General features: G+C 36.5%; 2 protein-coding genes across 9 annotated transcripts; one reads left to right on the top strand and one right to left on the bottom strand.

Moving 5' to 3' along the window:
* Window positions 1–26558: 26558 nt before the first annotated feature.
* LOC121984702 (protein indeterminate-domain 4, chloroplastic-like) lies at window positions 26559–30380 on the bottom strand. 8 transcript variants are annotated; one of them, XM_042537814.1, is made up of 6 exons: window positions 30018–30380; window positions 29847–29914; window positions 29650–29688; window positions 29313–29551; window positions 28793–29189; window positions 26559–27812 (listed from the first exon to the last, which is right to left on the bottom strand). In XM_042537814.1, the coding sequence occupies exons 4-6, from the start codon at window positions 29476–29478 to the stop codon at window positions 26783–26785; spliced, it is 1593 nt and encodes a 530-aa protein (XP_042393748.1). In that variant the 5' UTR covers window positions 29479–29551; window positions 29650–29688; window positions 29847–29914; window positions 30018–30380; the 3' UTR covers window positions 26559–26782. The 8 variants fall into 8 exon arrangements, with proteins under 8 accessions (XP_042393748.1, XP_042393725.1, XP_042393771.1 ...); XM_042537791.1 differs by having other exon boundaries at window positions 29313–29688; XM_042537837.1 differs by having other exon boundaries at window positions 29319–29688.
* A 31275-nt stretch (window positions 30381–61655) lies between these two features.
* On the top strand, window positions 61656–62561 carry LOC122008953 (RING-H2 finger protein ATL8-like). Its single transcript, XM_042564925.1, has one exon. It carries the CDS (start codon window positions 61707–61709, stop codon window positions 62289–62291), a length of 585 nt encoding a protein of 194 aa, XP_042420859.1. The 5' UTR covers window positions 61656–61706; the 3' UTR covers window positions 62292–62561.
* Window positions 62562–72089: the final 9528 nt, after the last annotated feature.

Genomic DNA, 72089 nt, shown 5'->3' with positions numbered 1-72089 from the left:
CAGCCTGACGTTACCTAGGAGGAGGTTCCGATACGGATTCTAGACCACAAAGAGCGTCAGCTGCGGAACAAGACTATCTGGCTGGTTAAAGTCGGATGACGGTATCATTCAGACGAGGAGGCTACTTGGAGCTCGAGGATACGATCTGAGCTCGATACCCTCATCTTTTTTCTTGAGATATATGGGTTAAATTCTATTAAGCATTTATTTGGTTGATTATTGCTAGTATTTGCTAAGGGTAATAACGAAAATTTTGGGATCCAATTTTTATTAGTGGGGGAGAATGTAAACTACTGAACAAATAATAATAAAATAATAAGATTATTTGAGGAAATAACCTTAACATAATTTTTAGAAATTTTTCTGGAATTTAATCGGAGCTCGTATAGTGTATGTTAAGGGGATAAATTATTGGGTCGGGGGAAAACCTGTTTAAGCTACCCTATTTGAACGAGGAAAAGTTTAATATTTTCTTTTCTGTTTCTTTTTCTTTCCCTCTTACTATGTCGTGTCGTGCCCTATTTCTCCCTAATCGCCGAAGCTTCCCTTAAAATCCTGATTATTCCTCCTCTCTTGCGTCGTCTCCTCTCTTCCTCTCCCTCACGCGGCATGGATCGCCGATCATCTTCCTCTCTCAACGCCGACAATCTCTTGATCTTCCTCTTCCCTTCTCCCTAGTCTCAACCGACGCTGATCCCTCTCTGTGCAGCTACCGGCCACCATAGCCTGACGCTGGTCATCGCTGCTCGTCGTTGACCGTTCACACGAAACCGATCAGCGACACTGTCAATTGTCGCAAGAGCCGCAGAGCCCCCTCAGTAGCTGAAGTCGAGCACTAGATCTGTAAGAACCCAAATTTCCTCATTTCGAGTCCTAATAGTAATTAAAAATATTTAGAAATGCTTTAGAAATATTCTAGAGATTTTTAGAAATTTTTAGAGTATTTTTATGCAATTTTTGGAGTTCGTTTGATATTTTTACCAAACGAAACAAGTTGCAAAAAAAATAATAATAATAAAGAAATTAAGCCGAGGTTCGAACCGGAGACCTCCGGTTAAGCAAAGCCTTAAGTTGTCTCGGCTGACCAAGTGCCCAAGCAGGCGTTGCTGATTAAAAGAAGAGTGGAATTTATTTAAGTAGTAGTTAATAAACGAAAAATAAATAGGAATAAAAGGGATTCGGCTGAGGTTCGAACCCGCGACCTCCGGCCCGACCTGAATCTTAAGCGAAGCGCGTTAGCCAAGTGCCCAAGCGGGTGGTTCTGTTTAGAAAAGATAGTGAAATTTATTTAAGGAGTTAAGAGAATATGGGAGCTATAAAAAGAGGAACTTAGGGCTTGATTTGGGGCGTGAACTGATCTTTCTCCTCTCCTCTTCTCTCTCGCGGTGCGTCGGCGCTTCTCGTCTCGGGCGAAAACGCAACAGGAAGCAAGGGTTTCTCCGGCCAAAGGGGATTTTTCCGCAAGCTCTTCTCGGATCCGAGCTCCTATCGTCAAGAAGGAACGGTAGGCACGAGGAAGAGGTTGAGATTTGCAAGTCTCCGAAACCCTAGAAGCATTAGAAGTCTCCTTCTTCGGTTGTAAGTCCAAGAACACCAATGTAAGTGTTACTCACCTGCTGTAAGAGTAGTTCCGAGATTAGATTTCTTTCTTTTGTTTCCATTGTAGCATGTTTGAAGATTTTGATGCTCTATGAAAACCCTAGGATCGATGGGTATAAAGAAGGGTGTTTTGTGTACAGAATTAGGATTTGTTAGAGGTTAAGAGTAGCATGCGTGCTTTGATTTCTTTCTTCTGATTTCAGTTTTAGCATCTCATCTGTAGCATCTCATTGTTACTGATATGTATATGTAATCAGCATTCCGAATTCTCAGTTTTAGATCCGCAACATCTCAGTTGTAGCATCTCAGTTGTAGCATCTTATTGTTACTGTAATTGGCCTTGTAGTTTTGGTTTAAATTTGGAGCATGAAATGGTTTAATTTGGAACATGCAGTTTAGTTGCATTGTGTTTGTTTCACTGCCGTGAGTCTCAAAGAAGGAGAACGTAGGGGTTGAGCATGATGAGCATTCTGTTCCTTATGGTTTCCCATTAGCTATTAGTTGAGCATGTGTAATTTCCTTTGCTGTAGATGTGCACGAGCAGATATACATGATGAAGTAGTTCCTCTTTGTTCGTGGCACATAGCATGAAGAACAATTATGGTTTGGGTTTACAATAAAAATTATCCTTGCTAGTTTCCTTTTGGGTTCCTTGTTGTGGTACTGAACATGAAAAGATTTAGTTTACGGTTTGAGCTCATGGTTTAGTATTCCAGTTCAGATCATGTTATAACATGCTTAAAGACCTCTATTGCTCTTTAAAGGTATAAGCTTTGCATAGGATTCACATAGATTTATAATCCGAACCCTACATAGATTGCTTGTGACCTCAAATAGATTCAGTTTTGTGTTGAATAACTAAGCATGAACGGCCTTTGGGGATTTCGGATTTCCTGCCGCTGGGCAAGGAACAAGAAAGAGTTTAATTTTCTTCTAAAGCCTGTAGGTTTGTTTTCTTTGTAGCTTACTGCAGAATGGATCATGCTTTGTTACTGAACATAAAGAACAGTCCTTATAGTTAGCATTTCATTCTACAATTCTTATAAATAGCATGCTTAGTCTTGCTTCAGTTTATATGGGACTACGGTCCAATGGGTGGGCTCTCATAGTCGCCCCTACGTTCAGATAACCTAGCTCTAGGTTCAAATAACCTAGTAAGAGCGAGATAAGATAAATCAGCTTATGAATCAGTATTTTACTTTTATCAGTGGCACTGTGCTGGACTCTTAGTTGTCCTTGGGTTGGGCTCCCATAGTCGTCCCTAGGTTTAGATAACCTAGTAAACCCTACTAGATTCGGGACTAGCTACCTCGGGTCTAGTTAGGGATGCGCGCATAACAAGTACAATTGTCGGGCCCATCGGCAGCATGATTATTATTTTTATCTATTATGAAAATAGTTTTCAAAACTTCACAAATCAGTTACGTGAATACAGTTCAGATTCAGCATTAGCCTAGCATTAGTTTAGCTCAGCTTATGTATCAGTTCAGTTAAACTTATTATTCTGAAGAATAAAAGTATAAGTTTTGAACAAGTGAAATAAGCTTTACATGTTTAGCATTTCAGCATGTCTTGTTTCTTTTGCTATTAGATGAGCATGTGTAGTATTTCCTTTAAAGCATTCAGTTTTAGATTTATTTTATTCACATGCATATTCGAGTTTTGTGAGTTAGATAGCGCTTACTAAGCAATTTTGCTTATAGTTGCATTTCCTCTTACTGCAGATAAAGGAAAGGAAAAGTTATAGCAAAGGAAGGCGACAAGGAGGTGCGGATGGATGTGTGATGCCTGGGCTATAGAAGCCTTGGGATTTAGCATAAGAATTTATTAAGATTGTCATGTATTTAGAATTCTTTCATTTAAATTGTTATGCACATTAGACCTATTATCTGAGTTGTACAATGGTTGCATGCATGTTCAGATTAATACATATATTTCAGCATGTTTAGATTGATGTATAGTTTTAGTTGTGTATACATGCTGGAGTAGAATGTAGGGATAAGTTATTCATGCTTCCGCTGTCATTAATTGCATGTTTAGAGAGTTTTAAGTATTGATATTCACATGTGTGCAATATTAGATAAGAAAAGTTAGTAGATCAGTAGCGCTCCACCCTCACAGACTAGTAGTGAGGAGGGTGGGGTGTTACAAGTTGGTATCAGGGCAGTTCCGATTCTCCAGCATCACACATCAGCACCAACCTTGCCGTCTTCAAGTAAGAAAGTATTTAAAATTCTTTTATTTAGTATGTTTTTCCTTATTATTTGTAGTATAGAGAAATTCTTAGAAATATTTGTTTATATGTGCTTAAGCTAAATAAAAGTTCTTGTTTGTCTTTCTATGTTTTTGTTAATATGTCTAGAGAGTATAGAGACAATTTCATATTTTCTCTCTCTACATAATTAGATGTTAAGAAGAAAGACGGATCTATGCGGATGTGCATAGATTTTAGAGCGCTGAACAAAGTAACAGTTAAGGACAAGTACCCTCTTCCCAGAATAGATGATCTATTTGATCAGCTAAAGGGGGGCAACAACGTTCTCTAAAATAGACCTGCGCTCTGGGTACCATCATTTGGAAGTGTAAAGAAGTGATACACCCAGAACAGTTTCCAGGACCAGATATGGACACTACAAATTTGTAGTCATGTCATTTGGTGTGACTAATGCACCTGCAGTCTCTAGGGACTTTATAACAGGCCTTCCAAGGACCCTTAATGGGTACGATGCGATATGGGTAATAGGGGACAGAGAAGTTAAGAGACTAAGGAATAAAGAAATACCACTAGTAAAGGTCATTTGGAATCAGAAGCGCGAGGAAACTACTTGGGAGCGTGAGGACAGTATGAGACGGAAATATCTAGAATTATTCTAAGTTCGAGGACGAACTTTTTATAAGGTATGGGGATTGTAAGAACCCAAATTTCCTCATTTAGAGTCCTAATAGTAATTAAAAATATTTAAAAATACTTTAGAAATATTCTAGAGATTTTTAGAGTATTTTTATGTAATTTTTGGAGTTCGTTTGGTTAATCCATGGTAATAAAAAGGCGTCTTTTTATTGTAACGACCCGGCCCTTTGGCCTCTTGGGCGGCCCTTGCAGCGGCCCTTGCGGCGGCCCACTGGCGGCCCTTATGTTGTCGGCCCATTTGGCGACCTCTAATGTCGTTGACCGACGACCCTTTGGCCGTGTCGTTACTCACTAGGACTTTCCACCCCTGGCAGTGGATTTTTGTCTTCCCCCAAGATTGGTCGTGTCGTTACTCACTAGGACTTTCCACCCCTGGCAGTGGATTTTTGTCTTCCCCCAAGATTGGTCGTGTCGTTACTCACTAGGACTTTCCACCCCTGGTAGTGGATTTTTGCCTTCCCCAGGATTCGAACTCTAGACCTCCAGGCTAAGTAGTAGAGTTTATGAATCCTGGTAGCCAAGTGAGCGGCTCTCACTTGGCTACCAGGATTCATAAACTCTACTACTTAGCCTGGAGGTCTAGAGTTCGAATCCTGAGGATGACAAAAATCCATTGCCAGGGGTGGAAAGTCCTAGTGAGTAATGGCACGGCCAAAGGGTCATCGGTCGACGACATGAGAGGTCGCCAAATGAGCCGACGACATAAAGGGCCGCCAGTGGGCCGCCGCAAGGGCAGCCCAAGAGGCCAAAGGGCCGAGTTGTTACAATAAAAAGGCGACTTTTTATTGTAACGACCCGACCCTTTGGCCTCTTGGGTGGTCCTTGTGGCAGCCCAACTGACGACCCTTATGTCGTCGGTCCATTTGGCGACCTCTAATGTCGTCGACCGACGACTCTTTGGCCGTGTCATTACTCACTAGGACTTTCCACCCCTGGCAGTGGACTTTTGCCTTCCCCCAGGATTGGCCGTGTCGTTACTCACTAGGACTTTCCACCCCTGGCAGTGGATTTTTGTCTTCCCTAGGATTCGAACTCTAGACCTCCAGGCCAAATAGTAGAGTTTATGAATCCTGATAGCCAAGTGAGCCGCTCTCACTTGGCTACCAGGATTCATAAACTCTAGTACTTAGCCTGGAGGTCTAGATTTCGAATCCTGGGAAGGCAAAAATCCACTGGCCAGGGTGGAAAGACCTAGTGACTAACGGCACGGCCGAGGGTCATCGGTTGACGACATAAGGGGTCACCAGTTAGGCCGCCAAATGGGCCGCCAGTTGGGCCGCCCAAGGAGCCGAGGGGTCGGGTCGTTACAAAAACTCTTTTAAAATTTTTTAAAAAAATTCATTTTAAAAATACCTTAAAAATTATTTTAAAAATTCATTTTAAAATTTCTTTAAAAATTTATTTTAAAAATTCTTTAAAAATTCATTTTAAAAATTCTTTGAAAATTCAATTTAAAAGTTCTTTAAAAAATTTCATTTAAATTTTTTTTAAAAACTTCTTTTAAAAATTATTTTTAAAACTTCTGTTAAAAATCATTTTAAAATCTTAAGATTCTTTTAAAAACTCTATTAAAAACTTTTAAAAATCATTTTTAAATTATTTTAAAAATTCTTTTAAAAACTCTATTAAAAATTTTTTAAAAATTATTTTAAAATTATTTTAAAATTATTTTAAAAAATTCTTTTAAAAAAAAACTATAAAAATATCTTTAAATTCTTTTAAAAACTGTTACAAATTATTTTAAAACTAAGACACTTAAGTTAATTGAAACTTAAATTTAAAACTTAAATTTAAATTAAAATTTAAAACTTAAATTTAAATCCTTTTATTATTTTTAAAATTACTTTAAATCATCTTAAATTTCTTTAAAATTATTTTAAATTTTTTTAATAATAATAATAATTTAAAAGTTAGATATTTATAAAATGATTAAATCACTCAAAATTTAAACTTTAAACTTAATTAAGTAATTAATAAGTAAATAACTAAAACTTAATTGTTTAAGTCCAACCTTATTTGAGAACTAAGGTGATTAGGAGCTAGATTTAAGCTAATTAAAAACATTAAATTGACTCTAAATCTTTTTTAATCAACCTTGACTTTACATTAAAATATTAATGAAAATTTTAACTATTTTAATTAAAGCATAATTAAAGTTTGATTTGAATTGAACCTTACTTAACTTTGTTTAATAACTTTAATAAATTTAACTTCAAATTACTACTAACCTTAAACTAAGTTAATCCTACTTAAAAGGAAGTAAATGAAAAGTTAAATTATAACTAACATTTTTATTAATCAAACTCAATCAATTAATATAAAATTTAAACTATTTTAATAAGTATCAAATTATTAAATCAAGTAAAATTTAATCAATAAATTATTGATAATGATTAATTGTTATTGAATTAATAACAACTTATCTTATTTAACCTTAAACTAAAGTTTAACTTATTACACCTGAATCTAAAGTCAATTATTTTTAAAATACTTGATTAATCAAACTTAATTGAACAATTATACCAAGGATATAAAAATAATTATATAAATAATATAAGTGTTACTAAATCCCCTAAAACACTTAGGTACAAAAATATGTTAAGGCTGCAAATTTTAACATACCCAAACCTTAAGGTTAACTTAAGAAGGAGATATAAATTAAGGGGAGTAATAAATTAAGAGGGAGTAATAAATTAAGGGGAGTAATAAATTCAGTGGGAGTAATAAACTCAGGGAAAGATAAATTAAGAGAGAGTAATAAATTAAGGGAATATCAAATTCAGAGGGAGATTCAATTTTTTTTAATATATTTACTTAAAAAATTATGTCAAGTTTAGGGGGAGATTTAATTATTTTCATACTAATTTTTCCTTTATTTTGAAATTAGTTTTTGAAAAATATTTTCTTAAAAATATTTTCAATGTTTTTGAAAACTAACTCATATAAAACTAAGTTGGTTTTAAGAATTGGATCCAACTTAGTTTTGAAAATTGATTTTGAAAATTAGATTTTACGTAGTTTTGAAAATTTGATTTTTCAAACATATTTTGAAAATGTAATAAAATTAGTTTTGAAATTTAGAACTTACAAACTTATGTTTGAAAATTGAATTTTACAAGCTTAATTTTGAAAAATAGACTTTACTCGGTTTTGCAACTTAGCTTTTTCTTACTTCATTTTGAAAATTATATACTACTTGGTTTTAAAAACATATTTTTGAAAATTGGAGGTTACAAACTTAGGTTTGAAAAGAGATTTCACTTAGTTTCAAAAGTTGATTTTGAAAGTTGGCTTTTACAAACTGAGTCTTGAAAAATAAAATCTCATTTAGTTTTGAAAACTTGATTTGAAAATTGGACTTAGCCCTAATAATCATTTTTGTGTAAAAATGCTATATTTGAAAATTATGTTTGCAAAGCTTATTTTGAAAATTAGATTACATTTGCAAATTTTAAAATTTTTACAAGTTCAAAAATTATCCTTCTAAAGCTTTAAAACTTAGTTATTTTTAATATTTTAAATAAAATATTCTATGTTTTCAACTCCCCCAAGTCAATCTGACTTACATTTATAGCCTTTATTGCATGTTAAATTATCATTTGAATGCCAAAGGGGGAGGGTTAGATGGTTAAGTTAAGTTAGTTTGAAACTAAAACAACAAACTACCAAAAACAAAGCTAACTTAACAACTTTTTACTTGCATATATTTCACTAATTTAACTAGGTTGTCATTGCATCAAAAAGGAGAAGATTGTTGGTACGGTTAGCACTAACGGTCTAACTCAAGTTTTGATGAATGACAAAATAGGTTAAGTTAGTTTCATTGTTATCTAACACTCAGACCAAGTATGCAGGAGAAACCCAGACCGGTCGAAGGGCTAACCTGATATCTGGCATGAAGCCCAGCTAGGTCGACGGATCGACCAGATAGCTGACACGAAGTCCAAACGGGTCGATGGGCTGACCGGACGTTTGACACGAAGTCCAGCTAGGTCGACGGGCTGACCGGATAGCTGGCACGAAATCCGGACGAGTTGAAGGGTTGACCAGACGTTTGGCAGCTAAGTGAAGGTAAGTCACTAGAGGGGAGTGACTGTGAGGACGCGTTCCCGGGAAGGGAACATTAGGCGTCGATTCGACTTAGATCCATTTCGGATATCTAAGTCGAGATCATGACTAGATTCCGGTCTCGAGGATACGGAATCTAATTACTATTCTTTTTTTATCATAAACTGTGCTAATACTTTGTTTTGCAAGATATTTTATATTTATGCCTCGGACTAACATTTTCTTGCAGGGAAATGAAGTTGCTGAAAAATGGAGTCCGGGCGCCCGGAGGTCCGAGCGCCCAGAAGTGCAAACTTATCCCCTTATTGCGTCGCCACATGGAGCTTCATGTGTGGACGGGCTACGTCTCATTCAGGGTGCCCTGAAGGGATCCGGGCGCCCCGAATCTCCTATATAAGGAGAGTGAAAGCTAAAGCAAAGGAAAAACTCAACAACTCACGATCTGCTCTTCTGTGCTCCTGCGACGCTACGAAGGCTCTCCGACAAGTTCATTTTCTGTCTTATTTTTATTGTCAGTTTTTCTATTACTAATTAATTCCTGTACTTCTTTTTTGTAACAATCATTAAAATTATTAATGATTGCCCAACGAAAGCACTCAACGAGTGCGGGCCTTAGAGTAGGAGTCGCCAAAGGCTCCGAACCAAGTAAAAATACTTGTGTTAGCGTTGCTCTTTCTTTTCGTTTATTCTTTCTGCTGCGTACTCTTTCTAAATTTTAAAATCGCTATTCACCCCCCCTAGCGAAACTCATCGATCCAACAGTTACATAACTGTTTAAGGTTGTAGTTTTACATCTAAGATGCTTAACCATGTGGCATCTCCCCAATGCATTGACTTCTTTGACAACTTTATCAAAATCTAAGCTTGAAGATATGCTTTTTTTGTTTTCATCACTTGCAAGAATGTGTGAGCTATTAGAACCAACCGTATTTAGACCCGACCCCGGGCCGGGTCTGGTTTGGACCCGGCCCGGGCCCGTAACCGGGTCAACGGGCCGGTTGCCCGTTGACCCGGTTCGCCGGGTCGAATCGGAACCGGCCCGGCAAGTTCCGGTTCATTGGTTGTAAAACCGGCGAACCGCCGATTAACCGGTGGGTTGAACCGGCGGTTCAGCCACAATTTTTTTTTTTTTAAACGGCTTGAATCGCCGGTTAACCGGCGGTTCATAGCCGTTGGAACCGCTGGTTAACCGGTGGTTCGTAGCCATTGGGAGGATTTTTTGGGTATTATTTTTCAACGGTTAGGATCATTTGACCGTTTTTTGATCAATGGCTATGATTTAGTGTCCGTTACTATCAAAACTCTATAAATAGAGAGCTCATTTCATCATTTTTCACACACATCTTCTCTACTCTTAATCTCATTTTCGTATTCTCTAATCTCTACACGCTTTCGTTTTCAATTTTCAATTACAATGGAAGGAGGCCGCGGAGGTGCATCATCTCGAGCTCGGAAGGGAAATCAAATAATGAATCTGTGGGAGGAGGACCCCAACATTCAATCCACCGATGATGAGATCGAGCATCTTCCGAATCCGACACCCGAAACACAAGGAAGTACCGATGCAATTACTTCTAAGGGGTGGGAACTTCCTCCTCTAAAGTCTTCTATTTTCACTAAACATTTTGAGAAGGTCACTCTTCCGTCTGCAGGAATGCGTGCAAAATGTAAGCACTGCAATGCTTCCTACAAATTCCAAGCTGGCGGCGGCTATGGGTCGTTGAAACGACATGTAGAAACGAAGCACCCGATGGAATATGGACTCGACCGTTCTCAAACACAATTATCAAGATTTTCTTCAACTAGCGATAGTACCGATTCTAGTTTATTTTTATATTCGGATAATAAATTAAGAGAATCATTAGCTAAATTTGTTTCCGTAGAACATCTTTCTTTTAGTTTTGGATCTAAATGCACATTTGAAGATTTTTGTAAAGAATCTCTTAATCCATGTGCTAAACGTGTTCCTAGGACTACACTTACTCGTACAATTAAAAAATTAGTAAAACAAGGAAAAAAGAATTTAATTGATGAATTTAGTAAATTAGATAATAAAGTTTCTTTATGTTCTGATATTTGGAGTGATCATTGGCAAACACATTCGTATATGGTTGTGACTTGCCATTGGATCGATAACTCTTGGAACCTCCAAAAAAGATTATTAGCTTATAGAGTTTTTGATGAATCACATAATGCTCATAATATCGCACAATTATTATGTTTAATTTTAGAAGAATATGGTTTAACTCATAAAATATTTTCAATATCATTAGATAATGCTAGTTCTAATACCGCTTGTATAGATGATCTAAAATTTGTTTGTCAACCTATAATTAGAGGTTTATTTTTTCATATTCATTGTGTATGCCATGTTTTAAATTTATGTGTTCAAGATGGTTTAAAAATTTTAGAAAGTTATATTAAACCAATTAGAATTGTAATTTCTTATTTATGGTCTCATCCATCTATAATGAAACAATGGGGTAGGTTTTGTAAAATTAATGGAATAAGACCTAAAAAATTTCCACGTGATGTACCAACACGTTGGAATTCAACATACCAATTATTACAAGATTCATTTCAATATAAAGAATTATTATGTTCATTTTTTGCACAAAACACTAATACTAATATATATTTATTTTCACAACAATGGAATATTTGTAGTAGTATTTGTGAAATTTTAAAAGTATTTAATGATGCAACCGAACAACTTTCCGGTGTTTATTATCCCACTGCTCAATTAGTTTTAGAAAGTTTTTCTAATATAATATTAGTTTTAAATGAACATATTAATAATGAATCTTTATCTCCTTGCATCTTAGCTATGAAAACTAAATGGGAAAAATATTTTTATTTAATTCCTAAAATTTATTTAATTACATTTGCTTTAGATCCTAGATTTAAATTAGAAGTTTTACAAGAAATGTTCACTTTATATTATGACGCTTTAATTCCAATTAAAGATTCTTCTTCCCCTGATCCAGTTAATATTATATATAATGTTAGAATTTATTTATATGATATTTATAATCAATATTATGCAAAATATGGAACACAAATTAATATTTCTGAAATTCAACAAACTACTAGTAGTAATTTAAAACTTACAAAAGCACAACTCTTATTAAAAGAACGGACAAAACGTCCACGAGGATCCTCAAGTTCCACACGGGAACTTGAGAATTATTTTACGAATTCTTTTGATTTTAATGAAGCAGATAGCGAAAACTTCGATATCTTAAAGTGGTGGTCATAGAAGGCTCAAAGCTTTCCCGTTCTCTCCGTGATCGCAAAAGAAATTTTAGCTTGTCCAGTGTCAACTGTTGCTGTGGAGCAGACGTTCAGTGCCGGCGGCAACATATTAGATGAAAGACGATCAACTTTGTCTCCCGACTCATTGGAAGCCCAAGCATTACTAGACGATTGGACCAGAGCGGAGAAAAAAATCCAAGGAATGCAACTTTCAGATGACAAAGTTGAAGATTTTGATACTGAAGGAACAAATACGACAGGAACAGGAAATGGAAGTGAATGAAAATATAAAAGGATACAAATGTAAAAGAACTACGTGGACTTTGATTCCCCTAAAGGGATACGTAGGCAACTTAAATAATTGCAAGCCCTTTTTTCAATAAATTTTAATTTCTAATTTTTAATGTTTAATGTTTAATTTTTAATTTTTTTAACATATTAATCTTGAACTGTGGCGAACCGTGACGAACCGTGAGCCGTAACCGTCTTGGATGGTTAATGTTAAGGGTCGACCTGTCTGGAACCGTCGAACCGGCGGTTCCGAACCGTCGAACCGTCGATTCCGAACCGTGATCAGGTCTAACCGTATTGTGAGCCAACTTTAAGAGGTCGAGTAGACAAATTGGGATGCTTGTGTTGGTTAGGCTTTGATCTAAGGAAAGGTTTATATATAATTGCCATTCTATGATTTCTTGCTCCCTGGTTCAGTTAGAAATGAGGAAAAAATAGAAACTGAGATAAGGGAATCACCAGATGGGGACATTGATCTCAACTTGAGACTTTAGGAATTCTTCAAATTTTGGCTTTCAACAAGTTAGAATGGTAAGTTAACAATCAAGGTGAAGCAGATTTGGTCTCAACAAACATATTAGGTAATTATATTTCAATCCTTATGGCTTATTAGGATTCACTTAAATCATTTATGCTCTACTTTTGCAACCTCACTTATTTATGCTTCTTATAAATACATTAGGTCATTATATCTCAAGCCCTATGGCTTATTAGGATTCACATGAATCATTTATACTCTGCTTTTGCAACCTCACTGATTTATGTGTCATACATGACAATACTACAGTAGTAGCTCTATACTTTCCCTTAGTATAGAAATTGTTTCCACAACTTAGTTGCTACATGGTAGCTTATGGAGCTAAACTACCAAGAAATTCTTCGCATCAACCTGCATTATCTTGATCCACACTCTCTGTCTTGCTTGTGCATCAATCTTCTCATTTATCCTTGTGTTTCCCCCCAATTTGAAGTTTCTATATAAACCTTTTTGTGAGCCACTTGTGAATGTTAACTTACATGTTGTCCCTTCCATGCAGCATCGTCTAAAATTAAAATGTTCATGTTGCTTTATGTTATTTTGATTAACTCTTTTTTAGAGGGTTATTAGTACTTTTGTTACTTTATTTCCATTTCATATTTTATCTTTTATATCTTAATTATTACTGTTTATTTTCATTTCCTTTGTCTAAGTAATTATTATTTATTGATCCAATGAATAATTAATTATATATGAATATGTTAGACATTTTTTTTTTTCAGGAAAAAAGTGCAAAATTCAAAATAATGAGACAAAATCAAGACCACATTCACACAATGATGTTGGATCGAGACGCGCTAGAGGGGGGGTGAATAGCGCTCGTGGCTATTTCTTCTTCAAATCGGAAAACTATCGGAGTTTAAAAACACGCAGCGGAATAAAGAACAAACACACACAGAGAGACACGAGAGATTTTACTTCGTTCGGAGCTTAAGGCGACTCCTACTCGAAGGCCCGCGATCCTTGATCGCTTTCCGTGGGCAACAACTATAAGCTCGTAAAATGTACAATAAGATATTACAATTGAAAGAACTAAAACAAATTATACCGACAACAATAAAGTAGCAGAATCTGAAGCTCCGGGTTGTCGGGGACTTGTAACAGCACTTCTGGGCGTTTCTAGAGCAGCTTGTAGCGTAAGGATTGCTTGGAGTTCGTTGTGCTGGTGCTGCTGCTCGAGACCCCTTATAAAGGGTGTTCAAGGCGCCTTGAAGCCCTTCAAGGCGCCTTAAACAGGCCGAGTCACCCGCGGAGATCAGCACAGACTTGGTCGAACTTCATCCAGTTCAAGGCGCCTTCAGCCTACCCAAGGCGCCTTCAACCTTCGACCCAAGGCGCCTTGAATTTCATCTAAGGCGCCTCCAACCTTCTCCTTTGCACTTGAGGCGCCTCAAGCTCCATGGGCGCCTCGGACACTTCATCCGAGTTGTAACTTGCTCCTTTGTTCTGCAAAATGTGTAGTCCCAAACACATACCCAACAAAATTAGCACGAAACATAATGATAATAAAGGTTTTGACAGCATTAGGGTCTGACTTCGAGTTTCCAACCGGAAACCCTAGGTCGACCAACGCCTATTGTTCCCTCTACGGGAACGCGTCCTCACCTACTCCACTCGGAAGATTTACTTGCCAGATCGATCCTCCAGATCGACTGGACTTTTGCTCAGCACTCGACACTTCCGGACTTTCTGCTGGACATCCGCTTCCCGGCTAGTCCAGACTTTCACCTGGTTCGCGACACCAGGACTTTCCACCTAGGGTTACCACCCCCTAGGACTTTTGCCTGAAGCCATCGACCTGCCAAGACTTTCCGCATAGGGTTACCACCCCCTATGACCTAGGGTTACCACCCCCTAGGGTTTTCACCTGCCTAACCGCAGCTAGGACTTTTGCCTAAGTAACACTTAGAACTTTCCTGCAAGCTCCATGAACTTTGTTAGATAACACCACCACTTAACTTTGAGCCCTTTGCCATAATCAAAACTCAGGTTTGATCATCTGGTGCTCACTGCACCAACAAATGAGTCGTACATGTTATGCCCATTTGGCGTGCATGATGGTAAACAATTTTATTTATCAAACTTTATACAAAAACTTTTACATATACACTTAATTAGTAACATTATTTGTTCTAACACTGTTTATATATTTTATACTTAAGGAAAAAAAGCAAGTCCTATAGATACACCAATTACACGATCAAAAGTTTGGATTGAAAGTCACAAGAAGAAAAATAGAGAACCTAGTAGTCAAGCTATTGGAGAGAAAATGATAATAAAACCATCTATTTGTAGAATTCGCAAAAAAAAAAAAAAAAAAAAGTAATCTAAATTTTTATTTTATCATTTTTAAAAGTTATCTTTTTTTATTTGCAGAAAGAAATAGAACGGTGTCCACCTGAATCTCACAACACAACTAACATTCTTGATAATGCAATTAGTCTTGTGTTTGGCAAGGAAGCTCGAGGTAGAGTGCGCAGAATGAGCTTTGGAGTAACACCATCGAAAGTTGGAGTATTTGTGCAACAAAATGGAACTGTTAAACGACTTAAAAGTACGGTGAATAACCTTCAACAAGAAATGCAAGAAATGAGGTTCTTGTTTTTTCAAAATATGAGGCAACAAAATGAGCAAGAACAGGTTAGTAATTAAAAACAAAATATATAATATGGAAAAGTTTATCATCAATTGTCTTAATTACTTTGAGTTATTTTGTATTCTTATTAGTAAAATTATCTTATAGTGATATTAATTGACACAATTTGTTTATAAAATTAGGTTGCTAGTGGTGGCATTGATATCGATATTGTTAATGATGTTGGTGGTGGTAGTCTTGAAAAAAAAAGTAGTAATGTTAACCAACCTCTAACTCTAGCTCAGGTAATTATTTTATAATTTTTGTTTTCTAAATTACATATTTGTTATAAAATAGATATGGTAGAATTAATAATTTTGTATTGTTATACAGTCAAAAATGAAGGATGTGAGTCATGGAGATCTCAGGGATAATGCTAAATGTAAGATACTTCATTGGTGCGTTGATGGAGTTGTGGCAGAAGGTCGAATTGCATCTATAGATCCAAAAGCAAAAGTGCATCACGTTCTTCTTGGTGGATCATGTTGGAAAGTTTAGATTGATAAAGTTTTTGTAGAGAAGGTGGACCTAATTAGACCAAATGATGAAATACTTTTTCTCGAGGATGCAATAGGGAGTATAATTGCTTGGTTATCTAAGTTTATAGTTGTGTATGACTGATATAGATTCTATTTATTTTAAAATCATATACTCTTTTGTATGAAAGAAATTATGTTACTAAGTGAATTTTTTGTTACTAGTTTTGATTCTTTTACTTAAGTGATGTTTATGGTTGAATGTGATATTATAATTGTTTGAGTTTTAATTTTATAGTTGTGTGTATGTGGTATATGTATGTGATATTATAATTTGCTTGTGGTATTATAATCGTATGTAGTATTGCAATTTGTGTGGTATCTGTATATGATATTTGAATGATTGTAACTGCAACACGCGATGCACAATGCGCATGCTCTTAATCGCAGCGTGCGGCGTATGTTGTTAATACTCTTAATCGTAGCATGCAGTGTGTGTTGCTAATGCTTTTAACTACAGCATGCGGTGCGTGCTGCGAATGCTTTCGATTGCTCATAACTGCAGCGCGCAGCGCACGCTACGAATGATTATAACCACAGCGTGCGGTGTGCACTGCGAATGTTGTTGATTACTCTTAATTACAGCACGACGTGCGCGCAGTGAATATTTGTAACCGCAGCGTGCGGTGCATGCTGCGAAAACTCATAACAACAGCTTTCGATGCACGCTGCGAAAGCACTTAACCGCAGCGTGTGGTACCTGCTGTCGATGTTTTATGACTTTTAACAGCTTGCAGTTATGCAGCGTGCAATGTGCGCTGCGGATAGCAAATTTGCACGTCGCGGAAAGTCATATTTGATGTAGTGAGCTACCAAATTGTAACTGTTACAACATGGTGTGACTAGAATGTTGTATCAATTACCAAATCATAACTGCTACAGCATGGTGTGATAAGTATAAGTATGTTGTAGCAGCTACCAAATTATAACTGCTACAGTGTTCTAATTTTAAAATTTCCACATTATAGCAGTTTTCACTATGATGTTGTAGCAACTACCAAATAATAGCTGCTACAACATGCCAAATCATAAACCTTAAGACGAGGCAAGAGCATAGAATTAAAAGATAGATAGTAGAATATAGGCACATACATGAAATGAACGACATGTTTAAATTTTGAGAGGGAAAGGGGAGACGAAGGATTTTAAATATTTGGATTTTTGAGAGGGAAAGGGGAGACAAAAGGTTTAGGGTTTTTTTAATTTTTGATGGGGCGGTGCTACAGTAGAATTTTTTTTTAAAAAATGACGGAGCACTATTACAGTGAAAGTCGCGCACAGGCACAGACACGGGGTCGCTCGAAAGTGACTCAAGCACCCTAACTCACTCAGTCACGCAGTACAGACACGGAAGAGGTGCGCAGTATATATATATATATATATATATATATATATATATATATAACTTAATATTATACCCTAACCTCTAAACTTTAAAGTTAAAACCCTAAATGCCTAAATCTGAAATTTAAAAAACTTCTTTGTGTGTGTATCCGTGCCGTGAAATCATATTCACGGCCATTCTTGCGAATTACCATGCCTAGAACAGCCCTAAGTAAGATCCGTCTATGCTCTTAGTTATGTTTGTACTTCAGCTGGTAGTGATGCTTGGCTTAGCAATTTCCAGGAAGTGAACTCTATGATCTTTATATCTATTTTTTGTGACAATATTGGTCGATTTAGTCTCTACACTCAGTTATGACGTGACTATATCAATCTTGGAGGAAAGTTACTTTAACATTTTAGTTTTACATGTTTATGGTCGAGCAGCTATCTAAAAGTGCAGTATGGCTTTGATGTTTTGACATGGCTTTTAAACTTTAATAGGGATGCTTGTATTGCAGTCCTAGTAGTTTTTCCCTCACGTAACTGTGCTTTTTTCCCCCCTTGTAGAAGTTGATTTCATTCATTTGATAAGAAAATAGGCCAAAATTAAGTCGTTAATGCGTGGACATCGGAACTAATACATTAATTGAATAAGATCTTTTATTTGGGAAGTGGGAGTATTGAAAATTAAGTGCTATGATTTACAGGAATGTCTTTTTTAATTTACACTTGGTACATGAGACTGTCAAAGAGCTTCTACTATGTTTTAAGATGCGGAAGCATTGGGATGGGTTCCTGATGATATAGAGAAGCTAGCTATTTAGTTCAGTCATTTTCAATAAGCTGAATATTGTTCTTCTCCTTGACTCTTTGATCACTGAAGCGATTGCTATATATGTAAGTAGATAGCATATAAGCATATATAAACTTGATCGCTTGGTTTGTAAGTTATCGCAAAGATTAATGCTGGTGGAGAAAGAAACCAGTCTGGCTGAGCAAGGGGCACCCTTTTACAAATTTCATCCAGAGTTTTCTCCGGCACCTACAACCACTAACTTTCGAACATTTGCCCACAATCAGCCTCACATCTGACCTCAAATATGTTGAAATATATAATGCAGAAACACATAAACATAAAAAAAAAAGAACTATAGAGACAAAGAAAGAAAATTTGATTATTGATTGATAATTATCATAGGCTAACTCATCTATTTATACATACTGTCAAGATAATATATAAAAAATATAATAATAAATATGAAAATATATTATTATAAATATGGTACTAATAAATATAGAAATAATGAAAAATATGATTTGGATTACAATCCAAACATGGTAAATCATTAATAATTAAAATCAATCTTTGAATCTCCTGAATTACTATCTTTGGCGTCATTACCTCCCGATAAATTCAACGGGAGATACTTGAACGTTGAGTTTGGTTGTTAACCAATCATATCTTCTAGAGCAAAATCCACTAGTACGATCAACGAAACGACATATTTGTTGAACTTTGCCGCTATGATGAAAGAAGACAACAACTAGAAGGAGACGAGGAGTTGTTGTTTGACGGCTGGAATCTAATCTGTCTCCGGAATAAAAGCAGCAGAGAAAAAAGGCTACATTTTGGTGGTTGCATATGCTGGAGCAGAGGAAGAAAATCTGCGATTGTGTGTTGAGCAATGAAAAAACTTGCTATTTGGACATCTAAAAAAGAAACAATAATTATGAAGAAAAGACAGTAATAATGAACCTGCTATTGTAAAAGAGGAGATAGAAGGAGAAGAAAGAGAGAGGAAGGTAAAGAGGGATAAAATTTGATGTCCTTGAAATTAAGAAGGATAATAATATTGCTCTTACTACGAGAAAAATAAGAAGAGAAAAGAAAAGAGAAGGAATTGAACCTAACTATAAAAAGAAGATAGGAAGGAGAAGAAAAGAGGACAGTAGAGTAAGAGAGAGGAGCTTTAGAGTAACTTGTTGATTTTGGGAAAGAAAGAGTAACAGGAAGATATTTGTGAGTACAAGATTCTTATCGAAACTTGAAAGAAGAAGAAGGGGAACATTAATGAAGAAAGATAAGAAAAATAATTTCGGACTATTTTTGAGAAGGAAACAATAAGAGAAGGGAAATAAAAAATAGTTGCTAAAAGCTAAAATAACGAGGGAAGGGAAAGAGAGGAGAAAGAAGCTTCTAAGAAAGCATAAGAGACTATAGGAGGCTGGAAAGAAAGTCCGAGAGAAGGCGATGTCGATGAAGGAGGTGTCGTAAAGTGAACTTGAACCTACGAAGAAGAAAGCGAAGAAAGCGGTGGAGTTAGTAAGTTTTTAAGCAAAGGGGGTAACTCCTAGACTTTTGTAACAAGGAGTTGCTACCGTGGGTGCTACACTCGATGTCGCTCTCAGCTAGTTGCTAACTTGCGTACGGATCTGCAATTTGTGGTGAAGAAAAGGATGCATAGAGAAGAGGTTGCAATATGCATTATGGTAAAAAGAAGCAATATAGAAAGAAAGAAAGAAAGAAGAGTTAGATACTTTAGCAACAGTATAAAGAAGAGAGAAATTGATGGAAAGAAAATTAAAATTAGGAGAAAGAGAAATTGGTTGTTGCTGTCGAGTAGAGAAAAAGAGAGAAATTGATGGGAAGAAATTAAAAATCATGGCTCTGATACCATGTTGAAATACATAATGCGGAAGCACATAACCATAAAAAATAACTATAGAGACAAGGAAAGAAAAGTTTATTATTGATTGATAATTGTCATAGGTTAACTTACCTATTTATACATATTGTTAAGATAATATATGAAAAATATAATGATAAATATGAAAATATATTATTATAAATATGATAATAATAAATATAGAAATAATAAAAAAATATGGTTTGAATTATAATCAAGATAAATCATTAATAATTAAAATTAATTTCTAAATATCCTGAATTACTATTTTTGTCATCATTAAAATATGTTTATTTGAGGCAATTCCTTGATGGTCCACACAATGGTAATGTAGGTTGGCAAGCCACAGGGACCATACTTGCCTGAAGGCTAGCTCTCGGAATTGTACAAGGATGAGAACAGTAATTAAGAGAGTGTTTGGCACAATAAATTACATTCAAGCAAATTAATTTAGATGTTCAGATTTTGCCAAATTAATCCTGAAAGTAGACCAGATAAATTCAAAACATAAATTAGGCAGATTTTCAGAATATTGAATGACAGTTTTATAAATAAATTTATCTTAAAATTCTTCAAAATCCAATTCTATTTTCTTTCTTTCTTTCTTTCAATTTTGTGTGGAAAGTACAGTGACCACCACAACTGACGTGTCCGACCAAGAACATTGAAATGCGCACACCTGAATTTGCCAGAACACAGAACAGACACAGAAATTCATATAGCTACGGCCAAAACACAAAAAGGTAACAAATCGAGAAAAAGCCAGCCAGCTGCCCCGTCTGTCCGTTGCTTTGTCCATCGACGACGTGCGCCAGTATCCTGCACCGTAAAAACTGGCTCATTCATTATATATAGTTGTCCGTATGTATAATATATATATAGCTTACTGACACAAATTCAATCCTTTTAAAAGAATGTTTTTCTTAAATAATAATTTTGAGTGGATAAATGTCCTTCGAGAGCATTTAGTATTAACTATCCCTCCGTACTTCCAATACTATTAAATTATTTTTACCTCCTTTACTGTCAGTGTGCCCCAATTCTATTAAATTATTCTAAAATGCCATTATATTAATTTTAATTAAAATTGTCGTACAATGTTTTCTTTACTCCAACGATAACATTAAGTGGATAAATGTATAGCTTTTTGGAGTCCACTTATACTTTTACAATTATATGTCATAATTTTAGTTAAATGATGATTTTCTTGTATTATATATACAAATTAATATACAATATCTAGACCAATTGTTACAAGTTTATAATCTTTTTTCATTGAATAATATATCAATCTACACGATGTATATCCCTCAAGGACTAGGTCACGTTAATGTGGGGGCGATTGGAGTATTAATGTACAATTGGATTCTAGCAAATCACATGCAAATATATAACTTCATATAATGATGACTTACTTATTTGTCTTAATGCATGCACGTGAACGCTCTTATCATTCTTTTGCTAACAAAAAAAAACAGGAGAAAATAAATTAATATTTATGAGTTAATATCATTCGGATGATTCCTTGCAGCATTTGAGACAGTCACGTGAACAAGGAAGGTGGCCACGAATTAACAGTCCAAATAATATATGAAAAATTTATTTAAAATTAATAAAATTAAATTCTTCTCGGCAGTGATATAAAATATCTGAATTTTATATAAAAGTAAATCTAAGTGCAGACCAAATGGCTGTTAATTTCAGCCCACAACGTCTATGCAAACTTAATCAAGAATTAATTATATTATAAATGTAATCTATTAACGTCTTCTAATTTATAATTATTTATATTAATTTCATTGTTGGGCAATTCCTCTACCCTTAATCTTCTTTAATTTCCCCCTAGTTCTAGCTACATAATAATTTTAAATACTCATAATTAATATTACTTTTCATTCAACTAGTTTTAATTGTTAATTGAACACGTGTAAGGTGAAGGGAAGTTGATGATAAATTGAGAATATCCTTCATCCATAACGGAACTTTTATGACAATTATCCTTTATCCAATTAAATTAATTGAATTGATGCATGAAAACTACAAAACTAATTCATAATCAATCAATTTCATATATTTCTTCATAAATTTACTGAGGTAAACTACTTCCCTTCCCTTGATGATTAGCCAATTACGTGTAAACAAGTACAAAATACAAATAAAACCAAAAGAAAAATCTTTTGTATTTTGTATTTTGCATATCTAAGTTGGGTATTTGCATAAAGGAGGACAATGTGGGCTATACTTTTTTGTTATCTAAATTGTCTTATTCTTAGGGAATCAATATGTTGATGTGATATTTTCCCCAGATACAAAGCTCCTTGGAATTCATGTGCTACTTAACCTATTCGATCCATTCGGTCTCCTTGGTCGACTGATTTAGCTTTCTCGACCCACCAATCTAACTGTCGGCTCAGCGTAATCGACGATTCAACCTACTCAGTTGATCCAACCAGCCTAATCAACCAATTAAATACACTCATCCCACCTAGCTCAACTAGATCGTCGGGCTTGTTTGGACCGATTGAGTAGCCCATTCAGGTTGATCCTCTTGACCAAACCAACTAGCAAGTTCAACCCATACAACCTCATTGACTCATATTCGACTTGTTTACGATGAAGGCTTTTCTATTAGATTGACTTGCCGACAACTACCAACTCATTCATCAATCAGACAGTGATTGAATTGATATCGTAGCGAATTTCTTCGATGAAGAAATCAATTATAATTGCTCAGCTTAAGAAAGAATAGATGCGGGTTCAAAGCTCCACTTATATCACATTTTGGAACTTTAATAAAATATATTTAAATATCATGACTTAATATTTTAAAAAACAATAAATACACGTGAGGAATATATATATGCTTGATATTTGATAATCCTACCCTACAATTTTGATTATTTTTCAATTAAAGTTTTTTTTACTTTATTGATTAATCTTACGAATTTAATAATACATTTATTTTTCTTTTAAAATAGTTAAATTTTATCAATTTAAATTTTAAAAAAAAAAAGATATTTGGAAATAAATCAGATTATTTTAGAGGTAGACAACCAACGACAACACTCAGCTGGCCCATCTATGAATGAAAAAGAAAACCCATTAAATTATAAATAATATTAATAAATCGATATTTTTCCTAAGGACAAAATACAAATGAAGATGCCATTGGACAAAACTATTCCTGTCTCCTTGACGACACATTTACACCAGGATATTTAATGATTTTTCTACTGCCTCATTTCCATCGCTCTCAACTCACCTGTCATAACTCCATTTTATTTTATAAACAATTATGAAATGGAATAAATTAATTTATATAAAGGGAATTTTCAAAATATCCCAAATTTTTTTTTTTTTTAAAAAAAGACTTTTAGAAGTTCACTTCTCTTAAGATTTTATTACTTTTAAAATCCCCTTTCATTTTTTCCATTTATTTTATTGTTATATTATCATCCGAATTATCAACTAGGGAGCATTTTGATACTAAAAAAAATATTTTGGGGGCAATCATCTAAATAGATTTTAAATATTGAAACATATGGACTATTTTAAAAGGTTATTCGCCCATAAAAGCCTTTTGATTTTAATTAAATTCCTCTTGATCATCAAAATACTCCCTCTACACCCCTAATAAAAAGGAAAAGAGTTTTAACGTCTAAACAATAATGATACATCTTATTTAAGGGTTATCAAACATATTTTTAACACTCATCGACCAAGATATGGTTAGTATGAAAATATGTTATATAATTCTTATAAATCATAAGGGATTTCTAAATATTTATAAGATGTACCGCGTTTTTTTAAAGGTCCATTCTCATATTTTTTTTTTAGGCACTCATTTTTTCAAAGAGATCTTTTGATATTAAATTTTCGTCAAACATAGTTTTATGTTAATTAGTTCCTCATGTTTAATATGTGATGTTGATGTGCATTTAATTTTTTTGAAATAAAAAGTCAAAAAAATACTCAATTTATTAATTATTTATTTTAGACATAAAATAATTAATTTAATAGGCCGACTAACTCAAACTACTTAATTCTATATTTTCTCAAATTTTAATAATCAATTCCTTATAATATTAGTAATTATCTGTTTTTTTGTTTTTTAATCTAGATATTCAATTTTTCGAACCGACTAATTTTGAAAGTAATCGACCAAGTTTTTCAACAGCTATCAAGATAAATCAGACAGCGCTTGCGAAAGCTCATCCAAGCGGCCAACGTTTTTATAGCTATCATCCCACTAAAGGAAAATTCCTACAATATACTGACCCTTAAATATTTGGTTAACTGCATAAAGGGTCTAACCGTTGCACCGTTTCCCCAGGCAGTAATTATCTTTATTTTTTAGGGTAATCCAGGTATTCAGCTTTTCGAACCGACTAATTTTAGAGGTGTTCGGCTTAACCCCACAAAAATTATCCACCGACCACCAGGGTAAATTGAAAAGTACTCATGAAGACTCATCTATATGGTCAGCATTCTTAAGTCCACTTGATGGAAAAATCCCTTCAAAAAATTATCTATTTTTTAAAAAAATTTAATCTAAGTATCCAGCTCTTCAAACCGACTAATTCTAGAAGTGATCGGTCTAACCTCATAAAAGTGTTTCATCGGTTACGTGAATAAATTGAGAAACACTTATATAAAGGTTCATCCATATGGTTAATATTCTTAAGCCCGATAATATACTGCAATTGATATTCAAACCTTATATCCCTTAATTATCCATTAAACGTCAATTCATTACTACATAATTAACTGTTTTTGTCTCAGCATCAAGTTGCTTCATCATGTAATTCGAACATCATTTTAATATAACAAAATTATATTGTTGTAAGAGATTTATCTTTTTTTAATTACTCTGAGCTCGAGTAACAAATATTCTCACATTATTATGATATGAAAACACCACGGGATGATGAACAAAATGAATTTATTGAACGATCAAGTTTAGGGTTTATGAAAAGTTACTTGTGTAAAAATACCAATAGTTGTTTGGTATAAATGAACTAAACCCACAGATCCATAGAGGTCTTATTTAAAAATAAGGATTTCAATATATATAGCGCAGTACCGTTACAAGAATCTAACCTTACTTTAATATTTTTTTTTACAAATCATGTGTCTTTACTTTAATCATGTGTCTTCGCTTAATTATTCAATTAGGTCAGTTTATAATTTTATAGGTGTCTTTTATTTATTTATTATTTTATAATATTCATAAGAGCCTTTATTTAGTTCTAATGCGGAGAATATTAGAAGCTTCCACGTGTCCAAGAAAACCCAGAGCCCAAGATAAGATGGAGGTCAAAGTCAATATTATCAATGAGAACCGCCGAGCGGATTTCCCCACTCAGTTAGATCATAACCATTGATCTGATCGCCCCACTCATTAGCTCCACTGAATGGTGATCCTCTTGGCTCCACTGACTGATGATTGTCTCGACTCCATCGACTAGCAATCCTCTAGGTTTCACCAACTGGATCCTCCGTCGATACAATGCCCCTCTCGACCCAACCAATCCAACGCTCCTTTTCTTAACGGCTCATGTCCTTTGGCCCATTTATCTCAATATGGACTAGCTTGACACATGGGCTAGCACAGCGTGTGGGACAACACGTGTACTAGCGTATACACGTGGGATAGCACATGAGTTGTTAGAGTATATAGAGTAGTATGGTTGATATACCATGACTATATAATATTCTACAGATACAAGATATGAGCGACATAACTGTATGATACAGCGGTAATACGGCGACATGATATTTTTCTTACTAGATGTGACATCTCATTAATTAATACCGGGGGAGATACAGGGTCTCTTTTTCACATCCTGAATATAAAAAAGTCTGTTTTCGCGGGCAACAATACGCTTTTAGGCATACACACATACTATAATTAATCATCTCATTTTTCCTCATCTACTATTCTTCTTTTTCCATTTTCCTCATCGGAGACTGACTAAGCATCGAAGTGGATGAGCCTGAGCACCCCCGACCTCCATTCTAACCCTCTTTTTTTCTCTGTTTCTGTCTCTCACTTTGTGAGCTTTCTAGGCGATTAACCCTCGCTTGGCGTTCAACCACTTGGTCAACACCACATACAGCTTACCAGTAACTCATCTGGCAACCTCAAGTATGAACAAATTCAATTAGTGTTTTTTCCTTCAAAACTAGTTTATAATTAATTTTACATAATACAGATTAAAGTATTTTGATTACAATATATATAATGCAATTTAGATGGATTTATAACAAATGTCATACCAAATCGAAGATGAAAGAAAATTTCGCTCTAATTATATTCCTTCATTATATTAAGTGATACTTGCACCAAGTTTTCTATTAACTGACTAAGCGTAAGAAAATATCATTTTTCAATCACTAAAAACATTTTTTTTTAATTGGCACCGTGTATAAAAAAAACAACAAACAAACAAACATTTTGGTGTAAGTTGGAGAGAAGAAAACAAACCACATATTAATTCTATAATTCTCAGATATCAAATGGGGTAAAAACATGACTAATTACTGTTCCAAATCTCACATCACACATGAAATAAAATTCACCCCTTTTTTCTCATGCACGTATCAGCATAAATATAATTACAATATTAAATAATTAATACCCGACTGAAGCAGAAACTACATAAACAGATGATATATAATTAAGAAGCATGAACAATATATTGCATCATGAAACTGTGAACATATTTGCTACAAATATAATTTAATTAATCCCAATACAAGAACGTAACTTAATTAATTCGTCTTAAGTAACTAAGTTTGATTAATCAGTTACAAATCAAACCTAGCTAGCTAATTAATCAACATTGCATGCATAGTCTTCATTCTCATTCTCTCTCTCTCTCTCTCTCTCTCTCATGCAGACAGTTACAGTTGCACAGTTGATTATTGAATTACTTACTGAATTCTTCCAGCACCAAATGATCGAGCCTTCATCTCCGAGTCCATGGAGTTGATGTTCTCAATGCCGAGGTGAACTCCTCCGGCCGTCGTCATGCTCCTCACCATGCCGCCGACTCCCAGAAAGTCTCTCGTTATGCCTCCTCGTCCTCCTGCAGTTAGGTTGTGGTGCAGCTTGCTATCTTGATCCAAACCTGCAGGGTTGAATCCTCCAAACGCAGCCATTTGCTCGTTACTGAACACTAGAGTACCGCTGCTGTTGCCATTAGTAATCGAGTTGATGAGGTCCTGGAAATGGTTCTCCTGCTCCAGTTGGCTTCTTGAACTGCCGCTCTCTCTACCACCCATGTAGAAGCTCGGGCGGAAGTTGCTCGTCGGCGTCGCTAATTCCATTTGGGCGGCTTTGTGGAGCAGCGCGGTGGCCGGCATCTGCTGCTGCTGCTGGTGCTCACCTTGCAGGGAAGGGTTATAGAAAGGAGAAGGCATGTTGGTGTCAATGTGGTTGTTCATCATGTGGTTAACGTTGTCGATGTTACCCGCGCTGCCCGAGAAGAATCCGAGGTCGAACAGGTTGGCGGCGGAGGAAGAAGTTGCGGCATTGTTTGCACTTACTGTTTGGAGATCTTGGAGTTGCATCATGCCGTGGAAGGGCTTGCTTTGGAGCAACTCTTCGGTGTTGAAGCCCTGCTGGCTATAGGAGCTTCCTCCGAGGAAGAATGCCGAATTAGGATGGGTCTGCTGCTGCTGCTGCGGCGGCGGCGGCGGCGGCGGCTGCCGGAAGGAGGAGGAGGAAGAGGCCGCGGCCATGTTGACGTGATCAAACTGTGAAGCTCCAGCGGCACCGGTGGCAGTGGTCCTGAGTAAGGAGGAGAGCTGCGTAGGGTTGAGTTGAGGAAGCCCCAAGTTTAAGGTTCTATTTGCATATAGCTGGCCGCCAAAGCTGGTGTTCAAGCCATGAGCCGGAAGCCTCGCGTTCTCCTGTGCCAATGCATCGCAGAAAGCTCTGTGGGTGATGAAACTGTCTCGCCTGCATCATTAATTAATTTGATCCACAAATGAATTAAACTGATTATTACTGAAAAAAGGAACGAATGATGCATTCAGTACTGATCATAGCATGCATAGAGAAGTCACATGACAGTCGAGCTGTCGAAGTTTTGCCAGATAATTAGGACTGAGCCATCAATGAATGCAACCAAGGAATTTAGCATCTCTTACGAAACCAACGATTCCATCAATAAATACCCTCTTTAATGCGCAAAATGAAGGGGAAGGGAGCTCCTTCCAATTAACCCCTCCCTCTGCCAGAATTATTCCCCGAAGCATGCACGCTTCCAATCATGCAATAACGGAGGATGTACCAACGCAGGTGGAACACTTCGCATTGAATGCAGATGCCTCATTTGATGCGAGAATAATGTACCACAACTCGCATTGATGATATGTGATCTTGTGAGTTTGTGGACCTGGTCGGGTGGCCAAGGCCATGGCCAGCTGCCCGCAAATCTCCAAATCGCAAGGCAACAAAGCCATCCTGCTAGACTTTTGCCTCCAGGCCACACGTGAACACTGTGGCGGAGTTAGAGAGGAGAGAGAGAGAGAGAGAGAGAGAGAGGGACAGAGAGTAAAACGTTTGTTCCAATGGGGAAGGAACATGGACTCATGGAGAAGGGGAGGGAATTGCGTCTTTTGAGACCTCAACCATCTTGCTGTTTGGTCATTTTCCATGGCCATCCTAGCTAATTCACGTGTGACCAGTGTCCTCTCTTCATCGCTGCATGATAGATCCAAGGCACCCCAAAATCTATCTAACAACATTATTCCTAACCCAACCCTAACCCTAATTCTAATCCTAACTCTAGCTAGCCCTGACTATTTTCTCCCAAACCAATTTGGAACTCGGTGCGAGAGCATGCATGGTAGTGAGTGCAGGAATCCTGTGTGATCTTTTTAAACTAAGACTCAAGAGGATGATGATTAATTATGATGTAGTTAATGAATGCATACCTGGAGAAGAGGGTACCGCAGTCGCAGCGGTACTCGCGAGTGCCGCAGATCTTGGAATGGGCCTTCCAGTCGGAGTGCACGGCGTAGCGCTTGGAGCACTTGTCGCACTTCCACTTCTTCTCGCCGTGCTTGCGGCAGTAGTGCTTCTTGATGCCGGTGAGGTCGCCGAGGGCGCGCGAGGGGTCGTGGTGGACGCAGGTGGGCTCCGGGCATAGGTACACCCGCCGCCGCACCTCGTTCGGGTTCTTCTGCTTCAGCTTCCACGGCAGGTTGTGGCCGCGCCGGTGGAGCTGCAGGTTCTGCTCCCGTTGGAACCCCTTGTTGCACACTTCGCACACGAAGCGATTCGTCGCCAGCAGCGATTTCGGCGACAAGGCGATCACCTCCGCGTCCGGATCTGTCAATATACATACGATCGTAACAGATAAAACTTGAAAATTGACATCAAATCGAGAAGAAAAATTAAATACACCAATTGATTAATTAATTGACATCAAATCGAGATAACTAGCTAGAATACACTTGCTTGGTTTTCCAGGGAGGTTTCTCTTCTTCTTCTGAGGAGCTACGGTCGCCGACGAGCTAGCTGGCGCAGCCGATGACGGTTGCTGCAGCACCGAAGGGTGCTGGCCGTATTCATCTTCCTCCCCTACTCTGAAGAAAGGAGCGGATGAAGATGTCATCATCTTCTTCGAATTGATCCTCGCTCGCTAGCTCTAAATTATTGCCGATCTCCTCTTCTGCTCCTTGTTTTGGTTCCTGGCCATGATCGATCGGCAAACTAGTTAGCTATCCGACACACTTGTTGGAGCCATGCGTGAGCTCTGAGAGACTTGTTGTGTCTATCAGACTATCACCGTGTATCTATGCGTCCCAAATTTTCTCCAAATTATAATCTAATTAAGACAAGAAAACAGACAAAGAAAATAGGAGAGATGCATGAGAAACACCCAAAATATATTTGTCATGAGGACTAGCTCTAATGGATCTGAAGAAATATATATACCACACACACACACACAAGCTCTCAAAACAAAAAACAAAAAAAAAAAACCTCCAAATAACTCTTTATAATCTCTCGATCGATCGAACTCTTCCTCCCAACCCTGAAAAAGACCAAAGCTAGCGCAGAGGCCAAGCATAAACGACCAGTCGTGTCGTCAGAAAGAAGCACAAAAAGAGACAGAGCGAGGAAGGAAGGAAGAAGGAGCGGAAGAAAACAAACCGAGAACTAGTCGTCGTCTTTCACCCCCTCTCCTTGTTCAGAGTGTAGTAGCAGTGAAGGAAAGCAGAGCGAAAAAGGCCAGCTGCTTTCTCTTTGTAAACTAGCGATGGGATTAGTTCAATTCGGTGAAGGGACAGAGGTGAAAGAGCTAGGTCGTCGTCCTCATCACTTTTGTGTTATATCTGATCCGTCCGAGTTGCTTGTCCATCATACTTTTCCAGAGCTACCTCTTCTCTCGACCTTCCCTCTTCGTTTAGCTGAGGATGATTTTTTTTTTCTTTTTTCTCACTTGTCTCTCGGCCAGCTGCTGCTTCTCTCGCTCATATTGGTCTTAATCTTCCGAGGAACTGAAGAGAAATTGACGTATTAATAGAAGGGAAGAAGGATCGAGCTTAGTGGGTGGTGATGGCTTCTCCCACAGCCATCTCTGTCGCTTTGTGCCGATGGTTGGGGCCGCCGGGTCACTGTCTCTGTGTAGGATGGGCGCTTCGATTCACAAGAAAGCTACCCATCGATGAGAAAATAAAATAAAATAAAAGGAATTATATATTATGAGCCAATTATTCTTCAATATATACAATATTGTTGGATTTATATTTAATGGATTTTAACATTATTTTTAATGATCGAAGGAGATAAGTTCAGCTAGTGTAACTTGCGTTTGTAAATGTTCTTCCTACACATTTTCTGGTAGGAATAACAGTTGACGAGCTAGTTGTGGTAGTGGTCTGTGCTAGAGGCTAGAGCTATAAGGAGTAGGTCAAGCACACGGATTTTTTTTTTTTTTGATTTTATTTGCAAGAAAACACTTAATTATATATAAAGGAATCTACTTTTAAGAAAACGAGGGAAAATTTTTTATTTTAATCGATGGATATTAAGAAATTTATCTTTAAGCAGTACTTCTAATTATTGATATTTAAAATTTTTAAAAATATTATCCAGGAGCTCGCTTGGATTGGATTATCTGTTATCGTATTGATTTAGGGAGGAGCTAAGACTTGAATCAAAGAAAGCATTTTGATATATAGAATTTTTAATCTTTTCTAAGTAATATTTGAAAGTTCACTAGGTGCCTACACTACAACAAAATAATTTTTTTTTTAAAAATAATATTTAGATTAATTACATATTTACTAACATTTATGAATATTTAAAAGATAATTTGAGAGCACAAAGTGCGTACTACTCAAATGCAATTGTGAAGATTGTAATATTTGTTTTCTTGGAGCTAGGTTCGATTGGATTATCGTACCAATTTAAACAGGTTGATCGAATCAAAGCTAAGCCTAAGCCTTGAATCAAAATATTATTGATCTGATCTGAAATCAAGGATGAGTCAATTTCCGTTGGATCGTCCTCTATTGACTTTTGCTGAGTCAGTTGCTACTAAATCTATCTCTTCAATTGGATCAGCTTTCTACTTGATCGGATTGTGTTTGGCAAGTCGGCATAGACGACCTGACTTCTTTTTGCCTTGTTGAAAGAGATTAACAAAAGACCAGAAGTGGGCCAAGGCACATTGACGTGATCCTTTTGGATCTTAAGACATCAGAGTTGAAGAAAAGGCATAATAGAACAGAAAATAGCAAGAGAATTATACTATCAAATATATTGTGCATGTCATATACTTGCTGAAATGTCTATCTTATATATAGAGAAGAAAGAAGAAAAACGTTTTGCTTCTATAGTGATTGTGTCCCTTCGTTATTCAGCGTCTTTACTCTAGGTAGACCTGGCCCTGTGCCTTGTTAATATGATAAATTAATTATTATATAAGGGTACATTAGTCTTTTATTATTTTTTTTATTATCTATTTATATTTCTTTTTCTTTGTAAACCTAAGTTTTTATAATACAATTTGCTAGCCTTCTTTTACGACTATCTCTTTCTCTCCTTCGCTTTGTTACTTTTTACATTCTATTTGCATCCTTTGTTTTATTCTCATGGTATCAAAGCCAATCCATCTCCGCATTTCCTCTCTTAGTGAATTGTGGAATAGTTTTACTTTCAGAATTCTTTGAGGGGACTATAGAAAAATTATATTTTCTTGAGTTTCAACTGTTGGATCACCTTGAAACTTTGAGAGAATGTTCTTCACATCCAGGGCTATATTTTTAACGATGGAGATCGGATTTTGAGTTTTTTTAAGTCCACCTGACGACCAAAAAAAGTGACTATTGAGTTTTGGTTGCGTGGAGCTGTCGACCTCTATGAATCCTCGACGCAAGGATGACTTTTGCAAATAGAAGTGGTAATCTCTTGAAGAAATCTGTAACTTCCAATCCATTATTTCAAGCAATAAGATGGATGTCATCCTCAAAAATTTTTGTTAAGAGGATTTTCATATGACACAAATGATTAAAGTTTGAGAGAAGTATTTACTAGTTTAGTTGAAGTGGTTGAAGCTCGAGTTATCATGGACAGGGAAACTGGATGATCCAGGGGGTTTGGATTTGTGATATTTACTTCTAGCGAAGAAGCCTTTGTTGCCATTAGTGGCATCGATGAAAAGGATGTTCATGACCGGATGATTAGAGTTAATTATGCAACTGATCAAATGGGTGGATTTCGTGGTGGTGGTGATGGTTATGGTGGCGGGGGTGGTGCTTTCTGGAGATTGCTATGGTGGTTATGGTGGTGCTGCTCTTATCGAACAGTTTCAGAAGTTCCTTGCATCTCAACCACATGCCATGTATGTCTCTTCTCACATAAGTTTGCCCTCTAATGGTACCTCAGGTATACATTCCCCTATCTGGATCCTTGATTCTGGAGTTTCACATCATATGTCGTCTAATGTCAATTCTTTTATATCTATAAATTCATTACCTTCTGTGTCGGTCATGACTGCTGATGGTTCTCCCATGTCATTAGCTGGTGTTGGCTCTATTTGTATCTCTAATTTATCTTTATCTAATGTATATCATATTCCTAATCTTACTTTGAATCTTATCCCGGTCAGTCAATTATGTGACTTTGGCTTCTCAGTTTCTTTTACTTCATCTTCTTGTTATGTGCATGATCCGCGATCCCAGAAGCTAATTGGGATAGGTCATAGGCAGGTGGAACTATATGTATTAGAAGAGTTGAAAGTTCCAGATGTTGCAACTTCTAGTGTTGATTTGTCATCCTTTCGGTTAAGCTCTACTTCTTTTGATTTTTATTTGTGGCATTTTCATCTTGGACATGTTTCTTCTTCTCGTTTAAAATACTTAGCTTCTAAAGGAAATTTAGGAAAATTGTAAACTCATGATATTTCAGATTGTTGCGACTGCAAATTGACAAAATTCTCTGCTTTATCTTTTTATAGAAGTATCTCTATTTCTCTACACCATTTGAGTTAGTTCATTCTGATGTGTGGGGTCCATCTCCTGTTTATACACCTAGTGGATCCTAATACTACGTGTCACGTCCCAGAGGAGTCCTTGCCAGACGAAAATCCGGTAACATCTCCCCTGTATTAGTGACAGTCTGAAGCAATAAATACACATAATACATCCATATAACCAGATTTGCACAGAACCACGCAGTTAATATATATATTAAACAACCCACTCGGTTGTACTAAAAACTAATACAACGGAAAAACGATAAAGGGAGTCCATACAAACTAAAACAACACACTGCTAGGCGACTAGACTTTTACCACAACCACAACAACACAAATACAAACTCCACATAATAACCTCCAAGGAAAAAATCTAATGTAAGACCAACAAAGTCATTAACTAAAATACATTCAACCACCACATTAGACTCCAAAATCCACATCGACTTATTGGAAAGCAAAATGCGCAAAATCAATATATCACCGAATAGAAACAAGATTGAAAAGAAATCCGTCCTTGAGAGTGTAGTGGGACTGGCAGCTAGGACTCTCCAAGCATCCTTGATTCATCTACTTGCTACCTAGCGAAAGAAAAAATCAATTTGTGGGGGTGGTGAGTATTGAAACTCAGCAGGTAAAAGAAAGATAGTGCATGAACATAATATATAAATACAGAATGAGCTAACAATATACAGTCTCACAAGGGAAATAACAGATACTAACATACAACCGTAATATATGCTCATACCTGAAACCATGTCCTAGGCTAGGTAATAGAAGATCAGGAGTAATACTAATTGACTACTGAATTGTTCATCACTACGAAGGTATCATGTGAGGTAAGAACATATTAACAATAAGTAAGTCAGGGTTTAAACACATATTACAAGTATAAAGCTCAACCTATGTAAACATATCAACATAAGTAAATAATAGTAGCATAAACTAGCAATAGTAGCATAAGTAAGCAACAATATCATAAACTAACAACAACAGCATAAGTAAGCAACAATATCAGCAGATATAATAATAACATCGTATGCACTGATGGTCACCCCGCCCATCTCTCTGCACCACGACCCCTGTATGGTCGAGAGGCCGGATCGATGACAACTGTACCACTCAAAGGTCGTCATTACTCTCGAGCGACCGAGTGGACATGTGCTGAGTAGCTAACTAGCTACAAAGCAAAGGGGGTCCCTGCTGCTCGCAACTCTAGCTACCACTACCCATGAGTCGCCTAGTGCGGCATGACAGGACAAGCGACATCTGCTCCAGCTACCACTCTCTCGAGTGGCCGAGCGTGCGACCCTGGTTAATGATTCTCTCGATCGCAAGGGAGAATTTGTCGTTAACATGTATGCAATGATATGATGCGCAAAATACAACAGTCATCATATATATGTAAACAGGAATCATGTATGCTACATGAAGTCAATATGCTCAATACGGTACATAAATAAACAACAATCAAAGTATACAAGGTTGGTATCTAATATCTGCTAAATATCATAGATGACAACAAGAGACTGTATGGATATAGAAACGAATAACTCAAAGGTTTGAGTAGAAGTATCAAGCACAAGAAAAATACGAGTGGAGTCAAGGTAAAACAGTCATTATTCAAAGATAATAGCTCATGCACCAAGTTCCAAAAAACTAAAGAGAATCAAAGTAAGAAGTACCCGCCTTTAATAGAAGATCGAATAAAAAATCCTACGTCGAGACGCTCGTCTCAAATCAGAGTCCTCAAACTCACAGCCACTGCACAGCTAGGGTGTTGCTGCCGGAAAGGAGTAGCTGCTGGAACTAGATGAAACCGCTTCAATCAATCCTTGTATCGCAAGAAATTAATGAAAGAGCAATGATTCTAACTAACCATCTTCATGCAGAGCTATGTAGAATTGCCCCATGTGAAGATTCTAATCGGATAGAATTCAATACACAAAGGAGCAATGCAAACACAAAAGAAAACAATTACAAACCCCAAAAATTACTGCAGAACACAACTCGAGGCCTTCAAGAGGAAGCAAGGCAACATCAAAATGCATTACAATCCCCCACATCTAATGCAATAAATTGAACCCCGTAAGAAGAAGAATCGTATCATTAAAACACATAGCAATCTATCCAAATCACTCCATCTAAAATTGTTCAACATTAGGAAAACGAAAATCCTCTGGAAGGCAAACGCAAATAAGTAAAATCAACAAACCAACTCCCTCACCCTTTCCCATGGATTCTACCCCTAAGAGATGCAAAGCGATCACTGAAAGAAAACCAAAACCATCTCTCGAGTCTGATGTAGAAATTGAACCAGATCCCTTACACAGAAACAGGACAGAAATCGAAGTTCTCTGCTTGCAACCCCCATCCATACCCCCAAAGGAAAACTACTTGTCTTTCTCCTTTTAGTGCCGCCGATAGGAGCTTTAGCCCACGACGGAGGTGATATTCACTGAGGGAATCTCTGGCGTGGCGACGCTGGCTGACCGAGCTTAAGGTACGACGATGGGTTTGGTTGAGGCGGTGGGGAAGAGAGGAGAAAAAGGAATCATCGATAGAGCAGGAGAGAAGAGGTTTGGAGAAGGAGGGGAGGCGGCGTCGCGAGGTGAGGCGGGGACGAAAGGGGTCTACGGTTTTTGGTGAGGAGCACCGCGAGAAGGAGGGTCGCGTGAGAGCTCGGGGAAGAGGAAATTTGGTGGGGGCAATTGGAAGGTAGGACACGAGCAATGTTATTTATAACTTAGGATTTTCAATTAAACCCTAGGTTAACTTCTTCAATTAACTCCTATCTTTGGGTATTTTCAAACATGCTTTTCTCAAGCTCATAGATGCATCCCCTCCAAATACGTCATATGAGCTCCAATTAAATCCTAAAAAATTTCTAAAAATTCTCAAAAAATCCAATAAGATTATTACTCAAATAACCTTATTATTTAATTAATATTTGGGTGCTTTATTTTATATTATGTTTCCTGTATTGATGATTATACTCGTTACACTTGAGTTTATCTTATGAAACATCATTCTGATTTCCTTGGTATCTATCAAATATTTTCTGCCATGGTAAAAACACAACATAATGCTATTATTAAATGCTTTTGATATGATTTGGATGGTGAATATACATCCAATCTTTTTTCTGAACTACTTGCGTGAGATGGTACACTTCGTCAAAGTTCTCATACTGACACTCCTGAACAAAACAGTGTTACTAAAAGACAACATAGACATATTGTTGAAATTGCATGTTCTCTTCTATTATCTACATATGTTCCTAGTGAGTTCTTGGGCGAAACTATTCTTACTGCAGTCCATTCTATCAATAGAATTCCATCTTCTATTATATCCGGTTTATCTCCTTTTGAAAAATTATATGGTTATGTTCCTAATTATTCTACCTTAAGAGTTTTTGGATCCACATGTTTTGTCCTTCATCCTCGTGTTGAATGTAGTAAGCTTAGTTTGTTAGTCCGCTCTTTGTGTTTTTCTTGGCTATAGCGAGGGTCAAAAGGGATATAGATGTTATGATCTAATTAGTCAAAAACATTATGTCTCACGTCATGTTATTTTTCTTGAACACATCCCATTTTATTCCATTTCCTCTGAGACTCCTAATCTTTGAAAATTTGATCTCGCTCATAATGATATTTTTTGCAATCACTCTGATGATAGGTCATCTAATGTTTCTCCACAATTAGACCACCCTAGCACCTCTTCTTCTAATGATGCTATTTGCAGGATTGACGCTCATACATATTCTGGTCTTCAGCTCCCCGATGATCTCTCTGCTCCTACTGCTTCCCATGATGCTCCTGTGATAGTTGATCCTCCTTCTCGTTACCCTCAAAGATCTCATAAGTCTACTCAACTATCTGATTTTGTGTATTTTACTTATTCTAGATCTTTTTCTTCTATTTTGGCTTCTATTCACCAATTGTCTGAGCCCTCCTCTTATAGAGAGGTTGTTCTTAATCCTCTTTGGCAGCAGGCTATGGCGGAAGAACTTTCTGCTTTGTATCAAATATGTACTTAGGATCTTGTTCCTCTTCCTTTGGGGAAGCGTGTGATTGGTTCTCGATGGGTGTATAAGATCAAAACTAAATATGATGGGTCAGTTGAGCGGTATAAAGCTCGTTTGGTTGATAAAGGATTTTCCCAACAGTATGGTATAGATTATGAGGAAACCTTTGCTCCAGTTTTCAAGCTTGTTACTATCCGTACTCTCATTGCAGTTGCATCAGTTCGTCATTAGTCTATTTTCCAGATGGATGTTAAAAATACTTTTTTAAATGAAAATCTTTAAGAAGAAGTCTACATGGTACCTCCATCAGATGTCACTCACAACCCTGGTGAACTTTACAGACTAAAGAAGGCTCTTTATGGCCTTAAACAAGCTCCTTGAGCTTGGTTTAACAAGTTCTTCATTGTGATTGGATCTCATGACTTTCTTCCTAGCTAGCATGACTTTGCTCTTTTTGTTTGTTGTACTTCGTCAGGTCGCACATTACTCTCTTTATGTTGATGACATGATTATTACAGGGTATGATTTTGGAATAGAAGAGTTGAAATTGCATTTGACCTGTGAGTTTGATATGAAAGATTTGGGTCCTTTGTATTATTTTTTGAGATTTGAAGTAACTTATTCTCCTCGTGGCTATCTTCCTCGCAATCCAAATATATTGGTGACATTCTAGAGCAAGCTCATCTATTCGACACTCGCACTGTTGATTTTTCGCTTGAGGTTAATGCTTTGTACTTTTCTACCGATGGTGTTCCCTTACTAGATCCATCTTTATATCACACTCTAGTTGACAGTCTAGTATATCTCATTATTACTAAACTTGACATTGCTTATGTTGTACATATTATCAACCAGTTTGTTGCTTCTCCCACTTTATTACATTGGGAAGCTGTGCTTCGTATCCTTCGATATCTTTGAGGTATCCAGTTTCATAGTTTTCTTTATCCTTCTACTTCTACCTTAGAGTTACGAGCCTATTTAGATGCAGTTGGGGTGGTGATTCTACATATGATAAGTCTACCAGAGGATATTATGTTTTCTTAGGAGATTCTCTTATCTCTTGAAAAAGTAAAAAGTAGATGTTGTCTATCATTCTTCTATCAAAGTAGAATATCGTGTTATGGCCTCTACTACTGCTAAAATTGGTTGGTTACGTTGACTACTTGCTGATATGAGTGTTTTTCTCTTAAAACCTATCCCTATGCATTGTAATAACTCCAGTGACATTCAAATTACTCGCAATTTTGTCTTTCATGAGCACATTAAGCATATCGAGATTGATTGTCATTTCACTCGTCATCACTATCAGAATGACATCATCACTTTGCCATTTGTCTCATCTTCCATGCAAATTGCAAACTTGCTTACCAAGGCGCATTCCATTGCACTGTTTCAATTTCTGGTTAACAAACTTTTAATGTTTTCTATTGGTGCATCATGAGTTTGAGGGGATGTTAGTATATGATAAATTATTATTATATAAGAGTAGATTAGTATTTTATTATTATTTTTATTATCTATTTATATTTTTTTCTTTTATAAACATAAGTTTTTGTAATATAATTTGCTAGTCTTCTTTTGCGGCTATCTTTTTCTTTTCTTCGCTTTGTTGCCTTTTACATTCTATTTACATTCTCTGCTTTATTCTTAAGGCCAACTCTAGACTGGACTTAGTTCGGACTTGGTTGGTTCAAATCGATAATTCAAACTGCCAGTTCACCTACAATGGGTGATGGGCCTTGTGTGGCCTCTTGCAACGAGTGACGACCCCACGAGGCCTCTTGCAACGGGTGATGGCCGTCGTAGTTGATGGCCCCATCCGTCCACCTACCTCAGGCAACAACCCCACACGGCTGCCTACGACAAACAATGACCTTGCACAATGAGTCTATCACCGACAGTGAAGGCAACAACCTTGCACGACGAGTTTGTTGCCCGTAGCAAGGCAGCGACGAAGGCTTTCTCCTCGATTAGGCAAGCAATGGAGAAGGCTTCCTCTTGGGGGAGGACTCTATACCGTTTAGAGAGGATGGAAGAGGTGGAGAGGGTGTTGATCAGGTGATGGATCACAATAACTCGTGTCTACTATGATGGCTTGGAGCTAGCTTGAATCAGACTATCGTATTAATTTAAACAACTCCATGTACTCAAAAACTAAGTCTAAGCCTTGAATCAAAAGGTTATCAATGTTTCAAGGAGCAATATTCATTATCCAATGTTTATAGTTAAGGTTAAATAGGTATCTATATATATAAAATTTAGGTATCTAAACCATTCAATTAATTCTCGAAGTAGGTGGAGTTTGTCCATCAGATAAATTTTAGGACCGTAAATAAGTTGAGCTAAGCCGAGCTGAGCCGAACAATAAAAGGCTCGAGCTCAGACTCGATTCGTTATCCTTAAGTTTAAGCTCGGTTCGAGTTCGATTCGAGTTTTAGTTCTTAAGTTCAAGTTCGGCTCATAATAAAATTAACTAGTTCAAGTTCGACTTGAAAAAGTTTGTTTAAAAATTAGACGGGCTTAGTTTAAATTTATTTAAGATAATTAATTATAATAATTAATAATATATTATTATATTTATTATGTATGTAATGTTTAATTATATATATATATATAAAAGATAAATAAATTTTTTAATAAATATGTTTGAGAGCTTGTAAATGAATATGTTCACGAGCTCATGAATTACACACCGTTAAACTCAAGCTCATCTTGATAATATTTTCGAGCTCAAAATTAAATTTAAGTTTGGCACTTTTTGTAAAAATCGTGATCCGAATGGTTCGCTTGACTCATTTACCTCCGGTAAATTTAGAAGCGTTCATGCCAATTCGCCCGGTAACCGACCTTTACAAACGAAAATTCACCGTAGCTTAACATGGTAAATATGAGATTTTTTATTGCCGGTAGGATTTATAATTGAACTTTATGAGATTTTTTTTTATATTATCTCCTTGTCAGTACATATGTTTGATAAAAATATTAAATATACAAATAAAAAATAGATTCAATACATTTTTTGTCATATAAATAGAATTTTAAAATCAACTTTGATTGATAGGCGCGCACATATTTACTAGGGAGAAAAATAGTTAGAATATTTCTAAATTTAAAATTATTTTTTAAGAATTCAAAAGTAATAATGAGCTTAATAATGGTTAATATTATTTTTGTCTAGTGATAGGGATGTCAAGACATGGATTACTATAAATTGGACCACACGCTAGTGACATCGTCACGTCACGCAGATGCCCAACACTAGATCCAATCATGATGGACTTAAATTATTAGAAAAAAAATAAATACATAAAAATCTAAAAAGAATTAGAGAGAAAATTTTAAATCTCAGAAATGATCGATTGAGCTCCATGTACATTTTCCATTAACCATCCTATTAAATCCGACCAAAATCATATTTAATTTGATCTCGTTAGATCCTTCAATAAATATATCATGGAGGATTTTTTTTTTCTGAATATGGACGATAAAAATAAGTCTCTATCTATATTTTTTAGATTTATCTAAATAATTATCTCGGGAGTTATAATATCATCCATGATTTAATCTCCAACTATAATATATAATTAAAAGATACTAAATTTTTCGTCGTACGTTTTCTAATTTATCTTAATAATTAATGGAAAAAATTTATATGATCAGACTTATCATTTCAAAAATAATGGATAAGATTAACTAAAATTATTATTATTTTATTTATCTAAATAATTATTAAAAATTTTTTTTATAGAAACAAACTAGCTCCCCAACAATTAATAAGACAAACTTAAAAAAAATTATCGATGTTTAGCTAATTATTGGACCGTGTCAAGCATAGATTAGACCGGGCTAAATCAAGCCGCGTCCCAGAAACCGCACGACCCATTTACGTCCGTTTTGCCCTCCTTCCCTCTTGCATCATCCTCTCCGCCCTCCTCCTCCCCTCTTTTATTGCCTCCCGATCGTTCTGTATCTCCCCCTTTCCTCCCCCCACTCTGCTCCTTTGCGCCCTTTTCTTCTATGTAGTGCCGCATTGAGGTCGCACGGCAATCTCCGGAACGCCCCTGGTGAGACCGCGGCAGAAGTTCCTACATCTGGTGTGGCCGTCTTCAAGCCGAGATCTTATGAAGTTCTCATCTCTGACGCCGCCAGATCCCTCGTGTGTTCTCTGGACGATGACAAGACCAGTCTCGAAATCGATTTACCGTATGCTTCTTTGCTATTTGAGTCTATTCCGGTGTTTTTTTGGTGCGTTCCTGGAGAAAAACACATCCTTGTGGTTGCTTCTTTTACTATTTTGGATGATAGAGAGAGAACAAGAATTGCTTATAAAAGAGCTTTCTTTTATGGGACCACAAGATCTCTCCCCTTCACTTCACTTCACATTAGATAGAAGTGAGACAATTTTACTTTAGGGCGGGAGGGACAAATAACAAGGTCAAACCCTCCAAATAGTATTATTATATAAATTCAAGCCCTTGGATTTTAGTCGGATACTCGGATGCCCTCCATATCTAATTGGCTTACCACTAAACTAAACAATTGTACCAAGTAATCTTCATGCGGAGAGGTTGAATTTATTTTTTCCAAAGGTGGCATACTACATGCGTGCACAGATACACACATATGCATGATTCTCCACAGGCGCTCTTCTACTTTGTTGCAGTATGAATTTTGCAAATTACTATTTATGAGGCCAATCAAAAGGTTAAGAAATCCAAAAAAGTTGGTAGGCAACTAGATATTTCAAAATTATAGGATCATTTTACAATAAACTAATAAAATTGAATGTAAATTTAAAAATGTCATTGCTTGTTTCTTTATTTATTACATTTAATATCTTTCTCCCTTGTGAAAATGATTCATTTGTTAAAGGAAAGAGGTTATTTAATAATCTACCATCAATTTGCACTATCTTTGATCCAATTGATCTCTAATTATTTCTTGACCCACCTTGATACTTCCAGATTCACCTTGACATAATACCATATATGTATTCTTCATTTATATTGATTACCATTGTCGTCGTGTTATCACCTCTATAAAAGAGCCATCTATTGCAATGGAATATATCAAAGAAGACAATTTTAAAAAAATTGTAACATGATAACAAGGCCAATTTTGATCTGTTAGTGATTTTTTTGTGTTCTTACTTGGAGGGGCTGCAGGATAATTGCGGCTTCCTTCTCTTCTATGATCTCTTGTTTTCACTTAGAACTTCATGTTTTGCCTCCTGATCATATATTGTGACAAATCCCCTACCTAGCACTTGTGTTGCCACTGTCACCAGCTCATTAGCTACTGCCGAGTCATTGCTCCCTTTCCAGATCTATTCATCATCTTATTGCTGAGAGCCTCCAATTCAACCGCATCCATTGGTGTTTGTCTCGACAACTTTGGGTTACTCCCTCAAATTGAAGTATTGATTCCTTCCAATGTTATCTCCTAAGGCATATGCTCTGATGTTAGATGGTAATCTAGAATCCATGGACATGTCTGAGATATCTCATCATCCCGAAGTCTGTGCATTTCATTTAGATCGTGTCATGATGTCATTCGATCTAGCTTTGGCAATACAAAGAGTCTAGTGGCTACCATCCTTATTCATGTTTAATGTAAACTGAAGATACTATCAATATTTTCAAATTTGGGTATTAAAGGAAATAAATTACTTAATAATCTTCTGTTGATGATTTGCACCAATTCTGATCTAGTTTTCCTCTAATTATTTCCTGATCTGCCTTGATACAATACCATTTACGTTTTCTCCATTTATATGGATTACTATTGTCTCATGTCCTCTATAAAAGAGGAATTATTTGTTTTAATTGAATAGGACAATAATTTTGCCACTTTTACAATCCTTTAGTTGAGCCAATATGTAGGATACTGGTGCATGATATGTTTTGAGGATTAATCTCTTTAACTTGTTCTATTTTTGTTGTTTGTGCATAGAAATTTCCTTTTGAAATACAAAATTATTGTCTAGATGCTTAGCTGTTTTTTTTCTCTGATAATTTATCTTTCTTTGTGTTTTACTTGGACAAACAGGCCTTTGCCATGCAACATTTCACCTTATAAGGTATGGATGTATGCTGATTTTTAATTCCAATTCATTCTGCTCTGTTCCTTATCTCTGTTGGATCACTTATTTATACCCTAGTATTACTACTACTCATTATCAAGTTTTTAATCATGTAGGATTATTCAGGTGAATTTGTTGATGCAAACATCCAACTTGCACTTGTGTCACAAGTTCCTCTCATGGCAGTTGTATAAATGATTGTCCTGGCTAGCAATATGGCTGATGGTCCATAAGGGTGTTTTGATAAGGGATTTTTGGTTTAAGTTTTAAGGGAGTTTTGGGAGAAAAAAAAAGTACTGACCTCTTTTTTGCTAGGAAACTTCAAGAGATGAAAGAGATCAGATCTTGCATTGTAAGTTTGAGTTTTCTTTAACATTCTGCCATGTGAGAGATATGATCTAACATTTCATGGTAAGCATGTCAAAATGCCTATATTTATATTAAATAGCACTTTTTCTTTTTGAATAGCCACATACATAGTTATTTTCTTAGGCATATTTTTTTATTATAGCAATCAATTGATTTTCAATTCATGGTCCAACATCCAAATGCTCAAAAAAGTATATTTCTCTATCAAGATTCCAATCCTGATGGCATAGCACTTTGGTGCTATCAAGTTATCCCATACTAAGTAAAGCATTGTGCAAACAAGATGTGATGGATGCTAGCAACATGATAAAGTGGTATTGACCCACTACCTATTTACTTTATTGTTCAGAAGTAGGCATGATGGATTATTGGGGTTGAGTCTGTTGACACACTAATTGACCTCTTTGTCAGCAAAACGCGTGCAACATGGGGTTAGCAGTGTGACCCCTACTGTTTACAAATAGATCTAGGAACATGGGGTTAGGGACTCTGTCCTGTCTTCTACTCACTAGCAGCGTGCATGGTAACATTGCATCCAACAATCTAAGCCTAATCGGCTTTTCTTCTCCATGGGCAGTCCCTTATAAAATCAAGTCTTCTGTTTACCAAGTCTCAGTGTCAATTCTAGCACATTCTGAAACATTCATTAAAACCATGTATGCTGAATTGTTGATTATTCACACATGCTTAAACATGGCTCACCCGTTGTCCTTCCTACTGTTTTGGAGGATGTGTTTCAGTTTTTGAACAGACACCAATAGTACTTTGATGCTTCATTTTTTTTCATATTATAACCAATGAATTTTGGTTGATGAATTTCAGATGTTCCCTAATCAAGCAGAAAAACATAGGGCTTCAGTTATTTCGAGCAACTCTTGATACAGTATCCTCAGAATAAATGAAATATCGCTATCTTAAATTTTTTACCTTTCATAGAATTACACCTGTGTGAAGGAAAAATCTGGTGCTATGTCACAAGTAGTATGCTTTGAGAAGCATACTACTTAACAAATGGCATTCTTGTTCTATATTAGATTGCTGGTGTAACCATTGGATCATCACATGATGACCTACCAACTGGACCTGTCAGAAGCCTCTTCAAATCCAAGGAGCACATTGGATTTTAAGTTCAGTGATGGTACGCGTTAGGTAAGGTTGATCGTTTTGCTCATGAGTGCAGGTCAACAAAAGTATAGCGAACCACCACATCTTTATATATATGTATCAACTGCAGTACACGTGATCTTTCTGCTATAGAGAAATAGGTGGTATGTTCTAACTAATGGTGTGTTTTATCTACTTAATCTTGATTGGTTGATTTGTTCAGACTAAATGCTGGTTGTATCTTGAACAACTTTACATTGTAGCTGCAATCCTATATTTATTTATTACTATGAGGTAGAGGTGGTTGTGCTATTTTTAGGAAACAAATAATGTGAAAAAGGCATTTGTTGATAAATTCCAAATTATGCATCCACAATAAATGGAAATGAATTATAAAATATTCAAGTTTAATGTATCTACGATAATTAGAGATTTAGTTTTTTTATATGGTAATTAATATTTTTTGTTTTAATAATCAAGCAAGAATAATTAATAATAGCATTTTTTTATTTAAAATATTTATTTTATATTTATTGTTGAGTCTAGTTTATAAAAAGATTCTAGAGTTCTATATTTGAGGTATCTTAGAATTAATATAATTTTCAATTTAACTTGTCTGTGAGAGTTATTCCTTTGTGTGAGATTATTTTTTTCAACCTCATTTCAAGTTCTTAGGTGGTTCAACGATTCGATTTTGATGTCGTGTTTATCCTATTTTCAAGATTTTCTAGCTATTCTATATACGTGTTCATATTTTATTGTCTATTCAATATTTTTTTAGCTATTTTGTATGCATCACTTAATTTTTATTTTTACTTTATGATAGGTTAAATTAGAAATATGAAAAATTGATAACTCCTAGATCCCCATGCATATTCGACGTCCCATCATCATAAAATTCCAAAAAAAAATAACATATTGATTGGAAGATTTTAACTAGATTAAACATCACCTTTATAGATTTAGGTATGATTTAGATTATTGTTTATCATATCGATATGATACGGAGGATCTTGAATTTAGATTTCTATTTTGAATCGAAAATCATTTTCTAATTGTTGCGGTAGTGCTACTTTTTTTTTCTCGTCCCGCCTTTGATCCACATGAGTTTTGTCATGTAGTTAGGCGTAAAAATAAATCTTATCTAACAACTCAATTTTAGTCAATTCGAAAAAATCAGATTTGTATTAGATATTTTTAGATTTGGGTCGGATTCAAATTCGAGGGTTAAAGGGTATTTCAGATTGGATTGGGTCGGATTTAGATTGATCCGAGTTGACTTAGATATAGAGTTTAATGAATTTTTTAAAGTTAAATTAAATTTTATTTTAAAAATTAAGATGTTTTTATGTATATTAATATCATGTTTGTATAATAATGATGGCGTATTGAGATAAAAGAGTAAAATTATAGAGATAATAGTATAAAAAAATTATTTTGAATCATATTTTTAAATTATCAAGTTTGGATTTAGGAATTTTAGGTTGAATTCGAATTTGAATCAAATTCGAATTGGATTAAAAAAAAATTAATATGATCCAATCCGATCTATCTGATTCAAATTCGAATTGGATTAAAAAAAAATTAATATGATCCAATCCGATCTAATCTATTCCAATTGACACTCTTACATGTAGTCTGGTACCTAATCTGTCTGCTGCTCAGTAATACAAGTGAGAGGCGCGAGGGATGACTTGACAAAATCCTTTATTGTTTAAGTCAATCAAAACTTGAGAGTACGTAAGACTTCAAATGTCCTAAGAAGGCGCACTTTCTTCTCACTGTCTCCATTTTTACCTTCTCCCTGCTTTTACCGTGCACTTCGATTCTTATGTTACAATTGTCTATGCTGCCTTAAATCATAGACAATAATCTTACAGAAATTGCCCCTCAAAAAATAAATAACAACTTTTTAAAGTTATGGAATGGAACATAATTATCCTATAAATATTTATAAGTATGAGATGTCTTACAAAAGTTTGATTTGAAAAAGATCACAAAAAGATTAAAGGTTGTTAATTACATATTTATTAAATATACATATAATAGTAGTGTTTACCGATTTCTTGTGTATGAGTCTCAAATTCCAGAGACACATAAGAACTCAATTATTGAATCCAAAAATTCCCCATACCTCGAACATGTGTTTCTTTATAAGATCCGAGAGGAAGAAAATTTCTTAAAAAGAATATTTGAACCACAAGAAAAATAAGAAGAGAATGAATCAATTGAGATTAAACTCAAATGGAGTAAAAAAGCTCAAGTGGAAAAATTCTTTAGAATAAATTTTATCATTTTTATATTAGAAAGTGATCCTTAAAGTTACTCAAAAGCTACAAGTCCTTTTGATGGACCAAAAAGAGGTAGTTATATTTGAGATTGATTCAATCTTGTAAAATTATATTTGAGAACTTGTAGATCTTACTCTTGAAAGTAAACCATTTTGTTACAAGTGAATTATTAAGAAAAAAATAAAATCAAATGACACAATTGATAAGTACAAAGCTATATTGGTAATTAAATGTTACGTCAATGTGAAGACATTGATTACTTTGATATGTGTTCTCCGGTGTCAAGAATGACTTCTATTAAAGTGTTGTTGATTATTGCCGCTATATGGAACATGGAAATATATTAAATGAATATAAAGATGACTTTTCTAAATAAGGATTTAGAGGAATAAATCTACTTAAAGCAACCTGAGAGGTTTTCTATGGTAGGACGGGAAATAAAATTTGTATATTGATGAAGTCGTTATACGACTTGCAACAAGCCTCAAAGTAGGGACATGAAAATTTTGATAATATCATAAAAGAACGTGGATTTAAGATGACAAATGTGTCTATATGAAAGTCATAAAAGATGATTATGTCATCTTATGTTTTTATGTAGATGATATACTTATCATTGAGAGCAATAATAAGATAATCAAATCCATGAAAGTTATGTTGGCATGAATAACATGAGCTTAATTGATGTGTTTCAAGGAATCAAAATTCTTAGAACATCATAAGAACTTGTTCTAAGTCAGTATCATCATGTGAACAAAATTCTTAAGAAACTTATCAAGGGTAATGTTGTGTTGATACAAACATCGATAAATACGAAACAACATCAATGGAAAAATTGAGGAAAGATTATCTCTCAATAGAATACTCTAGGATGATTGGAAGTTTGATATATTTAATAAGTTGTACATGACAGACTTAGTGTACGCAGTAAGTAAACTAAGTAGATACATGAATAATCGCGGTGTTGATCATTAGAAAGGGATAACAAGAATATTGAGGTACTTGAGGTAACTCGTGATTATGAACTGTATTATACAAGATATTATACTATAATTGAATGATATAATGATGTGAATTGGATATCGGACATAAAGACTCTAAGTCTACAGGTAGATATATATTCACTCCGGAAAGTACAACAATTTTGTGAAAATCTGTTAAGAAAATTATAATAATCAAATCCACGATGAAATTAGAGTTTGTAGCCCTTGACAAATGTGGTGAAGATGCCGAATGACTATGACAATTCTTAGAAGATATTCCGTAATGATCGAAATATGTGTTGATAATTTACATATATTGAGATAGTCAATCGATAATTGACTAGACACAATGCTATCTATATAATGATAAATCTAGATATATATGTCGTAGACACAATATTATTGGACAACTACTCTCAGCATGAGATCTTACTGTTGAGTATGTAAAGTCAAAGGATAACCTAACAGATCCGTCAATTAAAGGGTTAAATAAAGAGTTAGTTGTAAGCTCATATTGAGGAAGGAGCTTGATGTCGATGAAAAATATTAGTGAAAAGGAAACCTAACCTATGTTGACTAGAGATCCCAAGAAATAAGTTCAAAAGGACAACCTAACTGCACCAACTAATTAAATCACTGTGGGGGAAATGACTCAATGGATCATTGAAAGGATGGAGATTAAGTATATGACTTTTAATAATTTGATAAAGTAATGTAGAATACTCTTAAGAGATTACCTATGTGAGAAAGAAGTGAGACCACTTCAAAGATAATTGAAAGACACAATTCTTAGAACCAGGCATGTTCATTACCAAGAATGAACATACCTGTGAGAATTGAGTTGTATCAGGAAGAGTCATAGGTGGGATATATCAATGCTTATATAAATGACAAAACAGTTCAAAGATATCACATTTAATAGTCAGCCAATAAGTAAACAATTCTTCACAAGGGAAGGTTCAAAGGGTAATACTTTCCTATCATATACACAACTCAACTAATGAATGCTATCATATACTCTATTTCCATTTATATTGGGGGTTGTTGAAAATTGTGAATGGAAGACAACTTGACTCTATTGTGAATGAGATGTTATTTTCACATTGGGAGTTGAGAGGCATTAAGGTTGGTTTAAAACAAATCACAATCGTGGAAGTTGTGGATGCGCGCGTGCGTCACCTGTATGAGGGGGTGAGAATCCAGCCGAATTGAACTAACCCAATGTGGCTCATGTTCGAGCACTATCTGCATGTATTGAATGGGGTTAGCTCTGTCCAAGTCAAATCAGTTGATATTTATCACTTAAATATCTTCTTGCTTCTTGCCCATGTGGGTAACAAACTTATTAATATGTCAGATCTGAAACGATCGAATGCTAATGGTGAATTTGTAACCACCGGATAGAAACGACCAACTATTGCTGGTTGATGACTGTCTTTACGCTCAAACATTGAATGATCGTTATTCGACCATTCAAGTGCGGCTTAGGATTAGAGTCTCTATATAAGGAGGCTACAAGTAGGAGGAGAATATTTACAGATGAAAAAGTTGAAATTATAGCCACTTTATTCCCCCTAATTTTCTTCTTCTATTGTACATGTAAGTACCCCGGGTAGTTTTGATGTGGTTAACCAAGTTTAATTAGGTCATGTTGTATTTAATCCTTATGTCTAAGTATGCAGGAGCTTAAGAACACAAGAAGTCAAGTTGAAGACGCAACTAGCGAGAAGGATGACACGGGAAAGAAGCCGATGGGCTTGGTACATCAGAGGGACGAGGTGATGCGGAAGAGTATACCGATGGATGAAAAGGATGTGTGCAACGTTCCAGGGATGAGAAACTGGGGAGGAAACCTGATAGAGAAGAAGGTTGGAAAATGGGTTCGGGTGAGCCCTATTATGGATAGTCGAAATCACCCAAGCGAGTGGAGCAGCGGAAGAGCCAAAGGAGAAGTTTGGAGCTCGGTAGCAACTACTGAAGGCGCCTTCAATGGTATTGAAGGCATCCTCACGCCTTTCGAGAGGAAGACACCTTCAACCCTTGAAGGCACCTTCAAATAGTGACCATTGCGAAGATAAACTTTATCTTCGTACGGATAGGATTTGCCACGCTGGAGGCGCCTTCCACCCTATTGAAGGAGCCTTCCAATCCTGGATAAATTTTTCCAGGGGCTATAAAAAGACTTTGGACCTAGGAAAAATATAACTGAACTACAAGTCTTGTATTCACTTCCTAGTCATTTTGTGAGTTGTAGACATCTGTAAGAGGCTACTCTGCCTTTAACAAAGGAGTTTTTCTAGTGAAGCTTTCTTCAACGTCTTGGATTAACAACCACATAGGTTGTAACCAAGTAAATAGATTGTCCTCTTACTTTTTGTTCAATTTTATTATTCTATTTGGTATATTTATGCTACTAACTAGAGTTGAAAGAATGAAAAAGGTTCGCTTTATTTTTAATAGGTAATTCATCTCCCTCTTGTCGGCCCCGCTGCACCAACAGTACATACCAATTAACGATTCTACCTGTAATCACGTTTGAGTACATACTCAGTTTGCCACGACAACCCGTGCTAGGTTGCGATAGTGGTTTCACCATTTTGTCATGAGAAACAGATGTTCAATGAGACCGTGTAGCACTACCAGAGGGGATAAATATGTTTTAAGGAAATTACGTCTAACGTAGTCCTCAGCTTCTACCTTTTTCAACTCATTGCTCAGGTGGCAGTGATCCACTCGGACTCGAGATCACTTCTCAAGTACTCAACCTCAATTCTTGATTGGTCGAACATCCTCTTGAGTACTCGACAACCCACTCAAAACTCGATTGATTTCGTACTCGGCCGACTCGGTGAGCTTGACACTCGGTCGACTCGACAAGCTTGACACTCAATTGATTTGGCACTAGGCCGACTCGGCTCCTGGCGACTCAACTGACTCAACAATCCACTCGGCTTACTTGACACTAGGCCGACTCAGACACCCTACATCTCGACTCGGTAAACCCCTCAGTTGCACTTGGTTTCCCACTTAGGCTCGGAAAGCAGTGGGCGGCTAGACCTTGCGGTACTCAGGAGAACTCGGTTGCATTCAGTGACATTCTACTCAGGCTTGGGAACCACTTGGTGCTTGGGCACCTCTACCAATTCAAACACTCGACTGCTAGAGCACTCGACAACTCGAGCAATTGACAGTGTGGGCACATAGCAGCTCACCTCGGATAACCAAGTAGGACAACCCAACTGGCCGAGCTTGGTAGCCTGAGTTTATCAATTTAGGTCATTTCAATAGATAAGTCTAAAGTTTGGTTTGTACTTTTAAATTCAATATATTCCTTATAATTCCAGTAAATATCTACAACTTCGTGGAATATTATCCAGCAAAGAATGTAAAGGCACCCAATGGGAATATTTCTAGATGAGTAGGAATGTTCATAACGAGTGTAAGGGTATGCATTGTGGATATTTTTAGATAGGATGTTCTCAAAGAGGATAATGGCATGCGACGAGGAGTTCCTAGACAAGAATATTCTCAAAGTATGTAATTAAGCAATGCGCATGAGCGAAACTAACGTGGGTCCAGTGTGGTAGTTGCCCACATTGGTGTTGGGTTTTTCGGGCCGTAAAAACCACTTTTTGCGTTGCGAAAATCCCGAAACCCCCGGATCCGTGCGAAGAATAAAATTTCATATACATGTTTTCTACTCCTAGATCTACAAGATTAGAGGGTATACCTTTGAAGCGAAGCCCTTCGCGTAATCCCGCTCGTCCTAGGTTCGCCAGATCTCGAGAGTATCAAGGTAGATACTCCTCTATGCGTAACCACACGAACAAATCGATGGAGGAGAAACTTTAGAGTGTGCTAGCACTCTATGAAGTTTCGGCCAAGGGTGGAGGAGAGGGAGAGAAGAAAGAGCTTGAGGAAGAAGAAGATGGAGTTACCACACAAAATGAAACTCCTCACAAGCACTAAAGTGGCCGGCCACTTTTCATGAGGAGTTATATACTCCATGGAATTTCAAGAGTCAAAAACTCTCGATCTCCCTCATGAGGTGGCACACACATGTGCTATCCTTGATGATGTGGCATATCACCATTAGCCACTTAATGCCAACTCACCAATGAGGTGGCAAATGGTCAAGTCAAACTTGACCTTTCATCTTCCTCTCAAGTCAAGTCAAACTTGACCACTTCTCTCCATTGGTTGATCTAATCTAACCATTGGTTCAAGTCAAATTTAATTTAATGAATCTCTATTCATTGAATTAAATTAATTAAATGAGTCTAAGTCCAAATTAGACTCACTTAATACATGAACCAAATTGAGTCCAACTCAATTAGCATAATTTGGATTACTCTTAATCCAATTTGATTCATCACATGAACCTAATCCTTTAGGTTCATCAAATGAACTTAATCGCCATCTAATTGTCCTTTGTGTGTGACCCTATAGGTTCTTATAACGTTGGCAATACTCCTAAACCCATTTAGAAGCATAAGTAATGAGCGGTATCTAGCAACACATCATTACTACCCAAGTTATAAGAATGTTGAGATCCAACATCACCTTGTGACTACTAATTGTGACTCCTCACAATATATGACATTGTCCTTCTATCCTAGGCATCTAGATTGATCAATATGAGGCATAGACCGTGTCATCCTCTAATCAATCTAAATCTTGAACTCCAAGTAGACTCACTCGATCAAATGAGCTCAATATCTTATATTGACTCATTTGGGCATGACCATGCACTTAGTGGTATCACTCTATCAAGAATATCGATATCTCTCCCATCATATAGGAGGGATAGATCCCATCTACATCACTCACATCCCTCCGCATAATTTGTTACATACCCAGTAATCGCCTTTATAGTCCACCCAGTTACGGGTGACGTTTGACGAAGCCAAAGTACGTAACTCCTTATGTAGGGAACCATGGTGACTTCAGGTCCAAGGACTAGTAGTCATACTAATAGCCACATGAGAAAGTATATGACACTCATATAACGATCCATGATACTTTCTCATGGCGGGTCATTCAGTATATATTCTCCAATGCATACTCATATGTCAACTTGATATCTCCATATCCATGACTTGTGAGATCAAGTCATCGAGTTGACCTACATGCTAGTCTCGTTGCATTAATATTATCCCTGAATGTTAATACTCGACTAGGAATGATTAAGAGTAGTATTCCCTATATCATCTCACTATCGATTCAACCAATCGATTGATATAGGTAAGAACCTTCTACTCAAGGACGCTATTATACTTAGTTATTTGACACCAATACAAGTAAGTATAATAACCAAAGACAAATACTTTTATTTATATACAAGAATATGATACAATGAGTCCATACAACAATCATCAAATGATTGGCTCTAGGGCTCTAACTAACAATTGGGCCACAAAATAAAAAAATTTATTACATATGTTTTACCCTAAGGCTTAAAATGTTTGTCTCCTTTCCCTCTTCGCAGCAAGCAACCCAGCTTTATCTCATTCCTAGCTTCCCTCTCCATAGCAAGCTATCAAGCAATGTCCTCCACCTGGACCGCCCCCTTCCTTCTCCACAGCAAGCAATCCTCCGTCTCCTTCTCTCTGTGCAGCAAGCTAGCAAGCAACACCCTCCATTTGGATCGTGTCCTTCCCTCTTCGTAGCAAGCAACCCTCCATCTCCTTCTCTCTTCGTAGCAAAGCCAACAAGCAACGCCCTCCTTCTCCTTCCCTCTCTAAAGCAAGCAATGCCCTTCGCACAGCACACCCTTTGCATAGTAAGCAAGGAATTATGCTTAAAAGTAACCCTATTTTTTTTCTTGTTCAGCAAAAAAGATGCAAGGCAGCCACGCAGCCGCTTGTGCTGCCTGGTGGGTAGTGACGTGGTAGGCTCCAAAGTGGCCATTGCATAGCGATGTGGTCGTCGATGATGTGGTCACTTGTGAAGCAGTTGTTGCCCGCAAAACAACGATGAGGCCACCTCAAGAGCGGTCGCTACCTTGCACGACCACGTCGCTGTTTGGTGGGGTAGCAACTGCTCGTGAGGCTGCCATGTCGCTACCTCGTTGGGTAGCGCAAGCGACTGTGCCTTCCTTTGATAATTATATAATAATTATAAATAGCAAATTATAAACTCCAATTCCATATAGATTATATATATTGACATAAATTGTTTTTGTTCATATCATGATATGCTACTACTAAATTGTGTTTGGTACTTATACTTCTATTATACAATTAAACAATAAGCATGAGTGCTTTATACTCTTAATGTTCATTTTCGTGGTGCTTTATGATTGTAAGATTATATATATATTTTGGTTTATTAATTATATTATATTGTCACCTACACTGAACCAAATCCTAATTCTACCTATGGATGTGGGCAGGGATATTTTCAAATAGAGATGTGAAAGAGTGTAAGGATGTTTGATGTGAATATTCCTGAACGAAGATTTTCCATACGAGGATGAACTACCCCTCCTACGTGAAAGCCACGTCTAAGGGCACTTGACCTTTTTGTTGAGGTGCTAAGGGGAGATAATCCTGGCATCACCAACATGGGCGGAGCTAACGTGGGCTCAGTGTGCCACACTGGGCCACAAAATAAAAAAAAATATTACACATGTTTTTACTCTAAGGCCTACAATGTTTGTCTCCTTTTCCTCTCTGTAGCAAGCAACCCAGCTTCGTCTCCTTCCAATCTTTCCTCCCTAATGTTGGAACTCCAAGGTAGTTTTGATGTGTTCAAACAAGTTAGGTTAGGTCTTGTTGGGTTTAACCTTGTGTCTAAATGTGCAGGAACTTCGGAGCACAGGAAGTCGAGCAAAATACGTAGCTAGCGAGAAGGACGACCCGGGAGAGAGCCGACGGGCTTGGTGCATCTGAGGGACGAGGTGCTGCGGAAGAGTACGCGGGCGGACGAGAAGGAGGCACGCAACATTTTCGAGGGACGAGAAGCTGGAGCGGAAGGTTGCTTGAGAAAGGAGAAAGTTGGGTTTGGGTGAACCCTATTTTGGATGGTCGAAATTACCCAAGCGAGTGGAGCCGGAGTGGAAGACTCGGATCGAAAAGAGCGGAACCAGAGCGGAAGACCTGGACAGAAAAAATTCAACTGTGTTGATTTTCCTGGTCAGAGCGCCTGGACCAGGTCGGGGCACCCGGAACTGGTCGGGGGGCCCATACCTGGTCGAAACCATTCCGGGGCGCCCGGACCATCCGGGCGCTCGGAATCCAAACTTGGTTCGGGCGCCCGGAATCCAAACTTTATCCAAATCGATGTGGCGTTTAATCGTTGCGTCGGGGATAAAATTCTATCCCATTCTAGGTGCCGGGAACCCTTCCAAGTGTCCCGACTAGGGCTATAAATACAGCCTTGGTCCAAGAGATTCAGAATAACACTTGTGATTCATTCTAGTTTTATTTTATTTTGTAATTGAGTACTTCAACTGCTGTAAGATGCTTCTTCGCCTGAAGGAGATTGTTTACCGAGCTCCAACTTCCTTGGATTAACAACCTCTCCGATTGTAATCAAGTAACCCTTTCATGCCTCTTTTCTTTCAGTCATTTATTTTATTTATGTAAGTGTTAGATTAATTAAGCCGTAAATTCGAGAAAGGTTCTTTTTATTTGTCAGGACTATTCACCTCCCTCTAGTCGGCTGCCAATGGTCCAACAAGTGGTATCAGAGCGGGTTCGCTTCAGGAGGACTAACCGTCGAACGAAGCACACGAGATGGCCGGATCGAGCATCAATCCACCGAAGTTCGAGGGGGAATTCACGAATTGGAAAAAGAAGATGGGGGTATTTTTAAAACAGATTTTGAATTATTAATCATTATGAAATATGATTTCGTAGCCCCGAAAGACAAAGAAGAATATCAGTGGATGAAGGAGCAAGCCGACTTTGTGGTAAATGACAATGCAGAATTTCATCTGCTTAGTGTTTTACCACCTCAAGAAGTCAACCGTATCGAAGCTTACGAATCAGCCAAGGAGCTGTGGGAGAAATTCCTGAAACTACACCAAGGGACCTCGAAGGCAAAACTAGCAAGATGAGACATGCTCTAGAACTAAATCAGCAACATTCGGTTAGAAGAAGGTGAAGCCGTCGCACACCTCCACTCAAGAATCAAGGAGCTAATCACCGGACTTACAAATCTCAGAGAAAAGATATCTAACCGAGATTCACTAAGGTACACGCTTAACACATTTCCTAGGACTCCAGAATGGTCAACCTTAGTAGATGTGTATTTCATCTCTAAGGATTTAGAGATAAGCACCTTAGAAGAATGTCTTCAACTTTTGAAATTCATGAGTCAAGATGTCCAGGTCTAAAGAAAGAATCAAGGAAAAATGTTACTTTAAAAGCAAAAGTGGACGAACTAGATTCTGAGACATCACTTGACGATGACGAAACAACTTTAATGGTAAGGTGATTTAAAAAATTATTTAAATCCAATAAGTTTAATCAAGTGTAGGGTAAGAGATGAAAAAGAAAGGTAAAATTCTACCACTGCAATGAAAAAGGGTACATAAAAGACAACTGTCCAAAACTGAAAAGCAAGGACAAGCATAAGGACACAAGCACAGACAGGAGACCAACCTAGAAAAGGCACAATTAACCTAACATCAACGTGGGACCCTCATCAGAATAAAAAATCGAGGCATATGCTAGAATCACACTAATGGCAAGTCATCAAGACAAAGAGGACGAAGCAAGTTCTTCCGCAATGAGCATCGAGAGTATTAATGAAGGGGGAGCAGCATTAGAAGAGAGTATCTCTACAGGGGGAGTCTCTGATGATGAAATCGATAAGGTAAGTCAAGTACGATCCTTATCGCCTGATAAGCTATTTAAATTTATAAAGTTTCTGACTAAAACATCTCATAAATTAGAAGTAGAAAATAAGGAGTTAAAATCAACATTAGCTATTTTTTGTCGATTAGAATATTTTGAAAAAGTGAAATTAGAAAATGAAAAATTGAAAACAGAAATAGAAGAGCTGAAAAATCATACATGCACACATATTAAAAGATATAATGATTTAAATTGGCACCTTAGATTTTATAGGGGCAAAATCAGAAAACTATTAAGAAAATATGTACCTAAGAAATTTCTAATTAACCTAGTTGGAAAGAACCTATATTGAATTCTAAAATCGTATTTGAATTAGATATTTAAATTTAAGGCTTTCAGAGAGTAGATTAAATGTTTGATTTTCTTAAAAGACTTTGTATAGAAAGCGGTTGTTGCTCCAATAACCAAGAAGACCTAGTACCTCGCCATAACTTGAAGACAATTAATGAAATAAAATATTTAATTGACTAACTAATAAAGTATTTAAGTGTGATTAATAATGCTTTAAATAGTTGTCAAAATTACTTAAACATTCTTTTTTACATTTTTTTTAACTTAGATTTTTTTTTTTTTGCAAAACTTGAAGTTTTTAAAAATTATCTATCTCAAAGTTTTTTAAAAAAACTTTATCAACTCGATTTATTTTCCCTTAGACTTTTGAGGTACCCCATTTTTTATGTGATCAAAGAGAGAGAAAGAAAAATTAAGTCTAGGGGGAGGTAGCTTAAAATTAATAACAAATTTATTAATTTTGCCTTATGTTGGTTTATCCTAACTTAACTTGCGTTGCTCACATCAAAAAGGAGGAGATTGTTGGAACCCCAAGGTAGTTTTGATGTGATCAAACAAGTTAGGTTAGGTCATGTTGAGTTTAACTTTATGTCTAAATGTGTAGGAACTTAGGAGCACAGGAAGTCGAGCAAAAGACGCAGGTAGCGAGAAGGACGACACGGGAGAGAGCTGACGGACGAGGTGCTGCGGAAGAGTACGCGGGTGGACGAGAAGGAGGAGCGCGGTGTTTCCGAGGGACGAGAAGTCGGAGCAAAAAGTTGCTCGAGAAGGTCGGAAGTTAGGTTCGGGTGAGCCCTATTTCGGATGACCGAAATCACCCAAGCGAGCGGAGCCGGAACGGAAGACCTGGACCAAGATGAGCGGGATCGAAGCAGAAGACCTAGACGGGAAAAAGTCAACTATGTTGACTTTTTTAGTCCGGGCACCTGGAATCCAAACTTTACCCAAATCGGCGTGGCGTTTAACCGTTGCGTCGGGGATATAATTCTATTGCATTCCAGGCGTCTGGAACCCTTCCAGATGACTCGACCAGGACTATAAATATGCCTCTTGTTCAAGAGATTCAGAATAATACTTGTGATTCATTCTAATTTTGCTAGCAAGCAATGCCCTTCGTCTAGATAGTCTCCTTCCCTCTATGTAGCAAACAACCCTCTACCTTCTTCCCTTTCCGCAGCAAGCCAACAAACAATTTCCTTCATCTCCTTCCCTCTCCGAAGCAAGCAACACCCTTCGCACAACAATCAAGGAATTTTGCTCAAAGGTAACCCTAATTTTTTCCCCCAATTTTTAGTAAAAAAAAAATGTAAGGCATCCATGCGGGCACTTATGCTATCCGATGAGGCAACGATGTGGTAGCCTCCCAAGCGACCACTCCCCATTAAACAACAACGTAGTTGCTGCCTCGCTAGGTAGCGATGCAAGCACTTGTAAAGCGGTCCTTGCGCGGCCACGTGTTGCTTGGTAGGGCAACAGTCACTGCGTGGCTGCCACATCGTTGCCTCGTTGGCTAGCACGAGCGATTGCGCCTTCTTCTTATAATTATATAATAATTATAAATAGTAAATTATAAATTACTGTTCCATACAGATAATATATATTGGCATAGTTGTTATTTTTCTTCTTTTTACATTGATACGCTACTACTAAATTGTATTTGCTACTAAACTAACAAACTATTGTATTTGCTACTAAACTAAAAAAAACTCTAGCATTATAAAGCTTCTAATAATTCTACAATTATACTTGTGATATAATGTTTCCCTACTTTTAACTTCAACTACTTACACCTCTATTATACAATTTACCAATATGTACGAATGCTTTATATTTTAACATTCTTTTTTATTTTTTTTGATATTTTATGATTATAAAATTTATATATTTTTATTTTATTAATTATATTATATTATCATCTAAACTGAATCAATATTTCTCGTCCCTAATCGCCAACAAACTTTTTGTTGGCATCCCTCCACCATCCTGATGAGCACATGGTATTTTGACTTGGACACGTGCAACACGACAGATTGAAGCTTGCGACAAGTTTTTCTATGCTTGTGAACTCGCTATTTTACTACACTTACATTAAAAAAATTGATACCTCAGACATCACTGACGAGGATCAACAAGAAAACAGTGACAGAGAATATTTGTGTTTTTTTTAAAGGTTGTTACATGTGCATATTTTAGTAGCAATGTATTCAAAAGTTGTACCCAAAAAAAATTTAATATTCTAACAACTAAACGCCAAAAAAATGCTATTTGTATGAATCTAATAGCTCCTTGAATCACTATTTTTATACTATTAAAAAATATATAGTCACTTATTATATTTTTTAAATACATTATAATATTCACAACTCACTCAAAATCTATCAAAATCCCAACATGTACATCAACAATATCTAAATGAATCTCTAAAGTTTAAGCCATGAAATGTGTGCATATATATATATATACTAAATTGAAGAAACTATTAAAGGTTATTCTCTATTAATCCATAAAGATATGATCGACATAGCACTTGGCATTTTTACACTCATCAATTCTTAATGAATTTCTTTTTAGATTCGAGATCTTATCCTCTACAGCGAAAGCATCCAATCCAACTTGCCCAAAAGTGACCACGAAGAAGATTGAGGCTGCACACTTTCTTTTATATAGATTTTTTGTTTCCATTTCAAATGGATAAGTCATAGAACAGAAAAATGAAATGATGGTGCTCATTACAACACCACCTGGGATAACTCAACTCCACACCCACTTCCTCTTACTCTTTCCTTTCATAAAGTAAAAGCGCGCTCTTTCTCTCTCCCCCACACCCACAATTGCCTTCCTTTGTATCAATCTCCTTTTCTACAACATACCTCACTGTGTTTAATGCCTCATTAATTAAGTTTGTGTCGATCATTATCATGTCTTGTCAGCATCTCAATCCACTCATGCTGAAATAGTGAGGTAGCATTCAGTTTGACAAGGATTTCCAAGAGCCGATCTATCTTGCTTTTTCTTGGATTATCTATGCCAGGCACATGGAACACATGAAGCCTGCAAGTCTAGTTTCTTACTTTTCCCCAATAAGTTCCACGCTTGTTTACCTCTAAACTTGCAACTTTTGGGGGTTGGAGTCAAAGTGAGTCAAATGTGAATTATATATAATATGATGGATAGAAGGGGAGCAACAATAAACTTATTAGTGTGTGACTTTGTGATCACATATTAGAATTATGAAAATAATCTTTTTGTAATACAGTAAGGAGTTTCATGCCTGAACCGTCTTTTATATAATATGGTGGACAATTTGAGTATTTGAAAAAAAAAGTTAGTTATTCATTTAATTCATATAATGTAAGATAAGGGTTGGTTGTGAGCCACCACTCTGTAATATTATTTATTTGTGCTCTTTTTGCCTTTTTATTATTTCACTTTATTTTCATTATTGAATAAGTAGTGTTCGTGTTTAGCCGCGTAAGAGTAGGGTTAGGGTTTTGATTATTTCTTTTATAGGTTTAAAATATGGTGGGCTAAAAGTGAACATGGTATTCTTAAATTATTGAGTTAATCTAACTGCTAGAGAATATATGCAAATAGGAAGGAATTACTCTTTGAATTACCAACTTAAACATGATTAGAAATGTAAATAAAAAAGAGATAGAAAGGAAGAGGAAAGAAATTTCATTATGAATAAAAATTTAATTTTATATTGAGAATTTTAAGATATATTAGTTGATTTATATTAATTCATATGTATTTATGATGTAAATAAATATATAAGAAGTGACTCTTCCATACGTTTATACGTCATAATTTTTAGAAGATAAATTCACATGGCCAAACATGTAAAAGACAAGGAAGAAAAACTCACTTTTCCAATTGTGCTTGACAGACCTAATTTGAAACTACATCAAGCTAGACACGACGTAAAAAAGATGACTCAAATGGACCCTGCGCCATGTCGAGCCCAAGCAAGGCCACATAGCATCGACACTCGACACCCCTACCTACTGCTTGGACACCCCCTAGCTACTCATTCCTGAAATAAACTAACCAATTAGGCACGAGGATGAGCAATTAAGTAAAGTATTACTCGGCCCGGAAACAAGTGGCCAGAAAGAAGACAATTGCGGTTCCCGGCACGTGGCCTCTCAACTGAGTTACTAAAGCCAGAGAGGGCAGCGTGGCACGTGGCCCAACCACATATAGACTGCTTTTCGGTTGGGCTGGTGCGATTATATGGATTTGATGCCTGAAACACTAATCTCAAAGCAACGGCAGCGTCTATAAATCCCAGCTTCCGCTGCTTCGCAGAACCTCCCCCCAATTTCCCTCCTCTTCCAGATCGAGACGATGCGTTCTGCAGCGAGGTTTCTCCTCTCCTCCGACCCGATTGGGGCGGCGGATCAGTCGTCCTCCGCCTTCCCTTTCCACTCCAACGTGGTCCTCACCTTCGCCGCCCTCCTCTGCGCCTTGATCTGCGCCCTCGGCCTCGCCTTCGTCGCCCGCTGCGCCTGGCTCCGCCGCTCCTTGGCTGCCCACGCCGATCGGCCCCTCCTCCCGGCCCTGCCCCTGATCCCGAGAAAGGGGATCAAGCAGAAAACCCTCCGCGCCCTCCCCACGCTCTCCTTCGCCGCCTCCTCCTCCTCCTCCACCGCAGCCCCGGCCCCCGCCGGCGTCGAGCTCGTCGACTGCGCGATTTGCCTCGCCGAGTTCGCCTGCGGCGACCTGGTCCGCGTCCTGCCGCAGTGCGGGCACGGCTTCCACGCCGCGTGCGTCGACACCTGGCTGGGATCCAACGCCTCTTGCCCTTCCTGCCGCCGGGTCGTGGTGGTCCCTGCGCCGTCACGGAGCTGCCGGAAGTGCGGCAGAGACTCCGGCGAAGCCGCGCCAGCGCCCGAGAGTGGCGGCGCCAGCACCTCTAAAAGTGCGCATTAGATGGGTGTTTGATGGAATTTCACACTCAAAAGTGTTTGTGAATGAATAGCCAAAAATTGTTACCAAAGATATGTGTGTTTGTATATGTAGGAAGGCGGATTACACATCACTTGCAAGATGCTCAGACAGAGAATTTCTTGTAATTAGGAACAAAAAAATGGGCATTCTCAAGCCTTTGCTTGCCCAGGACTCTGCTTAGTTTTGAAGTTTCAGATTTTGGATACGAACCGTGTTAAGAGTATTTTGAAAACAAAGTTTGGATATGCTGAAGTTTTTTTGGCTGAAAGAGAGTTATTTTAAAGAACACCTCTTCGGTCGCTTTTGTAGCCGTAAGATGTGATCTGAATCGATCTCAGTCGATCAATGAGTATCGATAGTGGGATGCCTCTGAAGACTTGTTTGAGGGACGAGGTCTGAACATTTGTGTTAGGAGGAGAATGGGACAAGGAAGAGGTGGTTGTTGGCTTGTAGTCATTAGAACTGTTATTAATTTAATTGCCTTTTAAAGTGAACAAATTATCTAAATATGGAAAGATCAGTTGAGTGTGGCCAAACCATGGATATTTATATCAATTCAGAATGTGTTTAATTGATCAAATCAAATGAAATTGGAAATGATTTTTTTTATTCGATCTACACAGTGAATCAATAATTGACTATGAAGAAAGTAAACGGGTTGTGAAACGATAAGTTACTGGACACTGAGTAAAAGTTGTTGGTTAATGAAAATATTTTAATTATATGAATAGTTAAAACACTTTAATTAATATATAATAATAATTAAATCTTATCTCATTATATGAGGTTAGACTATATGAATTTTTCTACATGGTTAAGGCTTTATCATTTATTATATTATTATTTATATTTAAATAAAATTTATCTTATTTTATTATTACCAACTAAGTCTTTTTTTCAATCAACCTCTTTTTCATTTGATATACATATTTATCATACTATTACATCGCTTAAATGGATCATTTATTTATCGTCTAAGTACATGTCTATATTATCTTAAATATATTTCTTGATATTTTCTCTCAATAAATACATTCCCGATTTTTCTTTAATATTTTCATTTCTTATCCTGTCTATCCTTGTTCGCACATCTACCATAACATCCTCATCCCTATAACTTTTATCTTTTGCTCATGTGTTCAACTCATAGCCAACATTTAGCTCCATATAACGTATCAAGTCTAATCGTCATTTTAAAAAACTTTTCTTTAAGTTTAAAAAGTATTTTACGATCACAAAGAATACTCGACGTTTTTTTTTATTTCAACCATCCCCCTTGTATTCTATGTACGACATCTCTCTCAATTCCTGTCACACCTCGAGAGTAAACTTATCCACCAAATCAGACGGTACCCTCTAGTGACAATATGAGAAATACGATATCGAATTCAGTTCATGCAAAAAAGAATATCGATGCAAAATAAAAACTCATTAACTTTTTAAAATACCAATATGGGTATGCATGCATGAATATGTTAACATACTAAACTAAAAAGATAACAAAAAAGAACTCAAAGATTTGATACGGAGAGAAAACGTAAATAGAGGCAGCAAAAAATAAACCAAGCAACTCAAAAGAGAAATCAAATTCAAGTGGGGCTGACAGCTAGGGCCTCCGAGTGACACGACAGACACATCTTCTATCTGCTAACCTAGAAATAAAAGAAAAAATAACAGGTAGTGAATACGACTCAGCAGGTATCAGAAAGATAGTGCATGATACTAGTGTAAGGAGATAAAAGAAAGTAGTCTCAGGTAACAATACTTAACAAAAGTAAGAACAACAATACAATTATCTACTAACAAAAGCATAAACAACAATATAGCCCTTTACTAACTTTCTCCATCAGGTACAGCCAATAAATCAGGAATACATAAAGTACATCAAAAAACCATCTTCATAAACTCATCACATAACAAACATATATCAAACATATAACAAGTCCCGACTGCGTGCAACAACATGCTACCACGAATGTATCTCGTGGGTAGTTAATTACGGTTGACAATACACTCTGCCACTATTTGGTCTAGTGGGTAGATAAGATGAGGTAGTTATCTAGCTCCTTAACTACTTACTACGGGGGGCAATGCACGCTACCATAATCTGGTCTAGTGGAAAGTCAGAGCATACAAATGTCACTGTCTGCTTGCAACAATACACGCTACCATTACTTGATTTAGTAGACAAATAGGACGTGTAACTATCGAGCTACGGACTACGGACAACAACACGCTACCATTATCTAGTTTAGTGGGCAATCCATATGTAAATGTATACACAACAATAATAACCAAACAAGCAAAAATAATCACATCCAAGGGTAAAGCTCTACAAGCTACACTATGATATCACAAACATAATGACACAAGTATAAATAATAAATATCATCAATATCAAGTAGAATAATAATATAATCAAGCAACTAAGTAGCAATCTAAAAAAAAATATAAAGTGGAGTCAAACTAAACATATAACCAATGCATAATCAAATACTCATGCACTAAGGTCAAAGAAATTAAAGAAGTCAAAGGAGGAAATATCCATCTCAATTGTAGAATATCATAATTGTCTTCAAGTCAGAGATTTGTCTTGAACTCGAATCCTACAAGTAGAGGATATGAAACCAATTCAAGAACTAGAGAAATCCATGTAACCAACATCAACTCGATTTATCTATCTATATTGATTAATTCAAATATTAATTTGTTAATCCACACATCAACTTGATTGTTAATTAACCAATATTAGTCCATTTATTAAGTCAATCACTAATCCAATTATGAAACCACTTATAAGTAAATATCCAATTAATTGATAATTCAATTAACTACTCTTTATCATTTATTAAATCGATTAATACTTTAATCAACTTCTAATCAATCAAAATAACTCATCATTTAACCTAAATCAAACAATCAATTAATTCTACCTCGTTTCCTGATTAATTTTGGATAAATCTATTAAATTGATTAAATTAATTAATTTAATCATATGATAAAATCTTAACTTAGGGGGCGTTTGGTTCTCTCCTAGGAATCGGAATGGGAATGGGTATCATAGTATTATGGAATGGGAATGGGTATGGACTTGGGTATCATTCTTAAAAATGATGTTTGGTTAGTTAAATATTTTCAATCGGAATGAACCTAAATTTCCTTTTTTACCCTTATAGGAAAATAAGAGAAAAAATTTGATGGGAGAGAAAGTTGAATGTGAGAGAAACATATGATGAGAGAAAATGATGAGAGAGAAAGTGTGTGGGAAAAAAATGAAGAGAGAGAGAGTATGATTAGAGAAAATGAGGAGAGAGTGCATGATAGAAGAGATTGAGAAGAGAAAAAGTATGATGAGAGAGAAAAAGTGATGGGAAAAAATGAAGAGAGAGAAAGTATTATGAGAGAAAATGAAAGAGTGAGGAGAGAGAAAGTATGATGAGAGAGAAAGTGGGTTGAGAGAGAAAGAGTGATGGAAAAAATGAAGAGAGAGAAAATATGATGAGAGAAAATGAGAGACTGAGAAAAGAGAAAATATGTTGAGAGAGAAAGAGTGATGGAAAAAATGAAGAGAGAGAAGGTATTATGAGAGAAAATGAAAAAATGAAGAGAGAGAAAGTATGATGAGAGAGAAAGTGGGTTGAGAGAGAAAGAATGAAGAGAGAGAAAGTGTGATGAGAGAAAATGCGAGACTGAGAGAGAAAATATGATGAGAGAGAAAGTGTGATTAGAGAAAATAAAGAGAGAGAAAGTGTGATGAGAGAAAATGAGGAGAGAGAGTATGCTGAGAGAGATTGAGGAGAGAGAAAGTACGCTGAGAGAGAAAATATGATGAAAAAATAAGTAGAAAATGTGTAATAGGAGAGAAAGTGTGATAGAAGAGAATGAAGAGAGAGAAAATAAGGAGAGAGAATATGATGGGAGATAATATAGAGAGAGAATTAGGAGAGAGAAAGTATCTTGAGAGAGAAAATATGATGATAAAATAAGGAGAGAGAACATATGATGAGAGAGTGTGAAATTAAAAAAAATTGAACAAATATACTAAGGATATTTTTGTCTAAAACTTAATTTACAATCCTATTCCATCAAAACCCAAGGGAGGGGGTGAGTTTCATCCATATCCAAATTTTTGGGTTTTATTCCAAAATCTTGATTCCATTCCCATTAACCAAACACAAGGTTTGGGAATGAATCCATTCCCTCATTCCCAAACTCATAAACCAAACGCCACCTTAATCTCCTTACTTTAATCCCTTTCCCCTTCTTCTTCGCCGACGACAGCTCAAAATAGGAAGGCGCGACGGCCGAAGGCGACAATAATAGCTAAGGAGGTAGCGACATAGGTGATCTCATTGGGTGTGGAAAGGTAGCTATGGTCACTAGAGAGGATTCGTGGTGGCTACTGCAGTGACCGCTATGGCGACGAGTAAGGGTGGGGCATTAGCATCTCAAGTGGACGAGGCAACGTTGAAAGTTGGGCATGCAATGGCAACCACATCTGTCACACGTGGAGAAGGGAGGTGAAGCATGCAGCGTCATCAAAACTTAGGCTTTGATTAAATAAAACTAGATTTTATATTCAATCAACTTCTAACTTAAATGGGGTATTCTAAATAAGCTTTCCTTCTACCCAATTTAATTTCAAAAATTCTTATATAATCATATATATTATTTTATGGTGGTTTCTTTATTTATTATTAATTATTTTAATATTCCATATTAATTTAAATTGAGTCCATAATTTATTAATTTGATCACTTTATCTGATCTACTATCTATATATATATATATAATATTCTTTTGTAAAAATGATCCTAAATACTTCAAATTTTTAGTTACGAACAATTCATCATCTATTGTTAAATTTAAATTGAGTCCATAATTTATTAATTTGATCTATCTATCTATCTATCTATAATATTCTTTTGTAAAAATGATCCTAAATACTTAAAATTTTTAATTACGATCAATTCATTATCTATTATTATAACAATTATCTCATTATCTATCTATCTATCTTAGTTATGATACTTGTTATGTATAAGTCATGCCTACATGTAGTCTATTTAATTTATGTTTGAGTGATTTTTTCTTATATCTTTATAGTTGTTTGTTTTATATTATTATCTTGCGTGGTTGTGTTTGTACAACTATGTAGTCATATATCATATTGTATCTAACATTGTTACAAGGGGTACTATCCCTTTCGTCGGACATGTATACCTTTGAGGCATTACAATTTATTAGTATCAAAGCCATAAGTCGCGAAGCCTTTCTTCATGTTTTGGATTTTGTGGTTTGCTTTCTCAAAGTGCCTTTTTAAGTTTTGGGACCATATAGCAATAGGACATCTTGAAGCTATAGGAAGTAAGGTTTTATAACTATTAATTTAAACTTTTGTTAGTACTTATCTAGTTATATGTAACAGGAATGACACATGGTAGGTTAGCCATTGTTCATGGTTATGGTCCAGATCGACCATAGAAACAACAAGTTGAATCGATGGGATCCAAGCCTATTGCTAAAGAAGTAAATTATTTTGGAGATTTGACTGATGTTGAGTTAGATACCAGAGGTCAGGCCCATCAAATCCCTACTGGAGATCATGGGTTACAGTCTCAGAAAATATTATCAACTGTACCAACCTTTGTTACTACCAACTTGGAAAAGGATAGAGCTTGCATACCATTGTTGGTTCGGTTAGTAAAGGATCAATTTATTCTGTTTCATGAAAATTTTAACCCTTAGGTTGCTCTTCCTAGTTAGATAACTTGGAAGGTATATTTGAGTACATGACTTGCACTGAGACGGAAATGACTGAATTAGCTACATACCATTTATAGGATCAAGTCGTTACTTGGTAGAAAATGCTGAAGATGATTTTTGGGGAACAAAGCATCACTTGTTGATTTTGAGATGCTCTAGAGAGATAGTACTTCTCTACCTCCTATTTTATAGCTCATCGTCAGAGGTTCCTGAACCTTGAGTAGAGCAACTATAGTGTAATGGATTTCAAGATGATAATTAATTGACTCACCTAACATTGCCCCTATCAAATAGCTCAATACCTTAACCACATGCTCATTCATCCAATGTCTTAAAGTCTACATTCAGACCATAATGTTCGACCCTTTGTCGACACCTTTAAGAGAACATTTATCGACAAGAGTACAAGAGTTATAGTGATACCCTCATAGTAGGTACTGACATCTAGTCAGGAAGTCAAGGAATATCCATTGGACTTCGGTAGTCATACACTCATGGTGGATCTTCAAATGCTTGAAATAGTGGAATTTGACATTATCCTAGGCATGGATTGGTTGACCACTTACCATGCTATAGTTGATTGTCGAACGAGAGTAGTCACCTTCCAACCTCCGAGCCAACCCTCTTAGGAATTTGTTGGGACTAATGATGATGGAATTTCTCTAATTTCAGCACTGTAAGCTCAGAGACTATTATCCCATGGTTATCAAGGATACTTATTATCATTGATAAAGGCTTGTGAAGATAGTACTTCATATCTCTCAGACATTCGTATAGTTCGAGAATATCTAGACGTATTTCAAGAAGAACTCTCTAATAAGTGTGAAGTATATAGGGTTTTCGTTGTGTTTTCACGCTACATTTTGTTGAGTTGCAATGGTTGCAAATAGTTTCATATTAAAAACACATGGAAATGATCATGGACTTATTAGGGAAAGATATTTTCATTAGTATGAGGCCTTTTGGGTAGAGCCTAAAAATAAAATCACGAGGGCTTAGGCCTAAAGTGGATAATATCATATCATTATGGAGATATCTTAATTCTTTTGGTCCTTACAATTAGTATAAGAGCCTGGATTATTAGAAGGATTAACCACCAATTGTGCATGTCTCCCATTCCAAAGAGTCCCAAGGATAGGTCGTGTCAAATGGCATGATCATGTCATCGAAGGTAGAAATGTACATGGCATGGCCGTGCCAACCAAGCACGACCGTGTCTTCTATATTGACATCTGCACGGGATGGTCGTGTCATGTGACATGGTTGTGTGCACCTATGGCAAGGGTGACACGACCCCATGCCTATATAAGGAGAGGAATTTTCTCCTTTGGCGGGGAGGGGGCGCATCGGGGAGTAGTCGTCACAATTCTTGAAAGATTTTGGACTATTCGAAGCCTTTTTCCATGATCTGTTCTTCTCTACAAGCTAAGGATTGGATCTCGAAGACACAACACTCATCTTGGCTAAGCATTTCTCTTCATTTCTCTTGATTTGGGTGTATAATGCTTTTGTTCATATTTTCGAGTCTTATTCCTTTGGTTATGAAGTAGATTCCCCTAGTTCTAGGATAAAGAGAGTAGTTCTGATGTAACTTGATGTAAAATTCTATGGATATGTCCTTACTTTGTTTCAATGACATATTTATATTTGGTTCTTATTTGATTAAACACATGTGTAAATCTTTATTGCTAATACGTGATGTTTAATTGAATGGATGCATGGTTGGTTGCCACATAGCGGGAATACTAGATCGTATGCCCGGTGGTCCCTATGTGACAAAAGATAACCTTCAAACCAGACATCTTGTGGATTTTCTTGAAATAGAGGCTAAATCCATGAAAGAAGGAATTTAATTTGTGCTCAAAGGGTTTTCCCAAATTCATGCTAATAGGTGATTGGAGTGCTTTAGATTGTATGACCAGGGGTCCCTAGGTGACAAGGTAACCATCAAACTGAACTTTCTATGTTACCCTTCTTACTTGTTAGCATTGGATATTAATGGGAAAGTACTCCGATGAGACTATCATAGGGTAGCATTGGTAAATATTTAGGTTCCCCACAAAGCATAAATTTGGAGGAAAAAGAATCGGCAATTCATAATACATTAAGGAGCATCATAACGAAACAAACATCCTAGAACTATCTTCCCAACATTGATTTCCCCAAACAATTCTTCCTCTAGATTTCTCTCTTTCTTTCTCTTTCTAGCTTTTACTCTTCTTCTAGTTTATGAACCACTCACCTCTTGTTAGTTTAGACAATCTGCTTTGTAACATCCCAAGTGCTTACCATCAGCCCCTGCGGATCGATAATTTTATTACTTAACGACTATTCCGTCCACTTGTAGATGGTTAACATATCCCCCGCTCTATCTGTCCTAGCTCTACTAGTCCCATCTCTGAGAACCTCTATACCAATTCTGTAACCGCTATTCAGTGACTAGCCAAAATCCCTCGAGATTTTCTACTCAAAACATTTGCTACTACATTGCCTTTATCTAGATGGTAGCTGATGATGCAGCTATAATCCTTCAAAAAATTCATCCATCTTCTTTGCCTAAGGTTCAATTCTTTCTAAGTAAACAAGTACTTAAGGCTTTTGTGATCTATGAAAATCTCGAATGTGATTCTATCTAGATAACGCCTCCATATTTTTAGAGCAAAGATGATAGATGTTAACTCTAAGTCATGAACAAGATAATTCTTCTCGTGATCCTTCAGCTGGCGAGAAGCATATGATACTACCCGTTCATGTTGTATTAGAACTGCACCTAACCTCTGGAGCGATGCATCTGTGTAGAGCACAAATCTGTCTTCACTAAAGGGAAGCATTAAGATTAGTGCAGCTATCAGTTTTTATTTAACCTTCTGAAAACTTACCTAGCAAGTTTATGTTCATTCCCTTTTTGGTCAATCGAGTCAACGACATGGCAATGCTAGAAAACCCCTCTATAAATCTCTGATAATATCCATCCAAACCCAGGAAACTACAAACTTCTTGTACTATCTTCAACTGGTCTCAGCTAGTAATGACCTCTATTTTTTGAGGATCCATTGAAATACCTCCACTAGAAATAATATGTTCGAGAAATTCCACGGAGGACAAACAAAATGTGCATTTACTGAACTTCGCATAAAGTTGTTTTCGTTGAAGTGTCTCCAGAACTATGCGAAGATGTTATTCATGATCCACCTTAGACCGAGAATATATCAAAATATCATCAATAATGATAAAATGATCCAAATCCTCCAAGAATACCTAGTTCATCAAGTCCATAAAAATAGTCATAGCATTGGTAAGCACAAATGGTATTACGAAGAACTCATAATATCTGTATCGGGTTTGAAATGTTATCTTCTGTACAACTGCATCTCTTACTCTAAGCTGATGATAGCCTAAGCGTAAATCAATCTTAGAGTATGCACAGGTCTTCTTAAGCTGATCAAATAAATCCTTTATTCGTGGCAGAGGGTATTTGCTCATAATGGTTACCACATTCAATTGTCGATGGTCTATACATAATCTTAGTGATCCATTCTTTTTAACAAAGAGTACTGAAGCTCCCCATGGGGAAATACTAGGACAGATGAATCCTTTATCTAACAATTCTTATAGTTGTATCTTTAGCTCTTCCAATTCTTTGGTGTCATACGATATGGAGTCTTCGATACCAGTGTTATACCCAGAATCATCTCAATCATAAATTCTACTTGCCTCTTTTGGGGCAATTCAGAGAGTTCTTCTAGAAATACCTTCGGGTATTCTCTAAATATATGAACATCAGGGAGTTGTGAAGCGATATATTCTCATTAGCCTTTATAAACGATAATAAGTATCCCTGACAACCATGGGATAATAGTCTCTGAGATATAAGATGAGAGCAAAATTTAGTGAGTCGACTAAATTTTACGTTGCACTCCATCACAATACGATCACCCTACTTGAGGTCCAGGAATTCCTGACGAACTACACAATAGCAAAGATACATCATCTCTGGTCCACCCTCTGAAATAA

Source organism: Zingiber officinale, chromosome 1B (assembly GCF_018446385.1).
Source record: "Zingiber officinale cultivar Zhangliang chromosome 1B, Zo_v1.1, whole genome shotgun sequence".
Taxonomy (NCBI): Eukaryota; Viridiplantae; Streptophyta; class Magnoliopsida; order Zingiberales; family Zingiberaceae; genus Zingiber; species Zingiber officinale.
Note: the sequence above shows the minus strand (reverse complement) of the source record. Positions and strands in the feature narration are given on the sequence as shown.

Bases quoted from the DNA above. Each gene is read 5' to 3' on its own strand.
- LOC121984702 (XM_042537791.1), bottom strand. From the start codon at position 29,478: ATGATGACATCTTCATCCGCTCCTTTCTTCAGAGTAGGGGAGGAAGAT. The intron at 29,190-29,312 runs GTATTCTAGCTA...GTATATTGACAG, and splicing joins CCCTGGAAAACCAAGCAAGT to ATCCGGACGCGGAGGTGATC. The intron at 27,813-28,792 runs GTATGCATTCAT...TTAATGATGCAG, and splicing joins TGCGGTACCCTCTTCTCCAG to GCGAGACAGTTTCATCACCC.
- LOC122008953 (XM_042564925.1), top strand. From the start codon at position 61,707: ATGCGTTCTGCAGCGAGGTTTCTCCTCTCCTCCGACCCGATTGGGGCG.